This window comes from Armigeres subalbatus, chromosome 3 (assembly GCF_024139115.2).
Source record: "Armigeres subalbatus isolate Guangzhou_Male chromosome 3, GZ_Asu_2, whole genome shotgun sequence".
NCBI classification, from domain to species: Eukaryota; Metazoa; Arthropoda; class Insecta; order Diptera; family Culicidae; genus Armigeres; species Armigeres subalbatus.
Window position 1 is genome coordinate 385,906,548 of NC_085141.1, and position 72,089 is coordinate 385,978,636.

Consider the following 72,089-nt stretch of genomic DNA (forward strand, 5'->3'; position numbering starts at 1 on the left):
AGAGCCGCCTCGCAGCTTAGTGTTCATTAGCACTTCCACAGATTAACTGCAGGTTTCGCCAGGTTACCATTTTTGCATTCGTATATCGAGGCGCACGATGATACCTCTCCTGATAACGCTGCCTCGAGATTCTGCGCGTATGCAGTGGCGATATCAGGTTGCTTCAGTCGCTCTAGGTCGTACCGCGGCGGCCGTCGATACCGAACATTTTGATGACGGATAGTTTTGGGCGCAGTTTAACCATCACCAGATAGTGGTCACAGTCGATGTTAGCGCACGATATGTTCTGACGTCGATAATGTCGGAGAAGTGGCGTCCATCAATCAGAACGTGGTTGGAAAGTTCAATCAATTAGTCAGCGAAATCAATTAGTCGTAGGCCTTTTCGTTTGTCAGCGGTGAGCGCTGAAACTCCTTCTCTTAGCCAACTGAGGGTTCAAATCTGTTATGATGATTTTGACGTCATCGCTTGGGCAGCTGTCGTACTCACGTTCCAGCTGCGCGTATAATGCGTACTCTTTCATCATCATGCTTCCAGAGTGGGCTATGGATGTTGATTATGCTGAAGTTGAAAAACCGTCCTTTCATCCTCAACCTGCAAATTCTCTCATTGTTCGGACACCAGCCGATCACGCGCCTTTGTATATCGCCCACTATGAAATCTATCCCATGGTTGCCGCAGCTCTGATAGATGGTACTCTTAACGTTCGAACCATTGATCCTTCCAACAAACCTCCTACAGCGTTTTGATGCCGAATCAACGGTCCTGAGCAGATCGGTGAGTATGCGTTTGTCCAGATGAAGGAGATTTACAGTTCAACGAACCGATTTCCAATCGCTAGTCCCTTATCGTCGCAGTCTTCGCCGATTGTTTCTGGTCTACTCGCTAGTTGATAATTCGTTACGCGAGTTTTTGGACGGCTTGCAGGGCCTGAACACAAACCCCTTAAATTTCCGGTGGACATGATGCACAAGTTCACTGATAGTTCCTCGGACGATGAACAGCCCACCCTAACCGGAGAACAGACGCTGTGTTAGCCACTCAGACGCTCAGAAGATTTGCACCTCCAGAGAAGCAAACCCCTTCCTTATCAGAATACGACCATAGTTCATACCGGGTTGGTTACCGATCTTCCCTAAGGTTGCTCGTATCCGATCAGCGCCAGAGGAGGTAGGGATAGGAGTTGCTGGTAAGGCTAAGAACCGTGAGATGGGTCTATTTCATTTCTTCAGGTACGCGAAGTACCAATAATGGTACGCTTTACCCAGCATTTGCCGTGCCTGTGCCGCAAAAAAGTTTTTCATTTAAAGGTCATCGAGAAAAAGCCAATCAAACGCAATTAATAAACCCTATTTGTACCTTCTCTTCTTCTTATTAGCATTACATCCCACACTGGGACAGACGCATCGCAGCTATGTTCCTAAGCACTTCCACAGTTATTAACTGCGAGGTTTCGCAGGTTACATTTTGCATTCGATATCATGAGGCTAATGATAATACTTTTATGCTCAGGGAAGTCAATATTCAATCCGAAAATTGCCTAGACGGCACGGAATCAAACCCAGCACCCTCAGATGGTCTTTAGCAATACGTAACTGAACGAAGCGATAAAGCTAGTTTTACGAACTTGTTTTTTTTTACAAAAGTGTGAATGTTTAAAAAAAATGCATTTGAAGATAGCCACTTACTAGAAACTGAAGGCAAATTTTGCTACTTATGTAAAATTAATAAAGTGATACCATTTACAATATGTGTATAAATTAATATTGATAAGCTTAGAGCAAGCAATGTTCCTTTTGGGGTGTAGCAACTAAAATCTAATGAAATTGTAACTATGATTGCTTATTACGAATCATTTGATTTCAATTAACTTAATTGATAAACAGTTATTTAACATCATTTCAGCATGTCCGGCAATCGAAGCAATCGTAAAAACTTGCCTCGAAGTCCGGACATACAAAAAAATGTAATAAAAATTAAAAAGCTATGAATTCCCAAGCCATTTCTCTTATTCATGACAAAGAGCACTATCATACTATGTTAATAAATTACTAATATCCCTTGCAAATGATAGAATATAGAAAATATGAGCTTAGTTTCTCTAATGTTGAGTCTTAAACTACATTCAAGAAAAACGAAATTCACCGTTGATTATGACATGCTTTCAACTTTTACTCCTAATTTTCAAGTTTTCACCACAGATCACGGATTACTTACATTTGTTAAAATGGTTTTAAGTCCAAGAATCGTTCCCTGCATTGCTTACCCAAGAAATACTTGTTGAGATGGTAAATAAAGTTGAATAACAATTGAAGTGTCCGGCTTTCGAAGCGTCCGGCAATTCGAAGCGAAACGGTATGCTCTTCTAGTCGGGATCATCTTGACGGACGAACGTGTGGTGATCGAAAGGTGGAAGCAGCACTACGAGGAACATTTGAATGGCGCTGAGAGTACAGGCAGTGAAAGTCAAGGCAGCAGAGGAGATGACTACGTCAGTTCAGCGGACGATGGAAGCCAACCAGCCCCCACATTGAGGGAAGTTACACCCATCAGAGAATGCATGATTTTATGACAATCTGCATGAATTCCATACACAGATTGCATTAAGCTGAGGCCCATGCACAGATTACATTAAGTCAATATAGCAAGCCATTGCATTAAGTCTCTGGTCACGACAAAAAAATGCTAGGTATGTGTTTGTGTCTACAAAGAATTTATTTTTAAACTTCCGTCGAGGAACGATGCTTTATACATACTTCGCTAACCTTATTTTGCTTACAAATTAATTTAATCGAAAACGAGAATTGAACCTAAGCCCTCCACCAAGCCTAGCGCATTTCGACTGACACGCTATCCATCTGGACTATACACCAGATGAGAGAAGCAGTGATAGAAGACTATCATAATCCTCGTTCTGTATTATAATCACAAGTAGAAGGGTAATAGAGATAGCAAACGGTGATGTTAGTGGAATTGGTATTATGCTTATCTGCGTCCTTGCCCACCATCAAGTTGAACGGAGTCGGAAGATTGTATGAGTCAAAGTTGTACTCCTGTACACGATGCTTTTATTTGTTGCTAGAGGAGCCAACGAGAGACGTTAAGATGTATTGATCGAAACCAAATAAACCGATTTAATGCAACGAGTTGGCGTAACGAATATAACATTCTCTGAGCGGTTTGCATGCGAGATTTGATACAAAACGCTTAATGCAAAGAATGTCACAACTTTTTGTTTTGCGTGTAAGGATGCCATCCAACAGCTAAAGACCAATAAAGCAGCTGGTAAGGATGGTATCGGAGCTGAGCTCATCAAGCTGGGCCCGGAAAAGCTGGTCACTAGCCTGCACAATCTGATTGTCAGAATCTGAGAAACTGAACTGGTACCGGAGGAGTGGAAGTAAAGGGTCATATGCCTCATGTACAAAAAAAGCGACAAGCTGGAGTGCGAGCACTTTCGAGTGATCACCATCCTTAATGCCGCCTACAAAGTGATATCCCTGATCATCTTCCGTCGTCTGTCACCAATAGTGAATGAGTTCGTCAGAAGTTATCAAGTCGGCTTCGTTAACGGCCCCTTCGAAAACGGAACAGATCTTAACTGTACGGCAAATCCTTCAAAAATGCCGTGGATACTAAATTCTAAAGCACCATCTGTTCATCGATTTCAAGGCGGCATACGACAGTATAGACCGCGTAGAGCTATGGAAAATTATGGACGAGAACAGCTTCCCTGGGAAGATTAGGAGACTGATTAAAGGAACGATGGATGGTGTGCAAAACTGTGTGAAGGTTTCTGTCGAACACTCTAGTTCGTTCAAATCGTGCTGGGGACTACGACTTTCTAGCCTGTTGTTCAACATTGCGCCAGAAAATGAAATGCGGAGAGCCGGTGTAACAGCCGAGGTACGATTTTCTACAGGTCCAGTCAATTTTGGCCAAACATCTGAAAAGTTGACAGTAATTATCACCCGCTTGAAACGTGAAGCAACAAAAGTTGGACTGGTGGTGAATGCATCATGCTAGACCTTCGAGGTGGTCGATTAATTTGTCTACCTGGATCCTTGCTAAGGGCAGATAATTATGTTAGTCGTGAAATACGAAGGCGCATGGTCTGTGAAAGTCGGGTCTACTACGTGCTCCAGAAGAAACTGCGATCAAAAATGATTTACCACCGTACCAAATGTATCATGTAAAAAACGCTAATAAGACCGTTAGTTCTCTTCTCTACGGACATAAAATTGGACCATGCTCGAGGAGGACTTGCAAGTATTTGAGAGACGGGTGCTTAGGACCATCTTTGGCGGTGTGCAAGAAGACGGTGTGTGGCGGCAAAGGATGAACCACGAGCTCGCCCAGCTCTATGAAGAAACCAGTATCCCGAAGGTATCTAAAGACGGAAGGGTACGATGGGCAGGGCATGTTGCAAAAATGCCGGACAGCAACCCTGCAAAAATGTCGCTTCCGATCCAGCAGGTACAAGACGGCGTGGAGCGCAGCGAGCTAGACCTGTACGCCGCCGCGCCACGCCACGGCCGCCGACATTTAGACAGGACAACAAAATTTAACCTTTTGCGGGTCCTCAGAACCAATTGATGTGTCTTCAGTTGATTTTGGCTCGCTGAATCCGAATCTGTTCTCAGAACACGTCCAAATTTTAAGATATAGCTAGATGAATACCGCAAATTTGAAGAAATTGCCATTTTTCGAAGGACTGTTATGTAGTATATAAACATATTTTAAGGTCAATCAATACCCGAAATGGTATAAACACATTTGATCTAATTATTTTTTATCAGATATTTTGCACGTTACAGTTTTTTCTATTCGGTTTTCTCGAATTTAAGTTAAATGAATTTAATTGAAAAATGTTCCATGCAAGTCCGTTTAAAAAATTTGCATGCAAACGCCACCTCCGCCAGTTGGAAGCCACCAAAAACACAACAACATGCGGGCAGAGGTACATACTGGGATATGAGTAGCAGTAGCAGTAGCAGAGTACTGGGATATGAAAATGTGGAATGAAATATGTATAAAGATACTAGTCAGTTTGAAAATATATGTTTCATTCGACTTTCAATAAAATATCCATTATTTATCATTTTATGCTCAACACTTCTCCTCCTCTTAAAATGTTATTCTGCTCGATATTCGGTTGTTTTGTATTGACGTAGGATTACGTCCTTCGGGAAGATAGGTGGGTCATTTTGTAGATTCAAATCTGAGACCGTCACGAAAAGTAGTCAGGAAGTATGGGAAATCTTCGATCAATCTACTTCCAATGACCACACATAATCTATTATCATGTTGCAATTGTGCTGTGCTTTGTTCCGTTGTGGAGAAAGTGGATCCTTAGCAACATATTAAACGGAAGGCTTTCAGATACTTGATTAAAGTTTGTTTGTTTGTTTTTAATCAATGCTTAGATTGCACAGCTGATTGTTTGTCCTCATCCTACACAAAAAAGTATTGTTTAACATTGAGGTCGAATAATCTGCACAATTAATTGAATAGTCTGCAGCATTAGGTTGGCAGTAATGCGTACGGCTCGCCGAAACCTGGAAAAAAATCCATTTTCCTCACAAAAGAAGCTTTCTAAATATAGATGCTTTCCCTGGTAGAATATAGTGCGAACATCCTGATCTTGAAAGTTCCTTTCTTTTAATCAGCAAGGAAATAGAACAAATTAAAATCCTCTACCAGATCCTTCAAGCCACATTGACTCGGAAAATAATTTGTAACTTAAACATTTTGTAACTTTATCGTAAATCTTCCTATTCATGTCTTTGTTTTGTAATTTGTTAAATTAGAGAAACATCAGAATACAGAATTGGCGGATCAACCTACCATATGCTCGGGTAACTGATGTTTTGCTGTTTTAAAGATATGCAACTGCAATAACGGTAATAACGGTGCTTCCATCTTTTTGAACGAACTTAATGCCGTACAGCAGGAAGCCTGTAACATGTTGAACAACATACAGGTGGAGTAGAGTCCAATTTTTTTTCTGGCGCCTAACTTTGCGTCTTAGCACATTACAAAGCTTGATAGAACTAGTGAACTTTTTCCCGTTTCACTGTCATAAGCTGACCACAGATAAAAAAATGCTTTAGGACTTTTGCAACGTTCATGCAGCATTAAAAAAACCCACGCGCAAGTAGTTCACGTTTTCCGGTTTCTGTTGCGTAGCCGTGCATCGCTTCAGCTTGTATGCAATCATACACAAGGAAGATCGAATACAACTTAACGATTCGTTGATTGATTTTGCTGATTGATAGTTTTTCCGCCCAAATTTCTATCATAGGAATATTGTAATAATCATAAATAGCATGAATAATCAAAATATATAGAACTGCGTACAGTTCTCGTACTTGATGTATTCGAATGAACATAATAAAGGACCTTCAATTGGCAGTAAATACATCATATCACTTGAGCAATTATTGACAATTGATCGTGCCAGAGGAAATACAACATCATATTTACATTCGATAGAACTTACTTGTATGAAAACATTTTATTTATTTGCTTGGACAAACTATTATATTGAATTATGGTTACTTTCCTCTCAAAACCGTTAACAGAAAATAATCAGGCTTGTATACAAGTTTCTGAAGGTGGCTTACATAAAACACATTTTTAAATAACTTGCACTTACTAAAATTGTAGATTGATCACTCTTATTATGTTTGGCTTGCTCAAAATTCACCACATTTCGAAAGATTAAATGTGTGTGGTTTTGGGTGCCATTTCGTTCGCGTGTTGAACGTGATTGTATCGAAAGCGACTGTGTTCCCGGACAGAAGCCATGAACAGTATATCAGAACATGATATGGACTTGATTGATATAAGAGATAAAAAAACTGGCAAAAAAATCAAAAAATTGCACTGAAATATCATTTAAATATCATGTTATGCTACGAATATGAACAAACTAAAGGCACATGATATTGATCACTTCTTACAAATATTATAACTTGATCTCCTCATGATATTTCAGTGCAAAATATTGATATTGTCGCCTGATTTTTTATCTCTTATATCAATCATGTCCACATCTCATCTTGATATCTATTTAACATTTGATGTTATTGAGCTATTTTCGTCTACTCGGGTTTAAATTGCAAATTGCAATTAATAGAGTAAGATCAGCGGCATATATAACAAAGGGTCGTTTTTCTAGGTGCGTATTGCGCTATTTACAGTGGTAGTTTGATCATTCGGTCTGTTTTAATATAAATGTTCTGTTAGAAAATAGCAGTACGAATCATGATCCTATGATTCGAAATCCATCCACAGTAGACAGATTTCGATTCAGGAGGTGTTGTTTTTGTTCGTAATTTTATTGGTTTTTCAATACCTTTAATGCAATACAGTGCAGCGCACAAAAAATAAAGGTCTTATGCAGTTAGATCAACGACAAATGTTCTATTTACATTCGATTTGTATTTTCTAGAGACTTTTTCATATGCTGAAGTGCTTAGGGGTACGGGTTTCGATGCACCACGGTATCATTGTGTTAGCCTCGTGATATGCGAATGAAGAAATTGTAACTTGGCTTCTGGAGCTGGGGCACGATGGGGCACGTGACCCCCAATTGATTTTTTTTTTTCAATTTTCGATTTATTTTGATAAAGAATTCCCAAAGAAATTTCTTGGTTTTCTTGAAATAATTTCCGAAGGAAGTCCTGGAGGAAGCTCTGAAGGAATACATGAAGAAAAATCATAAAGTCTTGAGGAATTTCCGGATTTATCTTCGTAGTAATTTCTGTAGGGTTTTCCGAAGGAATCCTGGAGATAACTCCGAAGCAATTTCTGTAGGGTTTTCCGAAAGAATCCCTGAAGAAAATTCCGAAGGAATTCTTGGAGGAATGTCCAAAGAAATTCTTTAAGAAATATAAGAATGTCGCTAAGGAGTTGCTTTGGAAATTGCTCAAGGAATTGGAACGAAGATATCTGAAAATTCGTTCCAGAATTTTGGAAGGAAATTTCGGAGGAAATTCCGAAGGAATTACTAGATAAACTTCCGAAGGAATGGAATGTCTCATGGAATACTTGAAAAAATCCAGTATAATTGTAAACAAAATGTGGAAAATTTTTTTTTCAGAAATTATTAATAGTATGTTTGTATGTATGTAGTTATCCACCATTTTGCCTTGAGTCTTGCTCTCTATACGGCTCCACCCAATAGTACAGTCCAAATCATTTACCATTCTGCTTTCAATGCACTGCTGTATGAAGGGGAAAACACGGAGGTGACGGACCCGTAATTAGAAACACTTCCGTGAAGCCCACGGGATAGAGAGAATCTCCTTTCTACAGTGTAATCCAACATACCAATAAATAGATTCAGTAAGAAGTAAAAGAAGTAATTTTCATAGAAATTCCTGAAAGGAACTTTTTGAGAAATTTTGGAAAGAAATACCAAAATATATTTTCAATGGAATTCTTGGAGGAAGTTTTGAAGGAATTCATTTTGGAAATTTATTTTTAAAATTTATTTTTTGAATTTTCAAAGGAATATCTTGAGAAATTTTCAAATGAATCTTTGGATTTATATCCGCAGTACTTTCCAATGTAGTTATGTGCTGTGATCCTAGTGGAGGATGTAATGTAAACTTTTGTACGCCTTAAGGCATGACGCCTCCGCCGGTGTTAGAATGGCCTTTCGCCGCCTCCATTCATCAATACTTCGGCGCACAGGTCTACAACGTGCGAGGTGTGATTACCAAGTACAGAACAACTTGGCGAGCATTGGCCTTATTCGAGGATGGACAGCCCAAGTAACATTCATACAGCTCTTTGGCATTCGATGTTATTTATTAGGGTTTTATTACGGCAATAGGATTGCTTTCCAGTTTTGATAAAGCATTTACCACGCCTGAATTATGATCCATCTTCAAGCTGTTGCCAAAACCTTTTGTGACAGGTTGTAAATTTCAAATACTATGACGTTTTAAATATGAATTTATTAGGGCAGTCCATGCTTTGATTAAACCCGTCTGGGAAATACCATCAAAACTCTTTGATGTTTGTTCAGTTTGTCATGACTTAAAGTCGTTTTGTTACTATAAAAGTTACTTTCTGCTTTAAATCAGATCAATTGGTATTTGTGCTTGCTACACAAAGAGTCTTATAAAATACAAACTCTGCAGCTCTAAAAAATCAAATCCAAAAAAGTGGGAAAGTGAAAGCAGTAAGAGCTTCATTATTGCGAAAGAAATAGCTCTGAAACATCACCACGCTGCTCGCTTACTCATAATATGCATGCTCACAAATTTTCAGCTTTATAAATCAACTTGATATCGAAATATTCATTTCCGAAATAGCGAGGTGACAAACTTCAAAGAACAAAAGATAGAGGAAAAACACGGTGCGTAGACCCGCTCCAGTCGCTATAAAAGTTTCACTTTTCCACTCTTCTAACAGTGCACTATTGTCCAGGATACAGATTTACGCGGAAAGATGGATTTTACGCCAAAACTATATTTTTTAGAAAAAACTGTTGTTCTACAAAATTGTTCGAAATAGTAAGGCCATCATTATGGTTCTACCAAAAAATAGGGTGGCCCATCATATAAAAAAAATTAGAAAATATTTTTTTTATTTCTCAGAATGATGACATCTTATGTTCTACAAAGTTGTAGCGCAGCTAATTCCAATCAATTTTGCTGAAAAACTTTTTCTGTAGCTCTTAAGTTGGCTGATTTAGAGCAATTTTACCTAATTGGATTAGGGTGTACCTCAAAAAAACAGTATTTTTGATCTAATTTTTTTGTTTCAGATTTCTCAAAAAAGTCGTCTTCAGGTGACTTTTAGAGCTCAAAAAAATGCAACTTTTGATGGGTAAATATGCACAATATCTTTTTCCGATCAAAAGTTATAATCATTTTTCTGTCAAAATTACATTTTTTTCATAAGTTGATATCTCCGATTAGGGCAGACCAAAAAAATATGTTATGATTTAAGAAATAATTTTTAAAACGGGGTTTACTGCGGGTGCGTAAGTTATATCGTAGTTTCGCATCATATGACACAATAAATTTCATTTGGCACCAAAATTTGAAACATCATAAATCACATCTGCTTTGATTATTTTTATTTTTTTTTTTTTATTTTCCATCAAGAATTGAGTCGGAAATTCCTTCAGGAAGTTCTTCGAAAATCTGTTTCGAAAACCCACCAGGAATTAATTTGGACATTCATCCAGGGATTTCTTCAGAAACTCTTCCGGAAAGGTTTTTGTAATTTTTTTTCAGATATGAACTCTTAAAGGAATTTTAGTAGAAATGCAAGAAGTTCTAAAAAAAATTCCAGAGGAAAATTTTCTAAGTGAAACCAAAAATATCTTCCTTGAGTTTCCAAAGAAATTCTTTGAGGAATTACTGGAAAGAAATTTTTGAAGGAATTTAAAAAAAATTAAATCAAATTCCGAAGGATTTCTCCCGAATGTATTCCTAAAACAGTGTCCATTGGTATTCCTTTAAAAAAAGATTAAAGGATTTTCCATGGGTATTTTCTAAAGAATTTTCAAAGGAATTCCTAAACAAAAAGTTTTCGAATGAATTAATTTATTATAAAAAGACTCCGTGGAGGAATTAACGAAGCAATCCCTAAAGTAATTTCCAAATAAATTCCTGAAGGAACTTTTGGAAAATTTTTGGAAAGAATTTTCAATAGAATTCTTTGAGGAAGTTCTTTAGGAATTCATTATGGAAATTCTAATTTAATTCTTAGAATTTCTTTTTCAAATTTTCAGAGAAATATCTTGAGGAATTTCCAACTGAATCTCTGGATTTATATCCGGAATACTTTCCAACGAACTTATGTGCTGTGATCCTAGTGGAGGATAAATCTTTTTTGTAGAGATACAAGCTATAATAGCTATTAGGATGTTCACCCCATCAGTCTCACTGTAGCTAGACATTCCACAAAAATCTTAAAATTCATAAAAGCACGATATGCCTTGTTCTTCACGCCAAACATTTCTTACGGTTTTAAAATGGCCGGTGTTAAAATGGCCTTACGCTGCCTCCGTTCACAAATACTTCGGCGCACAGGTCTACAGCGCGCGAGGTGGGATTACCAAGTGCAGAACAACACGGGGAGTACATATACGCATTCGAACCGTGTATTGTGCCGTCAAATTGTTGATTCAGTGTTATCTGTTCAGATGTAAGCTAAATAAATGAATATCTGGATAAGTAAAATTTGTATCTCACCTTTAGGTTTTTATTTATTTTCAGACTAAGGCCAGAATGACCTGTGCAGTGCATGAAAATCTTCTTCATTCAGCTCGGTCCATGGCTGCACGTCTTCAACAGCGCAGTTTGCGGAGAGTCCGCATACCGTCTTTCACCTGATCGAGCCACCTTGCTCACTGCGCACCTCGACTTCTTGTCCCCGTCGGATCGTTGACGAGAATCATTTTCACCGGATTACCGCATCATCGACATTGTGGCTACGTTCCCGGCCTACCGTAGTCGTCCGATTTTCACAGTGTGAACGATGGATGGTTCTCTCAACAGCTGATGCAACTTGTGGTTCATTCTGCTCCTTCAACCATAGATGGTACACAGCACTTTCCTTTCGAAAACTCCAAGTGGTCCACCACAAGCAACGTCCAGGCCTCGTGTCCGTAGAGATCTACCGGTCTAATGAGCGTTTTGTAAATAGTCAGTTTGGTATGCCAGCGAACTCTATTCGATAGGATCGTCTTGCGGAGTTCAAAGTATGTACGATTTGGTGCCACGATGCGTTTTTGGATTTCTCTGCTAGTTTCGAAGAAACACGGATTCGGCAACCACCTTGATTTCGTCACCACCGATACAAACTCGATACAAACCACTAGGATGCCAAACATTGTCCTCTCTTGAGCCTCTTTCTATCATGTACTTCGTCTTTGACGTGTTGATGACTAGTCCAATTCACTTTGCTTCAGTCAGATGTAGGTTCCTTCCATCTTCTCAAAATTACGTACCGTGATATCAATGTCGTCGGCGAAACCAAATAACTGAATGGACTTCGTGAAAATCGTACCACTCGTGTCAATCCCTGCCCTTCGTATCATTCCCTCCAAAGCGATATTGAATAAAGGCCTGAAAGACCATCACCTTCCGTAGTCGTCTGCGTGTTTCGAAGGGACTCGAGAAACACCATTAGGCGGAGTTGTAGAAAAACCTTCGCACTAGAAGTCCACCATACAACATATTTTGAAATTCAGTTTCTGGAATGTGTTATTGACAAACTACTAAATGATCGAACGCAAATTACTGAGTGATCGTTAACATCCTTGGTTGGAAGTAGAACAAAATATATTCCATCAATCCAAGTTAGTTTCTAGTGCTTTATTATTTTTTCGAAAAATATGTGTTTTTTGGTTTTGTGCGATTATTGAGTAATTTTTCAATATACAGGAACATCGCTGAATATATTTTTGTACCATAAGGTAGCCCAATTGAGACAAGCGAGATGAAGGTGTAAGGAAAAATGGTTTGCTGCAATCTTTGTCTGTTAAAATAGGATCTATATGCATTACGGAACAAAGCTTGATTATGGGTTTTGAACATTTTATTTTTTAAAATTTTTGTTCTTATTATAAAAGTCTTTCTTTCATGGAACATATCCTTAAAACGATTTAAGCTGAGAAAGATCCATGGGATCCATATATTCCGAAACAGAAATACGATACCAAATAAATTAATCAGACACTCCCTGCATACCTTGACTGCTGCGCAATAAGAAATGGAAGCAAAAAATATCCTATTGTGACAAACCTACTTATCACGACCGATAAAACTCATTCATCACCGAAAGGGGTGGTTCATTTTCGCCATAAACTACCGCACTATTTTTCCCAGCTTTTTTGCAACATAAGTCCCATTCCTACCTTATTCAAACAACAACTCATTCTGATGCAAATGCATTCCCATTCAAAGCACCTTACAATACAAAATATTTCCTACGTTCGACGTTCTTCCTTTTTTAGATTCTCAAGATTCATAACTTGGAACTGCTGCACCAGCGCTAAATGAAGAGTCTTTCACCGGTCCCCTTTCCTTTCATTCCAATCATCGAAAATAAGAAAGAAGTTCCCAACAATGAAAATGTATATTCGAGATTTTTCTTTCTAGCGTCCTATTCTAATAGATTTTTTTCCCTTTGATAAAACCATTATTTTCCGTCCTGCAACCCGCGAGAAAAGAAATGCTTTCTTCCACCGTATTTGCCCATTTGCAATAATACAATAAAATTTGAGCGCACTCGCATTCATCCCTCCCGATCGGCTTTCACGGCGAAACGGGAGCTGACTTGCGCACGGTGGGTTATTCTCAGACATATGGGCGGACAAAAATCGTCTTACCATTTTCTTTGCCTTACAAGAATATCGTAAGCAAATATCTGCCTTTATGTTATGCATTAATTGAGGGTCAAATTACTTGATCAAATTTTATCCCAAAATAAATAGAAATTACCAGGATGGACAAAAATTTTGATCTGAGGAATGATAAAATTTTTTCCTAATTTTGCTCTCACGCCATCACATTGTGCCGCGCGCGTATTGTTCGGGAATGTAAATTACAACGCGTTCCTGTAAATTCCCCTGCAGCCCGAAACAAGTTTAATGAAATTGAAAACGCTTAATGCGTTCACTGGACGGAACACAATGGCCTTTTTGCTTTCTTTTCCCAGGCGATGGGAGGATATCTCCCGGCATGGTATCAAATGGCTCTTTATCCCCTTGTCGGTTTTTTTTTTTCATGCTCATCGGGATATCTCAGTAGAATGAACTGAAGGCGCGGGGTGACCACTCGTTGCTGGTCGCGACATCGCGAGATATATCGCGAGCGGGTTGATTTGAATACCCCTTTTTTCTTGGGATCCGCTACTCAATAAATTGCATCCTGTTGTGCTTGAATCCTTTCTTGTGGCCATTGCCCTCGGGATTGCGGACCTTTGTTGCTTTTCGAACGGGTTCTCGACATCCATACCCACGTGATGCAGTTCACATTGTTCGAGCTTGGGTAAACTGGCGGCTATCGGTGTGCTCGGTTATGTAAGGTGAGGCAGATTGCCAAATCTTGCGCTCTAGGTGAATTGTGTAATACCACAGCAATTCATCAGGATAGCGTGAAAAAATGTGGGCATTGTGAGGAATTTTCGTTCACATTTCGTTGCAGGAAAGACAGGGCAGCACAGTGATGTGCGTAGTAAATTGACAACAGTAGTGTCATTCCTTTCAGCGTGATGCACGTTTCCTCACAATTTTCTATTTATTGTTCTTGGTAGCAGATATCAACAGAAAGAAGGCTCTATGTAGGTAATACACAAATATAAATTGTATGATCATATAGCCAATAAAGTCTGTAGATAACTTGCAGACATCCGCTGACAACTAGCTGAGAAAATATATCGGATGGCAATTGATTGACTGGGTTGACATGATACTCCATAGTGGAGATAGATGCAGTTCCAGAGCTGAATGACTTCAAATTGTCTGCTGTATGGTGCAACGCAGCAAAAGTTTCTTGCAGGTGAAACAATTCTAACCGAACTCCGGAAGGAATTCTATCCGAATTCCGGAAGGAATTCTAACCGAATTCCGGAAGGAATTCTATCCGAATTCCGGAAGGAATTCTATCCGAATTCCGGAAGGAATTCTATCCGAATTCCGGAAGGAATTCTATCCGAATTCCGGAAGGAATTCTATCCGAATTCCGGAAGGAAGTCTATCCGAATTCCGGAAGGAATTCTATCCGAATTCCGGAAGGAATTCTATCCGAATTCCGGAAAGAATTCTATCCGAATTCCGGAAGGAATTCTATCCGAATTCCGGAAGGAATTCTATCCGAATTCCGAAAGGAATTCTATCCGAATTCCGGAAGGAATGCTATCCGAATTCCGGAAGGAATTCTATCCGAATTCCGGAAGGAATTCTATCCGGATTCCGGAAGGAATTCTATCCGAATTCCGGAAGGAATTCTATCCGAATTCCGGAAGGAATTCTATCCGGATTCCGGAAAGAATTCTATCCGAATTCCGGAAAGAATTCTATCCAAATTCCGGAAGGAATTCTATCCGAATTCCGGAAGGAATTCTATCCGAATTCCGGAAGGAATTCTATCCGAATTCCGGAAGGAATTCTATCCGAATTCCGGAAGGAATTCTATCCGAATTCCGGAAGGAATTCTATCCGAATTCCGGAAGGAATTCTATCCGAATTCCGGAAGGAATTCTATCCGAATTCCGCAAGGAATTCTATCCGAATTCCGGAAGGAATTCTATCCGAATTCCGGAAGGTATTCTATCCGAATTCCGAAAGGAATTCTATCCGAATTCCGGAAGGTATTCTATCCGAATTCCGAAAGGAATTCTATCCGAATTCCGGAAGGAATTCTATCCGAAATCCGGAAGGAATTCTATCCGAATTCCGGAAGGAATTCTATCCAAATTTCGGAAGGAATTCTATCCGAATTCCGGAAGGAATTCTATCCGAATTCCGGAAGGAATTCTATCCGAATTCCGGAAGGAATTCTATCCGAATTCCGGAAGGAATTCTATCCGAATTCCGGAAGGAATTCTATCCGAATTCCGGAAGGAATTCTATCCGAATTCCGGAAGGAATTCTATCCGAATTCCGGAAGGAAGTCTATCCGAATTCCGGAAGGAAGTCTATCCGAATTCCGGAAGGAATTCTATCTGAATTCCGGAAGGAATTCTATCCGAATTCCGGAAAGAATTCTATCCGAATTCCGAAAGGAATTCTATCCGAATTCAGGAAGGAATTCTATCCGGTAGAATTCTATTCGAATTCCGGGAGGAATTCTAGTCGAATTCTAAACAAATTCCGGAAGGAATTCTAACCGAACTCCTGAAGAAATTCTAACCGAATTCCGGAAGGAATTCTTACCGAATTCCGGAAGAATTCTAACCGAATTCCGGAAGGAATCCTAACCGAATTCCGGAAGGAATTCTAACCGAATTCCGGAAGGAATTCTAACCGAATTCCGGAAGGAATTCTAACCGAATTCCGGAAGGAATTCTAACCGAATTCCGGAAGGAATTCTAACCGAATTCCGGAAGGAATTCTAACCGAATTCCGGAAGGAATTCTAACCGAATTCCGGAAGGAATTCTAACCGAATTCCGGAAGGAATTCTAACCGAATTCCGGAAGGAATTCTAACCGAATTCCGGAAAGAATTCTAACCGAATTCCTGAAGGAATTCTAACCGATTTCCGAAAGAAATTCTAACTGAATTCCGGAAGGATTTCTTATCGAGAATTCCGGAAGGAATTCTAATCGAACTCCTGAAGAAATTCTAACCGAATTCCGGAAGGAATTCTTACCGAATTCCGGAAGGAATTCTTACCGAATTCCGGAAGAATTCTAACCGAATTCCGGAAGGAATTCTAACCGAATTCCGGAAGGAATTCTAACCGAATTCCGGAAGGAATTCTAACCGAATTCCGGAAGGAATTCTAACCGAATTCCGGAAGGAATTCTAACCGAATTCCGGAAGGAATTCTAACCGAATTCCGGAAGGAATTCTATCCGAATTCCGGAAGGAATTCTATCCGAATTCCGGAAGGAATTCTAACCGAATTCCGGAAGAAATTCTAACCGAATTCCGGAAGGAATTCTAACCGAATTCCGGAAGGAATTCTAACCGAATTCCGGAAGGAATTCAAACTGAATTCCGGAAGGATTTCTTATCGAGAATTCCGGAAGGAATTCTAACCGAATTCCGGAAGGAATTCTATCCGAATTCCGGAAGGAATTCTATCCGAATTCCGGAAGGAATTCTATCCGAATTCCGGAAGGAATTCTATCCGAATTCCGGAAGGAATTCTAACCGAATTCCGGAAGGAATTCTATCCGAATTCCGGAAGGAATTCTATCCGAATTCCGGAAGGAATTCTATCCGAATTCCGGAAGGAATTCTATCCGAATTCCGGAAGGAATTCTATCCGAATTCCGGAAGGAATTCTAACCGAATTCCGGAAGGAATTCTAACCGAATTCCGGAAGGAATTCTAAACAAATTCCGGAAGGAATTCTAACCGAACTCCTGAAGAAATTCTAACCGAATTCCGGAAGGAATTCTAACCGAATTCCGGAAGGAATTCTAACCGAATTCCGGAAGGAATTCTAACCGAATTCCGGAAGGAATTTTAACCGAATTCCGGAAGGAATTCTAACCGAATTCCGGAAGGAATTCTAACCGAATTCCGGAAGGAATTCTAAACAAATTCCGGAAAGAATTCTAACCGAACTCCTGAAGAAATTCTAACCGAATTCCGGAAGGAATTCTAACCGAATTCCGGAAGGAATTCTAACCGAATTCCGGAAGGAATTTTAACCGAATTCCGGAAGAAATTCTAACCGAATTCCGGAAGGAATTCTAACCGAATTCCGGAAGGAATTCTAACCGAACTCCGAAAGAAATTCCAACTGAATTCCGGAAGGATTTCTTATCGAGAATTCCGGAAGGAATTCTAACCGAATTCCGGAAGGAATTCTATCCGAATTCCGGAAGGAATTCTATCCGAATTCCGGAAGGAATTCTATCCGAATTCCGGAAGGAATTCTATCCGAATTCCGGAAGGAATTCTATCCGAATTCCGGAAGGAATTCTATCCGAATTCCGGAAGGAATTCTATCCGAATTCCGGAAGGAATTCTATCCGAATTCCGGAAGGAATTCTAACCGAATTCCGGAAGGAATTCTAACCGAATTCCGGAAGGAATTCTAACCGAATTCCGGAAGGAATTCTAACCGAATTCCGGAAGGAATTCTAACCGAACTCCTGAAGAAATTCTAACCGAATTCCGGAAGGAATTCTAACCGAATTCCGGAAGGAATTCTAACCGAATTCCGGAAGGAATTCTATCCGAATTCCGGAAGGAATTCTAACCGAATTCCGGAAGGAATTCTAACCGAATTCCGGAAGGAATTCTAACCGAATTCCGGAAGGAATTCTAACCGAATTCCGGAAGGAATTCTAACCGAATTCCGGAAGGAATTCTAACCGAATTCCGGAAGGAATTCTAACCGAATTCCGGAAGGAATTCTAACCGAATTCCGGAAGGAATTCTAACCGAATTCCGGAAGGAATTCTAACCGAGTTCCGGAAGGAATTCTAACCGAATTCCGGAAGGAATTCTAACCGAATTCCGGAAGGAATTCTAACCGAATTCCGGAAGGAATTCTAACCGAATTCCGGAAGGAATTCTAACCGAGTTCCGGAAGGAATTCTAACCGAATTCCGGAAGGAATTCTATCCGAATTCCGGAAGGAATTCTAACCGAATTCCGGAAGGAATTGAAACCGAATTCCGGAGGGAATTCTAACCGAATTTCGGAAAGAATTCTAACCGAATTCCGGAAGGAATTCTAACCGAATTCCGGAAGGAATTCTGACCGAATTCCAGAAGGAATTCTAACTGGATTCCGGAAGGAATTCTAACCGAATTCCGGAAGGAACTCTATTCGAATTCCGGAAGAAATTCTATCCGAGTTCCGGAAGGAATCAATCTGAATTCCAAAGGGAATTCCATCTTAATTCCGGAAGGAATTCTATCAGAACTCCGGAAGGGATCCTCACCGAATTCCGGAAAGAATTCAATCCGAATTTAGTAAGAAATTCCATCCGAATTTTGGAGGGAATGCTGTCCGTATTCCCTAAGGAATGTTGTCCTTATCCCGGGAGAAATTTGATTCAAATTACGGAAGGAATTTTCTCCGAATTCCGGAAGCAGTTTGCTCTGAGTTTTGAAAGAAGTTGACTTCGAATTCCCAAATAAATTCGCTGCAAATATCGGAAGGATTCCGCTTCGTATTCCCGCCCCGTATTCGCCTACTTTCGAAATGAATTTTCTCCGAATTATGATTAAATTTATCTGCGAATTATGGAGGAAGTTGCCTCCTAACTTCGGGAGAAAATGCGGAAGGATTTTTCTTGTTATTCTGAAAGAAATGTAGTCCGAATTCTTTAAGTATTTTTTTCCGCATTCTGGAATGCTATCCGTGTTCCAAAAGGAATGTCGTATAAATTTTAGAAGTGATTCTCTTTAAATTCCGTGAGGAATTTCTTCCTAAAATCCTGAAAGAACTCTGTTCATATTCGGGAATACATTTTATTCCTATTCTGTATGGAATTCTATCCGATTTCCCAAAGAAATTCTCTCTTAATTTTGGAAGAAAATATGTCCTCCGGGAGGAACTTCATCCAAATTTCGGAAGGAATTCTCTTCTTTTTCTGAAAGGAATTCTCGTCTAATTTCGGAAGGAGCTCGCTTCAAATTGGTATGAGCCTCAGAAAGTTCGGTTCACAAATCTTTCAGCTAGTGAGGCATTCCGTCACACATCCACACATTGTTAGAGTTCTAATAATTTCACTGTTGGAAAAGAAGGATTGTCATTTGCGAGTGTAACCTATCCAAGATGAACAGATTGAATAGCTGTATACTTTCCATGGTAGCTGGGAAGGTTCATCGTTGAAGATTATTCTGCAACAAGTTGTTAAAGGCGGCTGAGTTTGATTCACTTTTTTTTTTCGAGAATGGTGGCAATGCATAGAAATCAATGCAAAAATACGATCTATTCCCCTAAAGTGCTTTTTTTTTACCCTTCTTATGTGATTTTTTCAATACATTTTACGATGCACGAGAAAGGCATAATCTCCGCTAGGTCGATTAATCTGGGTTTTTATTTGAAAATTACTTCGTCGAGCTTGGTGTTGTGCATTAAGGTTGCTAGTGAATGTGCATCTGCGCCGCCGGAGCAACTTGATTAGATCATTTTCTCACCACCCCAATAATCAGATCTACGTTAGTTCGATCTCTTCGCTATCCATAATGTTCACATGGAGCTTAGCAACAGCTTACAGTTACATTGAGACGCAAAGCGCCGACCTGCTTCATTCTCCGGAGCCAGGCCTATCGAGCTGAGGTCAGAAATGATTCCGACTTAAAGTACATCTTTATGATATAATGTCGGATCGGTCAGATCGTCGTTTCTAAAGAACAAACGTTTCAGTCGAATATTTTTAAAGTATGTATCAACGGGATCGTACTTGTTCAGGAAGTCCATGAACATCGAAGAATCGAATTTGATCAGCTCCTTCTAAGCCTCCCCTAGCCCTTCCTTTTTTATGCGAATGGGCAAAACATTGCTGAATGAAAAGGTAAGATTGCTGGTTGGAATGATCGAAACTGTAGAATCTTTTATTGTGGGAAATGCTTCTCAATATTTGGAGTGAGCTGGCATAAGACCCTTCAAGCAGAATTTGCATGTTTCTTATAAATAATTATAAGAATATCAGACCCTGACCGTAAGGTAAGTAAAGTATCTAAAGTTTTAGTCTGTTATCTATCAGAAATTGATTCAATAAACCCAGTAGTAATGGATGCCTTTCTATTTCAACAACAGGGAAGCTATTTCCTGCACAAACATACGAGCCTTGTACAGAATTAATGAAGTTGCACGCCCCTTGAATACATCACTGTAAATTCTGTGAAAAGGTATTCCTGTAACCTGAGACTTAACGAAGGCAAATGTTTTCCCCCTGCGGCCACGGTAAATGGTGTCGATTAGATAAGGGAAAAGATTCACGTAGAGAAGGCTGCAGAACGCCGTACGGTACCGAATGCAGACCAACAAGTTTGGTCACTTTCTTTGACCGGTTTGATTGCATAAGATTTTGATGTGATCAAATGCACCAGTATCCATGAATAATGGTAAACAGGCTTTGTTCGTTCTGAATGTGGTGAAACTTTCCTGGCAGCAAGATTGAAACGAATGCAAATGATACCGAAGGATAAAAGGCGATTCCTAACAACGTTTGGGGAATAAATTGTTCAACATTGAATCACTTGCTTTCAGTCCATGCGTATCAAAGAAGAAAAGTTTTCTCCAACCAGCAGCAGCCGGGCAGGATCAACTTTGATAATAGACCTGCTTCGGATGAAATGTGTCCTCTGTGAATGAAGCGTATCGGCACGAAAAAGAAACCGGCTCTGCATCCAATCTCGCAACCTATTTTCTCATGGAAAAACTTCTTTTTATAGACAATAGCGAAAAGTTTCCCGTTTTATTTTGACAAAGTCAACACTACCAGGAAGGCAAAAAACAACGCATTGAAATTGATCTCTTCACTTTTGCTGATGGGGTGCGCGAGCTGCTGCAAACAACTTTATCGAACTGATGCTCTTGCCACCCAATCCGCCCGGAGCCGGTCCAGCGGCACATTTGATTAGGGCCGTATCAAAATCCATTTCAATAGACGAAAAATAGGGTTTTCAAATGTCTATTATTAATGGTAAGTTTAAATTGTCGTTTGAACATTATTGTACATGATTTTTGCAAAAACTTGATGATTTCATAAAAATAAATATTTGTCAATTTGATTCAATTATGTCATAAAAAAATCATCACTTCCAAAATCCGCCTCTGCATTCGATAGTGCTCCGTCTTCCAAGAATAGTTTCCTCATTTCATCAACTACACCGTGTTCTCTTGATTGCCCAAAGGGAATGAGGCACTTTGCCGAATTCCCAAAGTAAACCAAACTTCTTTTGCAGATCGTCAACGTGGCGTGGTGGCGCGGTGACGACGCAGTGGGACGACCAGAATGCGGAAGTGCCGCACATCCGTCGAACAACGTCCCGGACCGAGTCGATTATGGGGAGTGCGATAAATTGGAACAATGGATCTACGAGTACGGCAGGAAATCGCGTATGCATCCTCGCTGGCGAGTAAAGTACGTTTGATAGAATGATGCTGCTTTGGGGCAGGAGGGGACCAACTTTCCAAAGTTAAGCCACTTGAGATTTTTTCCCATTGTTGAGATGCGAGAGGGATACAGAAAAGATTAAATAAAAAAAGAAAGAGCCATCAAGGGGATATCGTTCCGAGTGAGCTCGCACATCCAAGTCAGTCAACTGGTCTACCGTAGTTAGAGTGTCTTGTAGTCCGCAGGCGAATTGAGTTCCATAAAGTATGCTCCGAATCCTATTTCAATGGTTGTTACTTTGTTTGGCTCAGATAAATGTGCTTGTTCAAAGGCAAGCAGCAATGTGTTCAGCAAGATTGTATTTAGTTCTTCATTTTCTCGTATACTAGATAAAGCGCAATCTAAGAACACGTTGAAATCAAGTCTACTTCCCTGTTGTAATATTTTATTTATAACATATAGAGTTTCCATTTCCCGGCTATTTTTGTTGTCCCGGGATTCGGGATGAATTTGTTCGTATATCCCGGGAAATCCCGGGATCCCGGGATTTTTCAATGTTTCCTTAGAAAACTTATTTTTTTATTATAAAAGAATTTAATTCAATGTTCAGAGGTAAAGTTCATATTTTAGAAAGGCCAGATAATACAGATGTCAAATTGGAACTCAATTCAATTCTATTTTTAATCGATTCTTTCGAAAAATAAAACGATTTCAAGAAACAAATAAGATTCACGTTTTTCTCGGAAGGTAGAGTTCCCCTCTTGGAATATATGATCGTAGAGTCCGAGAAGAAGGGTTCACTGGCGGTTGAAGTCGGCTTAACTGTTTGCATTGTTTTGAATATGCATTGGGTTTAGACAGTTGCTGGGATTGCATTTAATACCCTAGTGACGAAAGATGGAAGATGCGCAGTAGAATCGTACTAGGCCCATAACCCATTGGAGATATGAGACCCCTCTTACAAAGAAAACACAATACTAGAGTATCCTCCAACTACTAATTGATACTTTTGCCAAGATCTGCAGCTCTTCCTAATCTTGAACAGATCGCTTCCCAATCTTAATGTTAATCTTTAATTTATCGTTATCGCCGTTTGTTGCGATAAAGATGAATCAACTCAATTATTATCGGAGTTCGATGATTTAACGTAAATTAACTCGATAATTTAACGATAATGGGGTTAATAGATTACGCGATTAAAGTTGGTATACAATTTTGACAGAAGCCGAGAATTGGACAAATTGATTGCAAACTGTGAACCAGAGTTGATTTTGATCGAAGCGATACACCAAAATATTAGGCAGAGCATCGGGGTTGGACCACTTGTACTTGCGCATGTGCTGGAAAGATTGTTGTACGAACGTCGATTGGAAGGACATGAATTGGATCAAGAATTGTTTTGGAGGCAAGAAGCTCAGGAAGACTGACTCAGTGTTGGGCGGCGCGAGGGGATTAGCAAGGCGAATATCAGCTAGTGTACACAACCTCGCTGTAGACGGAAAATGGGTAGAAAGCAGGCGCCAAATAGATGTAGCTGATCTTGTACTGTAGATACTTGTCATTTAATTAATAGAGAGCTGTAGCTGCTGGAAAAAGTATCAGACGTAGCCCTCCATTGAGTGGTATAGGGGAATCTATTATTTTTTTTGAGGGTGTCTCCGATATTTTCATGTCTGTTCCTCTTTTACTAATTTAATAATAAGATGATATCGATTGTGCATAACAAAAAACTTTGGCTCCGTATACATATACATGCCTGAGCCTACCAATTAAACGAACTTGAAAAAAATCATGTCTGATGGGAGGTATAAAAATATGATATGAGTTTATCACCTAAGTTGAGTTACGCGTTCAAAATAAATAACTTTTGTAAGAAGAAAAATTACACTGTTTGCGAACCGGAAATAAAACAGTATTTTTTGTCCCGGGTATCCCGGGATTTTCGGGATTTCAAAAATAATATCCCGGGAATCGGGAAATCCCGAATTTTCCTAAATCCCGGGATTTTTTGTCCCGGGATGTCCCGGGATGGAAACTCTAATAACATACAACAGCTATCAATGACCTTAAAATTGTCAATTGAAAATGCATTAAACAATTATAAACGTTTTCCACAAAATATTTTTATTTTTCAACAGAAACTTTTCCAAAAAATCAATAGAGAGCAATAAAAGAATACAGAAATTTACATAAAATAGTAAACAGCAACCGAAGACCGACAATCATCGGAGGCGACTTCAATGCTTTGTCAGGGAAATGGGAATGGAGACTGACTAGCGCCAGGGGCTACAGTTTGCTGGTTCTCCCTCCCAAAAACATCGTGGACTAGACCGAGAATGGAACTTGCCATCTCCGGATTGGCTATCCTACGCCATTGAATGCAAGGCTAACTGGAGTCACATGTGACTTACTATGAGCAAAATGCGCCATATGGGAAACTTCTTTGCAACACAAAAAGTGCAAGAGTTGAGCTGATTTACAAAATCTTATGGCTACAACAGGGCTGGTAGCGATAAATGCCGTTCAAAATAGTGACTTAGTGACTAACGATGACGAAAAAAGTGACCAAATAGTGACTTTCAGAAGCAGAAAAAGTGACCAAATAGTGACTTTTGTATGAGCTGAGGTGCATTCGTATTGTCAGTGTGTAACTGATAGTAGATTGGAAACTAGGGATATCATGTTTTTTTCAAATGCTCATTAGAATGCTACCAGAAATCAAGAGAAGACAAAAATTACAAAAGCATGAGGATTACTACTGCTGGCCGTGTGCATCTTCACCGTAACTAGGGAGAGGATGAATCTTAGCAGGGGGCAACCGACTTGGCGACACCATCATAAATACAACGAAGTTGAATATTGAGGAAGGTATAAGTTGGGACATCCAGAGGCTAGCAATATGACCATGGTAAACCTTATTCCGTAACACACCACGTAACGGGTAAAGCACGTTCTACAGCATTGTGGTAATGAAGTTTAACATGAGCTCGAAGTTTTTCGTGAAACTGCAGTTTGTGTATGAAAAAGGCAGAATGAAATATAATAAATTTTGCGCTGTCTTTTACTACCGTTCAAAAAATATTGTCTCGTCAAAATATATTCCCAATATATAAATTATTCATCTGCAAGACAGTGTGAAAGAGTGTTAGAACGAAGCCCAATCCAAAGGAATCACAAAGCTTATGAATCTTTATTAGGTCAAATTGTAAAAGAAAACTTAAAGAATTCAAAATTATAATGACATTTTAATATAGGATTTTTAATAATTGAAAATAACATTTTTAAGCGTAACAAATTCAAATGAATACATAATCCATTTGCCATTTGTTTTTTCGAGACATTAACCAGAACTCATATATAACATGAATTTTACCACACCTAAGTTTCCTAAGTTTCAAGTTTCGTAAAATGCGATCCAAAATCTTGAATTTGATGCAGAAATTGCTTTGGAAAACTCCGATTTTTTTTTCAGAAATTTCAGCGGAAGTTATTTTTTTGTGGAAAGCCTTGTGTAAATTTCTTGAATTTTTTTTTCAGAAATTGTGCGGAAAATGTGAAAAAAAAAATCAGGAATTGTGCAGAAAATTCCTGTGAAATCTTGCTCCAGAAGGAGGAGGAAATTCCAACAGAAATCCGATGGCGAAGGTCAGTACTAAAACTTTCGGAAATTCTTTGATACAATAAATTCAAGACAGAATATTTTGTAGACATTCCTGCTATCTTTCAGGAATTTCCGCGGGAACTGCACGTCAATTATTGTAAAAACTTCTCCGCGAATCCTTGAAAAAAATCTTCTTCAAATACAAGCGGATTTTTTCATGAATTCCGGTAGAAATCTTTTTGGGAATTGCTGATATTGTTTGGTGAATTCCTAAGTAAAACCTTGCGAGATTATTTACCAAACTCAAAGCGAAGTTTTTATGGAAATTTACACAAAGATGTTGCGGTCATGGCTACAGAAATTACTCCATTTTTTACTCCTTACTCCAGATACAGGCAACCTACCCAACTTAGGAAGTAGTGCGCTGGATTCGCCTAATAATGCGCTAAACAACACATCAATTAGTTTGACAGATAAAACTTCGGAAGAAAGTTCGGTTCGGAAGTCCCGACTTCCCGAATCTAACGTAGTGCTACGCCGATAATATCATGCTGTGCGGTTCGTCGTAGAGGGGTTAATCAATCAAAAACTAAGAAATATCTCGGAATTATGTCAAAATTTACGTGAGAAAAAATGGATATTAAGAAACGATGAAAAATGACAACAAGTGAAGTTCTTTCCCTTATAATGCTTGTTAAACGAGTGCTCAAGAGTACCGTGTACCCCCGGTAATATGACCGCTTTTAATCTGAACACTATTTAATTTGAACCCCGTTAGTTTGAACATCGTTCAAATTAAAAATGGTTCAAACGTCATTCAACACGTGGAATCGAGAAAAGAAAATTGAAACATCGTGAAATGGAACGCAGAGAGTAGCCAGAAACCAGTTTTACTGCTCAAATTAAAAATAAACCCCGTTAATTTGAATGAGGTACCGTTCAAATTATCGGGGGTCCACGGTATAATACATTCAATAATGGCTTGGAAATATCCAAAAAATGGGTAAGCATAGACATCAAATGTGGAGTCCCTTCTCAACGGCATTTGGCTATCGAAAACAATAGCCTACGCTCCGTATTTATTAAATTTCCACCCAAAACTAAATCCGCCCGAGGCCTCAAAACCGTTATGTAAATCCGCATCAAATCCGCGAAAACAGCAAAAACAGGGAAAATCGCGAAATCCACGTAGTCGTAACAATCCTGCGCTTTATAAACGGAGTTGCCTAAACGTAAGCCCAAGCTTTGCTGTGGTCTGCATACAGGCCTCTCGATCCCGAAGTCCATGGTTCGAATCTACTCTGCCTTTCATAAGACGGCCTTGGAGCAATTTCTCAAACTTTAAATTTTTTGCTAACTGATTTACATTTGATTTGGTTGATGATAATGGTAGGTACAAATGATTTTTAATTTTAAACTATTTTTTTTTGCAAACGCTGGTGCAAAAATAGTGACTTTAGTGACCATTTTTCGAAAAATAGTGACTTTAGTGACTTTTGGATGCAAATAGTGACTTTTTAGTGACTAGGCTCAAAATAGTGACCAAGTCACTAAAAAGTTACTTGCTACCAGCCCTGCTACAATGAAAATATAAACACAAAAATGATGCGGATTAGCCGAAGGAATCGCTAACGAGGGTTTGCGATGCGACGATACTAAGGAAACTGAAGCCAAGGAACAGCCGGGGGTTAAAGTATTGGTGGTGCCAACCTCGTGCTACCTTTCACAGAGCCATAAGACACTTCCAGAGGGCAAGGTCTGAAATGGTCAGGGAGAAGCATAAGATAATTGTCCATGAAGATAGTGTGGTATTCTAATAAGAGATTACAGTCAGCAAGTCTAAATGCTTCAAGGAGCTGTGTCAAGAAGCTGACGATGGTCCTTGGGGCATCAGTCGATAATGACTGTCAACTGCCAAGTGAGTGCCATTTGACATTCAAGAGGTAGGAAATATTTACATATTTCAATCAATGTAGGGTTTGAGTTAACCAACAATTTTGTTTCAGAAAAGTCAAAAGAGCATCTTTTGTTAAATTGTTCCCAACATTCACTTAATTTTTCCCCTGATTTTAAATAAACATTTTCAATGTATAGCTGAAGAATATGAAACACACGAGAACAAGAACATTAGAATGTCAATCCTGCTATACACATTTATAATTTACTTTGCGTAAATTTTTGCAATGCGTGTTTCCAGAAACGAGTTATTTAGAATTTTGATTATCTCTAATACCAGATTTATCTCTAATACCAGTAGCCAGAGCCGTAGTGTGGCTTCCTTGCGCCCTTGGCGAAACCTTCACTGGGCGCCCCTTATTTTATTGCATATGTTAAGAATAAAAACCGCAATAAAAGCAGGGAGATTTAAAACCAATTATTTTCATCGTATACCTAATTATTTGTTTCTGAATTTCTTAAGCTTCTGTAACCTTCATATGTTCCATTATAGAGGTAGGAAGTAAAGATTACTAAAAATCATAAAACTCCTAGAAATCCATAGAAATTTTCCTGTATTTTTGAATTCAATGTACCTAATATCTATTTGATCCAGTAGTGCACTGATTCTCGAATATTTCAAATTTACTTGTTGTGTATCTAGCTAGGCCAATAAAATGTGCTGGTCGATGATTGGAGCGCTATCTGACCTGGACGAACAAAAAAAAACCTACTTTGGAGTGGATTGGGTGACCTTCAGAATTGTCATATTGATAAGAAAAAATCAACTCTGGAGTGATTTGGAAAAACCAAAGTCTGGAGTGGGTTGATTAATCGCCAGAATAGTCTTCAGTCTGTCGGTAGTTTAGTGGGATTGTTGAAATTGCTTGGACCAATGAAATTCAACTTTCAAGAAAGTCAGTCGCCATCATTATTGGAATTTCTTGATGCAGATTATTGTATTCCGTATGCTGTAAGACGAGTGACATCCCTTCAAATACACAGGATTCTGTTTTTACGCGATTTTTTTTCGCTTGTAATTTTGATCGTGTGACTTTAATTTTCCACCAAAGTCCTCGCAAAATGTTTCAAAAAATCCTAAATAATTCAGAGAAAAATCACATGATAATTAATATGCGTTAAACATTCAGGATGAGTGTAAAATTGAGAAAATGTAAATCCTGTAAAAACAGAATCTAGTGTACTCATTTTCATAAGAAAATATTTTGAGCTTTTAGTGAAATGTCTTTACTTGCCATAAGACAACTTCGTACAATTCCTTTTAATTCCACCACTTGATCAAGTGGTATAAATCAGTTAAATTGTACGAATTCGCCTTATGGCAAGTACTTTATCCTCGTTTAAAGCTTTATTAAGTGGTTGTTCTGTGTTCTTATTCAAATAGTTGTTCTGTGTAGAATAAGTTTTTTTTTCTCGGGTTAACATAAAATCCCTTACACTACTTCCATGTATTCGTTTTTTACAGTCTACTTTGTTTTGCCTTTAGCGTATTGGCGATTTCTCCCCAGAAGCCAGTTGCGCCACTGTTCCAGTTTCATTTCCTCTTCTCTCTTTCTTCTTTACTTCCAAATCCGTCAAATAAATTATGTAAAACATTGTTTCCCAGCCTGTGTAAATCTAATGGAAGGGGGTCGCGACCCCCCAACTTTGGGAAACTATGATGTAAAAGATAATGACTCGGAGACGAGCCAGCCTTGGGCTGAAAGTCTCTTTAATAAAGACAAAAAAAAAAAAAAAAAAGATAATGAAGGCGATGGCGCAAATCTCGTAAATTGAGGGAAACATACCCCCTGAGCCGACGTTCCGATACCTGTTTCGAGCCGATACCTGTTTCAATTTGTCAACGGAAAAGGGCTCTCCGGATACTAGTCAAACAGTTGATTACTGAATTGTTGATTACCGAATCGTCTAATTCACTTTGTACCAGTGAATTTGAGAATAATTTGTGATCATTTTCCATAGTGACATTTTTGAATTCGGCGCCACCCTATGGCGTGGCGCCCTTGGCGGGGGCCAACCTGGCCAACCACACGCCACGGCGCTGCCAGTAGCGAAGAGTTTATTGAATCTACCTCCTTTTGTATATGCTCCCTATAAAAACCTGAGAAATGATAAATTTAGTCTGTTTATATACTGGTTGGTCGAACTTCAGCTTTGCGTAATCTATTCGCATAATGTTTTGCTTTCTGAATATGCTTGCCCTCTCTTCAAGATATCTGTTTTATTATTGTTTTCATATGTTAATTATTCTTACGAAATAGAATTACGCATTAATAAATGGTAATTAGTCAAAGCCAAGTTCAGCCAATCTTTTTGTCAAGACGCTGAAATAGCTTGCATAATAAACCGCTTCCCTACATAGCGCAATTTAATGACGTCGCTCTCAGCATGATGGTCGCAATCAATATTATATATAAACACTTAACTTGATGAATACTCAGACTTGTTAGATTTGTTGGCTTGTTAGATTTGGTTAGCTTTTAACAGAGTTGAACAAAGCAAACACTGCAGTGCACTGGCGGGCTTATGATGGACTCCGACAAACTTCTCTACTACGGAACTTAGCGGATAATTCCGAAGGACGGCCAACTAACCAACCAATGTCCTAAGAGCGAATTAGCCAATTAATGTCTATTTCCATGATAATTAGATATAATAGATGTTGTGTAGCAGGATATTTAATGTTTTGTGCTTTTTGTTCTTGAATTCTTCAGCTGAAAAGCAAAGATGAATATTAGCAGGGTATAATTGTAGCGAATAACATATAAACAAATCTACAGAATAGTAGTTTGTGCAACTAGTTGCAAAAAGAATATTTTTTCAGCACGAGTTGTACGTTCATCCAACACGCTATTTTTTGCAATGACGAAACAATGAGCTTTATTATGATAAATCTGTACCATAATTGTAAAGTCTGATTTACTCCACATGATAAATCTTGCCAATAAATAATGTTGCTGCAGAGAACAATCAGATTCTATGTTATCGTGCCACATCGCATAGCTCTACAAGCCTTGAAGCGATAGATGAACTCGCCTTTGGAAAATTCGGATCTTATGTCCATCAAACTATTTCATTTATTCCGCGACGCAGCTTGCCTTAATGCTGTCCAATGAGCAGCTTGAAGTAGCTCGGAGTTTCTCCCGTCCTGCTCGTTCTTTTTTTGTCAACAAATGGACATGAGCGGGATGGGAATAACTTCGAGCTACTTCAAGCTGCTCATTGGACAGCACTACCATCTGAACACTATCCCAAGCTAATTTAGTAAAATGTAGTCATGTAACTACTGTTCCGATGTTGGTTTTTCATTATTGCACCCAAATGTGTGCTATAATGGATATTATGCAACCCATTTGAGTTGCATAATGTTCATTAAAGCACCCATTTTGTAGGTGTGGAAAAGTAGGCCGTTTTACCACTCAAAGACGAACTGTAAACCAGGTATTATGATCAGGAATTGCAAATTTTTTTGACTTTCGATAAACGAAATTGTTGCTTTATGCGGCAGAGCTCATGAGTGCCAATATTTTTGAAGAATTCAAGGCCAACTTTGATTAAAATATTCGAATATTTTCTACATTTTGAATGTGAAAAAGGCACTTACTAAGCGCAAAACACTGGATAGGTACGACAATCGGTTAAGCGAGGTAGTAACGATACGATTGACGTCAAAAACGCGTTTAACAGTGCAATCTAGTAGGCCGTAGGGCTGCACAGAATGCGGATCCTCGATCATTTGCCTAGGATCCTTTAGAACTAATTCTATAGCCGGATTCTGCTTTATACGAAACGAATTCATATCCGACACAACGCTCTGGAAAAGGTGTGTTTAACGGGGTGCTAATTGTTGCCCACAAAGATCATCGGATACGCGGATGATATAGACCTAACGATAATCGGTGAGTTGCTGGAAGAGGTAGAAATGGCAGTGGAAGAGACGACCGACGCAGTTGAAACCAGAATGACTAGAATAAAGCTGATACAGCTGTTCACCAGAGCACGAAATTGCTGGTGATCAGCAACTGCAAAACTGCAAAGTGATCGAGAAAAGAATGTAGAATGAAGAAGTAAGAAGTAAGAAGTAAGAAGTAAGAAGTAAGAAGTAAGAAGTAAGAAGTAAGAAGTAAGAAGTAAGAAGTAAGAAGTAAGAAGTAAGAAGTAAGAAGTAAGAAGTAAGAAGTAAGAAGTAAGAAGTAAGAAGTAAGAAGTAGAAGTAAGAAGTAAGAAGAAAAAGTAAGAAGTAAGAAGTAAGAAGTAAGAAGAAGAAGTGAAGTAAGAAGTAAAGTAAGAAGTAAGTAAGAAGAAGTAAGAAGAAGTAAGAAGTAAGAAGTAAGAAGTAAAGTAAGAAGTAAGAAGTAAAGTAAGAAGTAAGTAAGAAGAAGAAGAAGAAGAAGTAAGAAGTAAGAAGTAAGAAGTAAGAAGTAAGAAGTAAGAAGTAAGAAGTAAGAAGTAAGAAGTAAGAAGTAAGAAGTAAGAAGGAAGAAAGAAGTATGAAAACTAAGGAAGAAGAATGCATGAGGTAAATGGATAAAAGAAGAATGGAGAAAAGAAGAAGAAAAAAAATAAGTAGGAAAAAGTAAGAAGAGAGAAGGAACTTCTTCTTCTTCTTCTTATTGGCATTACATCCAAACACTGGGATAGAGCCGCCCCGCAGCTTAGTGTTCATTAAGCACTTCCACAGTTATTAACTGCGAGGTTTCTAAGCCAAGTTACCATTTTTGCATTCGTATATCATGAGGCTAACACGATGATACTTTTATGCCCAAGGAAGTCGAGACAATTTCCAATCCGAAAATTGCCTAGACCGGCACCGGGAATCGAACCCAGCCACCCTCAGCATGGTCTTGCTTTGTAGCCGCGCTTCTTACCGCACGGCTAAGGAGGGCGCTGAATTTCCTCATGAATTTCCTAAAAACCAAATTTAGGGAGGGGTTTCTAGATAAGGAGAAATTACAATTACATGAGAAAGATTTTCGAACCATTTTCAGAGGAATTTGTGGATTACTTTCCGGAGGAATTTAGAAGTTCCCAGGGGAGTTTCTAGAAGGATTTCAAGGAGAATGCTTGACCCCAAAACTTTTCGATTTGTTTTACCCCAACCTGCCCACTCTGGCTACGCCCTTGTATCATTCCCATCATTGCTTTGTAAAATCATGAAGTTTGAGGTGCCGCACGACCTATTTTGAATCAATTTAGAAATTGGCCATTCCGTAGGTCCTCCGGATTGTGACCGGAATGGATCCAAGTGGGCCAGGAACCCTGAAAATATCATTCTCATCATTTCTTTCTGAAATCATGAAGTTTGAGGTGTCGCACGACCTATTTTGAATCAATTTAGAAAATGGCCATTCCGTTGGTCCCCGGATTGTGACCGATGTGGCCGGATTGAATCCAAGTAGGTCAGGAACCCTATGAATATCATTCCCATCATTGCTTGAAAATCATGAAGTTTGAGGTGTCGCACGACCTATTTTGCATCAATTTAGAAAATGGCCATTCCGTAGGTCCTCCGGATTGTGGCCGGAATGGATCCGAGTGGGCCAGAACCCTAAAAATATCATTCTCATCATTGCTTTGTAAAATCATGAAGTTTGTGGTGTCGCACGACCTATTTTGAATCAATTTAGAAAATGGCCATTCCGTTGGTCCTCGGATTGTGACCGATGTGGCCGGATTGAATCCGAGTAGGTCAGGAACCCTAAGAGTATCATTCCCATCATTGCTTGAAAATCATGAAGTTTGAGGTGTCGCACGACCTATTTTGAATCAATTTAGAAAATGGCTATTCCGTTGGTCTCCGGATTGTGACCGATGTGGCCGGATTGAATCCGAGTGGGCCAGGAACCCCAAAAATATCATTTTTATCATTGCTTTGTGAAATCATGAAGTTTGAGGTGTCGCACGACCTGTTTTGACTTTAAATTGTAAATGGCCACTTATTCCGGGGACAACTGACCCCAACGGAATCGGGAATAATTCTGGAACCGTACTGTGGATAACCTCGGAACTATATAAATCAAAAATTTGGATCCATCCGGATGGAATGCAACTTGTTGCGAAAGAATCGGTCAAGAAATGCGATTTTTACAGCAGTTTAGATTTGTGAAAGCCCTTAAAAACAGACGTTGGGGACGGAAAGGTTAAACGGCATCCGGCCAAAAGATGCAAAAAATCGCCAAGCACGAGTGAGGCAAAATAAAGGTCTGGGGATTCCAATAACGACCTCGGTTCCAATCGTCAAATTGTCGATTCATGTTCAATAACATACTTAAAGATGATACTGTGCCTTGAGCTGATTGCTAAATATTTATTAAGTTTGATATTTCTGCAATTGAACGAATAAAAACATACCGGGAAAATCAATTAAACAAGACCAAAATAAAAACTCCACCCTAAAAAAATAAAAAAAATCCATAATAAATCAGGATACTGTCAATTAAGATATCAGGATATGAGCAATAAATAAATATAAAATTGCCACAAACAATGTAAAATTTCCATAAACAATCACAAAAAGTCCACAAAACAAATAGTAGTTTGTGCAACTAGTTGCAAAAAGATGATTTTTACAGCATGAGGCTTGCAGAGTTGGATAAATACTACGAGTGCTGAAATAATCAAGTTTTGAAACAAGTTGCACACGCTATTTTTTGCAATGACAAAAAATGGGCTTAAATGTGATAAATCTGTACCAAAACTGTACAATCGAATTTACTCCACATGATCATTCATGCCAATAAATTATGTTGTGGCAGAGAACAATCAGTTCCATCCTATCGTGCCAAATTGCATAGCTCGACAAGATATGAAGCGATAGATGGATGTTATGTCCAACAAACTATTTTATTTATTAGGCGAGACGCAGAGAATACACTATTTGAACAGTGAACACTGACCAAAGCTAATTCATGTGTAGTCATGTAACTCATGTTCCAATGTTAGTTTTTCATCATAGCACCCAAATGAGTGCTATAAAGAATATTATGCAACCCATTTGAATTGCATAATAGTCATTAAAGCACCCATTTCGTTGGTATGGAAAAGTAGGCCGTTTTATCATTTAAAGACAAACTGTAAATCAGGTATTATAATCAGGAATTGCAATTATAAAAGAAAATTTTCCATAAATAAATCAAAATGTTCCACGGAAAAATGATAATATTGGTTTATTTATGGAAATGTTGTATTTTTTTCCGTGAAACATTTTGATTTCTTTATGGGAAAATTTTCTTTTAAAATTGTATTTTTTGCTTTTAAATGTGCTAATTTGTTCTCTGCAATTCCTGATCTTAATACCTGGTTCACAGTTCGTCTTTGAATGACAAAACGGCCTTCTTTTCCGATGAACAATCACAAAATTCTCCACATAATAAATATTTTGTCCACAAAAAATGAATGAAAACAAAAAATGAAAAAAAATCCAAAAAATTATCAATGAAGAGCAATAAAAAATAAAAGAAAAATCCCATTAAAAAATACAAAAAACAAGAAATGATAAAAATTTCCATGAACTTCAAACGCTTTTGAAGAGGGGATCATCTATGGAAGAATCTTCAGTTTTATTTCTTTTTTATAGCTCTTTATAGATATTCGTACTTTTTATTCCTCTTTATCGATTTTTTTGTGGAAAGTTTTTGTGTAGACAAAAATATATTTATTTTGCGGAAATTTTTTAATTGTTTTTTTTGTTGTTGCTAATATTCATTTATTTATTTTGTATTTTTCAAGGGAACATTTTGTTTTTTGATTGATTGATTTTTCATGGAAAATTCTTCTTTTATAATTGCAAATTATTTTTTTAAAAGTGCAAATTTATTTTGGTTTTGTGGAAAATTCCTAATTGTTCATGGAAATTTTGTATTATTTGTGTAAATTTTATATTTACTTATTGCTCATACCCTAATTTCTTAATTGGCAATTTGCTATTTTTATGGAAAATTTAGGTGGAGTTTTTATTTTAGTCGACGGTTACGGCCATTGAACTCCATTTATTTGAAAGCTCAATCTTTTTTTTCTTTTGAATAAAAACATTTTATCCAGGTATTCTTCCTGTTTCGTCGGGTAAGTTTGACAGTGGTATATGTCCCGCCGAAGCCCGGGATGATACTGCACCAAAAATAAGTGGTCCAACCTCATTCCAGCCCGATACTTCCGCATCCTGCAACCTTCGATTGTCCGACATCAGTTTACGCATTTATTATCAAAATGTCCGAGGCCTGCGAACTAAAATCGATGACTTTTTCTTGTCAACTACCGACTCGAACTATGACGCTATAGTTCTTACGGAGACGTGGTTGGATGACAGAATCTATTCGGCACAACTGTTCAACCGCCAATACGAGATTTTTCGGAATGACCGCAACCGCCTAAACAGTTATAAACTACGTGGAGGTGGTGTACTGATCGCAGTAAATAGGCGTTTGAACTGTTGCCTCGACCCTGCCCCGTCAATCCTTCTCTCGAACAGATTTGGGTAAAGATAAAAACACAACAAAGGTCGGTAAGCGTCGGCGTGCTCTATCTCCCCCCGGATCGTAAATCTGATTTGAATTGCATCGAAAATCATAATAACTCGATTGGGACTGTTTTCTCCAAACTAAGCTTGAATGATTTCGCACAATCCAACAAGCCACCATCACTCGACGCACTTCGTTCAAGCATCTCAGATTCCTGCTCTACTCTACTGGATGGTTTCAGCCTACGTGGTCTTGTCCAAGTAAATCACGTACTTAACAGAAATAGTCGACTACTAGACTTCATCCTTGTGAATGAACCCGCTCTTTCCGAATGCTCGGTACAGGAAGCTGTTGAACCTTTGCTAAATATCGATGCCGATCATCCTGCGCTAGAAACCTGCATCAACATGCCAAGCCCAATGCAATTCGAAACATTTGATGAAGTGAACAGTTTGGACTTTCGTCAAGCGAACATAGTTGCATTGAAACGAAAGTTTGATCAAATGGACTGGGAGCCTATTCGTATGGCAACCAACGTGGACGAAGCTGTTGAATATTTCACCAGTGTGGTTAACATGGCAATCGTTGAGAACGTTCCTTTGCGTCGACCGCCTCCAAAACCTGCGTGGGCAAATGCTCGACTTCGCAAATTAAAACGATTCAGATCAGCGGCACTCAGAAAATATATCCAAAATCGCAATCCGTTCTCCAAGCAACTATTTACTCGAGCCAGCAACGAGTATCGTCTGTACAATCGATATCTATACCGATGCTACACCAAACGCATTCAGAACAATCTTCGCTTGAATCCAAATCAGTTCTGGTCGTTCGTCAGAACAACAAAGAATGAAGATGGCTTACCTACTGAAATTTTCCTTGGCGAACGTCAAGCCCGTAAGCAGAAAATAAAAGTTATCTCCTAGCCGACCATTTTTCGCACACCTTCAGCATCTCAAGTAGATTTAGCGATTCTGAATACGCCCAGAGATTTGATCAGCCTCAACATTATCTCCGTCACCCCGGAACTGGTCGATTCGGCTATAAAGAAGCTAAAGTTCTCCAATTCACCTGGACCCGATGGATTTCCTTCCTCCCTGCTGAAAAAATGTTCATCACAACTGATCCATCCTTTGACAACAATATTCAACCTGTCCCTGGAACAGGGTGTATTCCCAAAGGGGTGGAAATCATCGTACATGTTTCCAATTTCGTGGAATAACTTCACTTTGTGCTTGTTCCAAAGTACTTGAAGTCATTGTCAACGACTCATTATTCGCAGCCAGCAAACACTACATATCATCTGACCAACACGGCTTTTATCCAAGGAGATCGACATCCACAAACCTCATTCCATTAACGTCTACTTGTCTTCGAAGTATGGATTCCGGAGCACAGGTCGATGTAATAAACACGGATCTCAAGGCTGCATTTGATTGTGTCGATCAACAAATTCTGCTGGCTAAGCTGAATAAGCTCGGAGTGTCTGAATTACTAATTCGTTGGTTCAAATCCTACCTCACCAACCGCGCGCTCTGCGTTAAAATCGGCACAGTTAAGTCGTTTGAATTCACGAACCCATCAGGTGTACCCCAAGGCAGTAACCTAAGACCCTTACTCTTTTCCATATTCATGAATGATGTCGGATTCACTATTCCACCAGGATTCCGTTATTTTTATGCTGACGACGTCAAAATCTTCATGATTATACGCTGTATCCAAGATTGCCTACTACTCCAGAATCTGGTAAAAAAGTTCGAGGAATGGTGTTCTACAAATTTCCTAACACTGAGTGTACACAAGTGTAATGTTATTACCTTCCACCCCAAAAAGACCCCAACACTCTACCAATACGTGATGCACGATACAAATCTGCAGCGTACCAGCAGTGTACGTGACCTGGGTATAATTCTGGATTCCAGTTTGTCCTTCAAGCAGCATTATGTAGATATCGTCGCAAGAGCCAACAGACAACTTGGTTTTATTTTTAAAATTACTGACGAGTTTCATGATACTCTTTGCCTTAAGGCTCTATATTGCTCACTTGTTCGGTCAATATTAGAATTCGGCTTGGTAATCTGGTGTCCATACCATTCTTCCTGGATTACAAGATTAGAGGCCGTTCAAAGAAGATTTGTTCGGTACGCCTTACGCAATCTTCCATGGAATGATCCAACAAACCTCCCCCCTTATGAAGAACGCTGCCAGTTGCTTGGTCTAGAGACCCTCGAACAAAGGCGATCTATCAATCAGGCGGTGTTCGTTGCAAAAATTTTAACCGACGAGACCGACTGCCCTGAAATCCTGAATCAACTGAACTTCTATGCCCCGGAGCGGACACTCCGGTCCAGGAACATACTCCAGCTAGAAGGTCGATCATACAATTATGGCATGCACGACCCCATACGGTTTATCTCAGCACGCTTCAACGAGTTCCACGCACTGTTCGATTTCAACGGCATCTCGTCCACCATGTTCCGGAATAGAATTAGAAGAGAGTTATTAGTCCAACTTCGTAACAACCATCGTCAGTAATAAGTTTTTGTTGTTAGTAGAGAAATAATTGTTCCAGAATGCTATGTTTAATTTAGAATGTGTTGTTTTTATATTTGTACACTGCATGTTAAATTCTTTCAAGAAAAGATATGAGGTTTTTACGCCAATTTGAGCATGGCCAACAATGTCAACTCAAACTGGCTTTTTCCTTCATCAATTCATTAAGGTTTCAAGCCAGATGGAATAAATAAAAACCAATAAACAAATAAAAAAATGTATTATTTTTGAAACTTCATTTATGTTATATTTATTATTTTATGTTTATTCATTATTATATTTATGTTCATAATAAAAAGTGGGTTTTCTTATTCCTTCAGCAACACTATTGGTTGACAACATGTTTTCGAATAGGATAATCAATAAAAGAATCAAAATTGTATACATAACAGAAACAATTCATTGAAACTTCAATGGAGAAAACAAAAAATCGTTCAGAAGTTACAGAAATAATTTATATTTCGATTCGTTTCGTTTCGAACCATCAAGGATACTTGAAATTTCGTTTCGCCAGGAAAAAATGTTTTATCGCTTACCCTGACTGACATACCAAAACAATGACCATATCAGAGGAATATTTGCAAGTGATTTTGAAAAAAAATAAAATAATATCCACTTCCCTATATTTAATTAGAGGAATAAAGCGGTTCTGGGCACTGCCCAACAAATTCCCATACAAATCTTTATTTTAGTTTTTCATGATTTCCACAATTCTACTATTCGTTATTTTAATATTCGAAAATATGTTGTTCAATTGGTCGAATTATCGATGCATGTACAATAACATACTTTCTCTGTGCCTTTAATGTGTCTTTAATTGGATGCTAAATATTCATTAAGTTGGATATTTCTGCTACCTTTCATCCCTGCAGTCTTTGTAATCAAACGATAATTTTGATTTTATCCCATCGTTTTCATCACTTTCTGGTCTTCTTTATGGGAAAGTCAGAGTAATCGTTTTTCAATATTCGAATATTTCGGGATAATTCTTTGTCGATTTATGAAAAATCCTCAATTGTTCCTCAATCGATGAAGAATCTTTAACTGTTATTGAATTTAACATAAAAAGTTTTGTTTTCTAACCAGTTAAAAAATAATGTAAATGCAAAGAATAAAATAAACCAATAATTGCGCATCTTTCTCATGCTCGCTAATCCTTTGAAGTAAAGATAACAAAAACAACTCAAACCAGTTTCGATCCATCCCATTCAGTTCTGCGCTGTCAACATGAATCCGTCATATCTGCCAGTCATTTTCACGCTCCGTCGACCTAAATATCTACGTAAACCCATCATAAGCCTGGACCGACTCCTTTATTTAATACATACCCCTAGCCCCAGTATTATTCGCGCTTTTCTTCCACCACGATATCCTGCAGCTGCGATAAGGGCTGCAAACAAGTCTTTTTTTCTAGCTGAATTGAAAAAAAAGCTGGAATCTCGTAAAATCAAAACAAAGATTACGTAACTACACAAGGCCATCTTCCACGTAATCATTGTTGTCGTGGTCTTCTTCTGCTTACCCGAAGAAATTCATCGCGAAAGGACGAAAACAAGCTGCGAGAATTCGCGGCGCGACCCCACGAAAATAAACTGGAACCGGTTCCGTTGCCGTTCGGCAGCAGCCAGCGTACCTACTCCACGTATCGTCGTCGTTCGCTTTTATTCGCTAGCGGGCAGGGTTTGATTAAAGGGGATTAACAATCCTCGCGTACGCGGGGCGCCCTTTTCCGCGTGAGCGAGAAAACGACGATGAATAGCGTGAGCAAAACAAAGGTTTCGAAAATCTTATGAATCAACCATCGCCGCTTGGTAGGGCACAGTGATTCTCGTACGCATTCAAAGGTGTAAAAAACGTAAAACAGTTTTAGTAAAGCAATATTTTATTTGGCCTTCTTTCTATTGAATTATTTTGATAACATTATTCTAAACTGAGGGAAAACATCGATCATATCACTTGTCATAAGATGAGTTTGTACAATCCCATTGAATTCCACCACTTAATTGTATCTTGACAGATACGTATTTCGACCTCAACAGTAAGGCCGTCTTCAGTGTCTCGTACTTGACTCGACTTGATCGATCATATGTGAAACCATTTTGACCACTTTTTATTCTATTTGATTTTATTGTGCCACGATGACGGCCGCGACGGGGCAAAACGCGGAACACCGAAGAACGTAGTTGAGTGATTAAAAGTGAGCTTCGTTCATTCGTTTTTTTTCGATTTCTTTATGTACAAAAGTGGGTTGGCATCAGGGGTTCCGAAAATTGGAATCCTCTTCTTTCGATTTACGCTTTTATTATCCAGAAAATTAACATTACAATAATTTTGCGCAATATTTCATCTTCGCGCTCGGGCAAAAGGGCAGATATCCATCGCGATGAAAATTGCCATCGTGTGAGTGAGTGTAGTTCACCATAGAGAACCGAAACCCTATGAGAGGACGAGCAGATGATCCACGGAACCGGTACCTTCTTGGTAGTTCGGTGGACAAGAGAAAGGAAATCCTTCGGGCTACGGTGCGCGCCGGGAAAGTCGTCGCAAAAAAGGACGAAAAGAGTACGCGAAGCAAGCAGGATCCGCGTGAATCCTTTCGCTGCGCTCCGTTGATTTAGCTGCTCTGGCGCTAATGGGCGGTCGTTGGTTGGTCAGATGGATTTGTAGCCTGGTTACTTTTCAATGTAGATTTTTTTTCATCTTCAGGGTGGTTGGTGGTTGCTTCGCTGCTTTGTAGTTCTGTTGGATCGGAGTACTGGAAAGGGTCGAGAAATTAATTATTTCAATTTCTCATGAGGATTTCTCATTTCGTTTATTTGTTATCCTTCTCAATTTCTATGTAGAATGGAACTGAAGCAGTTTCTTGTTGAGTCCTTTGTAACAGAAAGATACTTCGTTATACGAGGTAGAAGCTCGAAATTAAATTTACCAAAGTTGAGTCTAAATCGACAAAGTTTTCGGGTCGTGAATTGCTGCTTGATGGAAAGCAATTGATGTAGTTCTTATTTCATGAGCAACTTCGCACGAAAGCTGTACGAGTAAATAAACATAAATCATTATGTGAGAATGTGAACGGAACTGATACTTTATTTATGATAATTTATGGGGTCAAACGCAGAGGGGTGTTGTAAATGATAAAAATTTGGTTTTGAGAAAAATGGGAGCAAATGTTTCTTAGCTTTATACAAATTGTATGGAAGTTTAAAAAAATACTAATTTTCTGTGAATTTTCACATTTTTTATAAACATCGCTCAGCCTATATCAACTAAAGTTTGAGAACCAAAGTATTTTTGGCTGTAGTCAACTCAATTTTGACCAAAATGTCACTTACATCCCTCTGCTTCTAACCCACTCAATTGTGATCGATAAAACTATACATAAATAAATCAATACCACTAAGATCCTGATTTCTAGAGTAATAGTCAATTTTTTTTCGCAAGAACTCCCTTAGGTGCCTGCCAGAGTAAACGCGACGAGCGATGCGACGCGACGCGACTCACGTAAAAGAATAACAATCATTATCAACAGGCTGTCAAATTGCACTGTCGCGTCGCGTCGCATCGCACGTCGCGTTTATTCTGGCTTGCCCCTTAGGTAAAAAAATAACTTTCACTCATTGATTCCAATACTGCACAAATGGATATCAATGGGAATAACCGAATCTGTCCCTTATTAATAATATTTCTGATCTTGAGTTTTTCCCCATTTCGCTTCTACTTTTTTGCCTTTATATAAATGTTTTTTCAAATTGACATTAAGCTCAAAACTAGCGGCATTTCACTGTTTTTACAACTATTTGCAAAAAAAAAGCGAATTAGGTGGAAGAAAGTTATTCGATTATTTATAAATATTTACCAAAACCATATTTTAATCTACGAATTGATTTACTAATTTTATTAACTACTTGTTGAATACTGATTCACATTTAGTAGTAGTCATAGTTAAATAATGTATAATATCAATGTAAGAAAAACCCGACATCGGATTCCAGCAACCGTAAACAATGAAGCAAGGGCATTGTTTGTGCATCCATATGTTATCATCATCGAGAGATCTGTATTTGCCATTGAATTATCTGGAAAAAGTCTCACTCTTCCATGTGTCAGTCATCGTCGCCGGTTTGCTATTTCGCAAACTCCGCTGACTGATAAGAAAAACAAAGCACAAATAATGAATGTAGACCTTCAGGCGATGCTCCGGTGTATCGACCTCGTTCTACCCACGGCAGACGCGCCAACTGGACAAACGTTGACTTAATTGAATTCCTTTCGTCTGCAAATTGTGAACAGTTGTGGGTTTTTCCTGGATTTGCATTTTTATCGACGGTATCGAACGATGTTGGCGTGAGTCATTTCCATAGCAAGATTATCCCGATGATAATACTTTCCTGGCTAATGAGATATTAGGATAGATTCCGCCCATTGGACATTAAAACTGATGAGTTTGAAATATTTACCACGGCTTAAAATCAAGCAATAACAAAAACCATTTTCAAAAAAGTGTTTAGCTGAAAGGGGTTTAATAAATATGAAAATGAATAAAACAAAGCATTTTTACAAAATGACGGGATATCCACAAAACATTTTTTTTAATTGCCGCTTTTTTATATTTTTTAAAGTCATGCTTTTAGTATCAGTCAGAATTAAAATAAAATTGCGAATGATTGGTCAACTTATTCTTCGCTGTTGCCTCATTTCATTTCCTTTATATTATCCAAATGTCAATCCACGTGACATCTCCTTCAGGCAGGATGACCAACCATCAATCAATCTTCTAAAAAAATCCTATAATTACTTCCATTTATTCTATTTTCGCAATCTTGCAAAACAGCTGACTATGCATGAAGGGTAAACTTTGGGGTTTTCGTTAGAAAAAGTTCTGCGATTCATCAAAAGATGTCTTTTGAAATAAAGATAAATGATCTAGTCATCACCCTTCCCAATTAATTGCATCGGAAGATGCCTATTTACAAAAGGCAATGCTAAAGTGGAGAGAAATTCGTATTATTTTTACTTCACAGCAGCTGTGAGTCAACATGATGATGAGTATATTTTAACTGCGCTACTTAGGTTACATCAGTGGCGTAGCCAGAAAATTGGTCTGGGGGGGGTTTTCCGAAGATTTTTTTTTTCGAAAAAAAAAAATTTCTTCTAAAAAATTTGTCTCTGGGGGGGGTTTTATGCCCAAAACCACCCCCCTGGCTACGCCACTGGGTTACATGGTTTGGACGATGGTTTTTATACAAGCATAAGTTGAACAGTTGATTTTGGCAGTTAATAGTCCTTTCAACAAATAAATTTGGGCATACAAATAAAGCGGGCCTTGTTCAACCCTTTTTAAATTGCTCATTCACTTTGGCTGCGTGACCATAAAGTCCTGCACGTTACTAAACCAACCTAATCGGCACTCACCATCACGAACTGCTGAATCTTGCATCAATTCCCATTCACATTGTCTAAGCAAGTGGCGACCACGCAGGGCAGCCTGTCCATCAGTTTCCATTCATTACGTTTCGAAACCCTTCCGTGGGCCTTGTGGTTTCGGGAGATGGAGCCGCTAATTGTATGCAAAGGTGAAGCATGCGTGTAGGCCATCCCACCTTCGTAACTATGTATAAGTTGAATTTTAGGTTTCTTTTTCCTAGCTTTAGCTTCAAGGTATCATACAATCAAAAATATAAAACATCTTTTCTTATACAAAAACCCAGAATAATCCACCTAGCGGTGATGGTGCCTTTTTCGTGCATTATAAAAAAATAAATAAATTCGGACATAACTTTTGATCCGGCCAATTTTCAATGGAAAGCAATGAGATAAGATGCCGGTCAATTGCAACTTGTTGCGAGCCACCCAATCACGCGTTGGCGCATCTTGCCCAGTACTTTGAAGCCAGTTCCCAGCTTGTTGGTGGTGCCACCGCTTTGGTAGAAGGTAGACGATTGACGTCCGCTTTACCACACTATCAAATTTCCTGCAGCGCCGCGACGCACTAAGAGGTAACTAGACCAACAGCCTGGCAAAAATTATATTTCCGTGTTCACTAACAGGTTTTGCATCTGCAGAAAACAGTGGCAATTAGCTTTGGATCATTTTTGCAGCTGCAGATTCACCAACCAGTGATAAATTACCTCTTCTGATATGTTCAAAACTTGAACAGTATTATTATAACTGATGCAGAAGAGACGTTCCATGACAGTTCTTTTGTTGACTCTGTTTCGTTTTTCATTCGCGTGGGAAACGTAAAATATAAAAATCTCGCGTAATATTTGAAAACAATCCATTACAGCAAGGTGAACATTTAGCAGTTCAGAACAAATAATTTTTAGATCTTATGTCACATGCTTATGATATTTTTTGCAGCGAAAGCGTCCCTCTCATAAAAGTAAGTGCTACATCAACACATCCTACTCCTCCCAAGTTACGCTGAAGATGGGCGTGACCAGGAGTAGTAATCTTCATGCTTTTGTTATTTTTTCCCTTGATAGAAATCAAGGGCCACACCCACCTTGATTTCTGAAAGCAATCTGAATAAGTATTTCAAAAGAAAAACATGACTATCATTAATTTCGAATCTACGAAGTACACCGTAATTATGGTATGCTATGCTATGCTATAATGCTGAAGTATACTTCATCTTGTCTTATCAGCGTGGTTTTATGGTATTGAGCTAACTCAAAAACAGAAAAAGGAATGCATTGATTTATTTTTTTATTTAGTGAGATACTCATTTATATAGATGGATAGAGATAGAGAATTGTTAATAGCATACATTTGCTTGCAAGAAGAATCCTCTGCACCTTTCTAAAATGCACAAAGATATGTAGGTACTTCAGATTGTATTGCAGAAATATGATCGCAAATTATTTACGGCAGCAGTTGTTAAGTATGAAAAAATCATTTTTCCTTTCTTATACTAAAAGTTGGACCAAAAGGCTATCATTTCCTTCCAAATTCAACCTTTCTGTTAGAGCTACGACCGTCCTTGTAAATGTGTTTGTGCATATGAGTCATACAAAAACTGTTGCCATATTTTCATCCTCAACCGACTTCGAGATACAACTTTTATGGACAGTCACGTCCTTACAATCAATTTAGGATTAGGAGAGGAAAAAATTAGTTTGGCACTCATTATTATAAAAGACCAAGGAATGCTTTGCATTTCCGTGAGCGCCATGGGAAAGAAATAATTAAAAACTATTTTGTTTCCCACCTTCAGTTTTTTTTAGCAAAAAAAAAATAATATTTTAAGAGGGCAACAATAAAATTCGGATAATTTTGAGGATTTTCAAATCATTCTTTAACAAATCCGAAGAGTTTATTTTTTATTTTTTTCATTTTAATATTTATTTGTTATTACCTTGACCTTTCGGAGACCAGTAGGACAAAATGTTAATTAAATATTTGTAACGGCCTTATTTTGAAAACTCGGAGACGAAAACGATGTTTCAAATCAATCCAACGCAACGTGCTTCGTTTAATAAGCATCTACCACACGATCGATTCTGCACTAAATAATTTTGTCTTTTTTTATATATGTCTTTCAGTCCGAGGCTGGCTCGTCTCCGAAATAATTTCCCGAGCAGCACCAGTCAGACAAAAATGGTTGCAGCAACTTGATTGTGACTAAATCTGGGTTGGTTGTATGAGTTGCAGTAATCTGTGTGAAACATGTGTGCTGCCAGGGTTTGTACTTTTCGATGCAGACATTATTTTTTTCACTTCGTGTTCTCCAGCATCTCAACGATCGATCACACACTGAATAAAAAAATTTGTGCTCTGCGAGATAGAATTTTTTTAGGAACTAGCAACAAGACGATTGATTCCACACTTAATAAGCGAAATCAGATTTCACCATGCTCAAATTCCGAGAAATCCGCGGAGTTTCGTTTCGAGCTACATGAAACGAAATTTATCGAAATACTGCATATGTTCAGTTTTTGACTATAACTTGTTTTTTTTTGTTTTAAGAAATTCAAAGGTCTAAGATATATTCAGATGTCCAAAATACAACTTTTACCATATAGAGAGCAAATGTTTTTTTATTCTGTAGATTTGAGCCGATCATAATTTGAAAAATTTCCTGTTGTGGTTTCTTTACTTGAGACCAAGTAGAATGCTTATTCGAATTGCAACTATTTAGCTGCTTATTAGGGGATTCCTTACCTCCTATTATATCTTTGCCCCTACTTCGGTATATAATATCAACTACAGTGAACTCTCCCTTACTCGATATTGAAAGGAACCATCGAGTTAGGGAGGTATTGAGATAGGGAACACATTTATATTTGGCCGAATACTGTTAGGCCGAGTAGTGGCCGAGAAGTGAATAGTGAGCAGCGCGAACTGCGAAGTGAGAAATGAGATGTTCGAAGGAAGTACAGACTAGTGAGAAGTGAGTACTGAAAAACGGAAGTGAGTATTGTGTAGTGAGATGTGTGCAGTAACATGTGGAAAAGTGAGAAATGAGAAGTGAAATGGTGAAAAGTGGTGAAAAGTGAGAAGTGATAGTGGCGAGATTCTATCACTAACGCCTGAATGACATAGACCCGAATTCCATTCGATTGAAAGACAAACACCCGAATGTAACACATACTCGAGTTATATTCTCCCGAAAAGATCAATCGCTCGAAATAACCGTTTGCCTGAATGAAAAATACACTCGAATGAACTATTCGCTCGAATTGGTTTGGCTGTATAACCTGTAAAGCTGTATACCAGATTTTTTCCCACTGAAGTATGATCGCTTTTTTTCTCCATATTTTGCAGTTGCACGGATTAAGGAACAAAAGTATATGGATCCTTCTCTAAAATCACGAAAAAACCAAAAGTGAAATAATAATTTATTTATATTAGCATAATAATTTATAAGAAAGGAATTATATTCTCATAGCGTAATCGGAGAAAATACATGCTTTAAGAGAACTTGAGTCAAAAGGTCGATAGGATAAAAAGCCGAAAGTGCAAAAGGTCGAAGGAACAATAAAAATCACAAAAAATACTGAGACACAAGGTTGATGGTACGAAAAAAATGATATATTATATAATTGATTACCTTGATGAAAGATTTGAATCAACTAGATAACTCTAAAGAACAGCCTATGTTTGCAAGAAGACTAAATTTTGAATGCAATTAAAATTCTGAAAATGCAAATAATGATAAAAATATGCAACTCGCAAAGAACAAATTTTAGAATTAATTATCAACAGGTGAAACACAAACCAACATATCAGTATTAGGGTGGCTCAAATTAGTATGGGAATAACTTTTTTCAATTTTTTTGATGGGCCGTCTTCTTATTCGGTTCTATTTGATGCCCTGATGCTCTGGACAAAATTTCAGCCAAATCGGTCAACGTTTGGGCGGTGCTAAACTCGTTGGAAGTTTACATGCAAAAATGTATGCAGAAACATCCAAAAACAGTGAATTGCAGTTGGACGGCACAACTTACGATGATAATCTATGATACTCATTCAGACCTTGAAGAATTTAATATAGAATCACCTGTCATAAGACGAGTTTATACAATCCCATTGAATTCCACCACTTAATTGTATCTTGACAGATACGTATTTCGACCTCAACAGTAAGGCCGTCTTCAGTGTCTCGTACTTGACTCGAAGTCGAGTCAAGTACGAGACACTGAAGACGGCCTTACTGTTGAGGTCGAAATACGTATCTGTCAAGATACAATTAAGTGGTGGAATTCAATGGGATTGTATAAACTCGTCTTATGACAGGTGAAACATTCCACTAAAAAGCTCAAAATAATTTTCTTATTAATATAGAATGTTATGCAGAAAACCGCGAGAAGATTAGAGTTTGCCCGGCTAAGTTATTAGCATTTCTCTGAAGTGGGGTTTGAACAAATTTCGTTTCTTTTACCTTTGAAAAGAAATAAATTCACCCCTACAACACTCCAGTAAAATGCTAATATCTTTGCCTAATAAACTCTAATCTTCTCGCGGTTTTCAGCATAACATTCTGTATTTAATTCTACGAGAACTGAATGAGTATCATGGTCCTTGATCGTGAGTTGTGCCGTCCAACTGCAAATCACTGTTTTTGGATGTTTCTGCATACATTTTTCGATATAAACTTACAACGAGTTTGGCCCAGCCCAAATGTTGACCGATTTGGCTGAAATTTTGTCCAGATCATCAGCGCATCAAATAGAACCCGGCCCATAAAAAAAAATGAAAAAGTGTTTTTTGAGCCACTCTAATCAGTATGCAGAACACGAAATAACTACCCATAGTTAGAAGAATGAAAATCTAGAATAAAACCTCCAACTTAGCATTGGAACTTTTGCCCCAATTATCTTTTTTGTAACTTCTACCTATTAACCTTCAACGTTTAGAATGAGTATCCAAAGTAAAAGTCACTATTAGGCCAGGGCCCTTTTATCAAGGTAGATCCCAATAATTCCGATTGGCATGAGAGCATAATTCTGCCTTTTTATGGCTTAGTCTGTTCTTTAGTGAAGTCTTTTACGCCCAACGACGTATATGTACTATAAATTCTCTTTCTAAAACACGAACTAGTCCAGAAATGAGAAGAGTAAATGACTAATTCTGCAATATGACTCTATGCTAAGCGGAAAATAGTACGATAAATAGAATTAAAATGGAAGTAATTATTCACGCTTTGCATGGTGTCAATCGATGAACCACTCAAGTTGACTAAACGATTGGTTCGGGCATTTGATACATCCCGGGCAAACCATTCGGACACATGATCCATTCGGCAAAATGGTCTTTTCTGGTGTTTGGTCTTTTCGGGGATCTGGTCTTTTCGGGCGAATTGAATTCGGATTAATGTCATTTGGGCGTTTGTGATAGAACCAGTTGCGTAGTGAAAAGTAGGATGTTACTAGTGACATGAAAAGAAGCAAGAAGTGAGAAATGAGAGACGATAATTGGAAAGTGAGAAGCGGTATGTTGAATAGTGAGAATTGAGTAAAGAGATATAAGACAGGAAGAAAAAGAAAGATGAAAAAAGAAAGGAGAAAGCAGAATCTCGTTTTTACTTCTCGTTTCCCGGCCCACACTTCTTCCTACTTCCTCCTCACAGCTCACTGCTCAATCCTCATTTCTCACTTTTTACTAGGGGAACTGTACCGGTTTTGGCCATGTTCCTAATTTGGCCAGTTTCTCGCATATCTCCGAAAATGAAGCAATTTTCGAGAGTTTTATTAGCTGTAACAGAATATATATAACTTACGATTATTCGCTGCGGAAAATAATCGATAGTTTTTGGAAAATATGCATTTTTCAGGGTTGGCCAAATTAGGCACTAAGATGGCCAAAACCGGTACACTTCCCCTATTTACTTCTTAATTTTCTCTTCGCACATTTCGGTTCTCATCCCCCTCTGCCCACTTAAAACTTCTCATTTCTCACTTCACACATATCACTTTTCACTTCTCATTTTCACATTTCGCTTCTCCCTTCTCATCTTATTCTTCTTATTCTGACTTCATATTTCTCACTTATCATTTCTAACTTTTAACTTTCCACTTTTCACTACTACTTCGCTCTTCGAAATTCTCACTTCTCATTTCTTATTTCCCAATACTAACTTTCCACTACCAACTTCTCACTTCTTACTTTGCACTTCTCACTTCTCACTTTTCACACATCGAATTTAACACTTCTCACTTTTAAGAGTGGCGTTTCCCCAGTAAGCGGATCGGCCGGTCGTCGAAATTTGGTTTTGCTTTGTGCGAAAGGCAAAACGATCGGCCGGTCGACTAATTTTGTTCTGCTTTGGCGGGTGAGTAAATAAATCAAAAAGTGAAAGTTTGTTTCTTGTCCAGTCGTGTTTCTCTAGTAAGCGGATCGTCCGGTCGTCGAAATTTAGTTTTGCTTTGTGTGGACTGAAAAACGATCGGCTGGTCGCCGTAATTTTGTTCTGTTCTGCTTTGAATAAATCAGAAAGTGAAAGTTTCAGACAGCGAGAGTGTTATTTCCCATCCCATAGATCGGATCACTTACCGAAGTGAATCCAGATAAATTATCCTTTGTAACTAAAACGATATCCTATCCCAAATCAATCGTGGAGATGCAGAGGTATACTCGGTCTCTAGTAGCAACGAGAGTCGGACTAACAATCCTTCCCTTCCTATATGACCGAAGGACGTGGCCGGCGCCGTTATTGACTTTAGATATTTGAGCTCCCGAAACGTGTACATTGAGAATGGGTAGCTAGTCCCAAGCCCCATTTATTGTGTTCTCTGTACATTTTCGCAAGTTCTAGTCAATCACGGAGTAGTAACTCATGCTCGAAGTTATCACTTCTCACTTTTAAATTTTCCCTTCTCATTTCTCTTTATTTATTCCTCACTTCTCGTTTGTTACTCACTTATTATTTCATATATCTCACTTCTGACTTCTCATTTCTCACTTATCACTTTCCTCTTCTACCTTCTAACTTTCACTGCTTACTTTGAGCTTCTCACTTTTAATTTCGCACTACTCACGTTGCACTTCGAATTTTTCACTTCTAACTTCAAATGAGTACAAATTCTACAAACAACCCTCAAGGTGACGACAGCCTCTCTCAGTCGTGTGAGAGCGAAGTGGAGAATACTCTGAGTCAGCTTGGCCTTACCGAAGACCAGCTACTCAGTAGTTCGCAGGAGAAGATGGAAATATCCTGCCCCTCAACGCCTATCTCCCGGAGCAGCACATGTTTCGACAAAGCTGATCCAGATCTACAACCCCCCTCATCGACCGACTCCAACCTGTTGGACATGGAAGATAACGAAGATGATGGTATAAGGATCATCATCAACCCCCAAAAATCTTTAGCAAGTAGCAAAGGATCCGAAGATAACAAGGGTTCTACGGAAGCCAAGGGAGCTCCGAGAAAGAAAATCCCCACACTCACACGCTCGCAGAGGAAGCAGCTTAGAACTCTCCGGGAGAAGGGAAAAGACCGGAATGAGGCCTTGTCCATAATCCTGAATAAGGAGAGCGAGCCCACTTCCTCAAAACGCTCGAGAAACGACCTAGACAAATCCACCACAGAGGACCCCAAACAAAAAAGGGTGAAGCACCATCTGGATCCGAGAGAGCGCGCCCAACAGTCCTCAAACCGCGCGCCTCAGAAAAACGTGTCTGGACAACAAAACCCACCCATGAGGAAAACAGCTGGTATCAGCTACAGTGATATGGCCAAAAGCGTGAAGGTCGGGATAATACCCAAAGACTTTCCCACCGTCCAACTCACTACAGCCCAGCTAGACCTTCTACAAGAAGCACTCCTGCTCAGAGTAGTTCAACAGCGAAACGAGCCAATAAAACCCAAATTCAACAACCTCATCTACAAGTCCGGTTACATGGTTCTAATCTGTAAGGATCAAGAAACTGCTGAGTGGTTAAAAAGAATATCCCCATCCATGAAACCCTGGGAAGGTGCAGAGCTGATGGCAATGGACGAAGTGGCGATTCCACGTCCAGAGATGATCCGAGCATTCTTCCCACAAAGCTCCAGCTATGATGACGACCGAATAAAGGCTCTCATAGAAAGCCAAAATGACATCACAACAACTAATTGGCGTATTGTGAAACGATCCATTCTGAAAGATATTCATGTTGAATGGATCTTCACAGTAGAGGGTGCGTCGATGGAAAAGTTGAAGAAGTCCAAATACACCCTCAACTACCGATTTGGTGAAATCCAACTAAGGAAGATTACAGATCAACCGACTGCCGCTACCGCCAATCCGACTGGAAGGCCGACCCAAGAGCAATCTGAGGAGGCCTCCTGTTCAAGCGAGGTTCGGCTAACTGGAAGGCCGACCCAAGAGAAATCTGAGGAAGCCTCCGGTTCGGGCGAGGTTAGTAAATCTCACCCCAAAAGCACCATAAAGGCTAGTCTGTCCGCCTCTAAAGGAAAAGCTCGAAGCTTACATGCGACCCCCTGCTCTAGTGGTACCAAACCAAAGGTATCTAAACAGGGCAAAGGGGTGCAAAAAGCGACAGTTTGACCACAGAGGCGAAACTGGCGGGCCAGGTTGCTACAGGGAAGAAAGAAAACCTAAACTGTAATATCAAACGACATCCTGATGATCCGCAACATCCAAAGCCGGACAGTCGTCGTCCGGAAAAAGCAGGAACCCCGGAAATGGCGACTAAAGTTCTGCAAGTGAACCTCCACCATGCTGAGAGCGCCACGGGTGTGCTCTGTCGGAGGTTCACCAAAGAGAATTTAACCGTGGCCCTCATTCAAGAGCCATGGGTCAATAAATCCAGAATACAAGGTATTCCACAACACTCATGTAAGTTGGTATATGATGCCAGCCAGCTTTCTCCTAGAGCGGCTATTTTATTACATAACAACTGTAAATACTTTCCAATTTCAGAATTCATAAAAGGGGACATCGTAGCGGTCAGGATGGAGGTACCTTCCGCCAGAGGGAGTAGAGAGATCTTGGTGGTCTCGGCATACTTCCCAGGTGACGTGGACGAAATCCCTCCTCCAGAAATAGCTGCGCTCGTAGCCTACAGCCACCGACACAACATCCCCTTCGTCATAGGGTGCGACGCAAATGCACATCACACCGTATGGGGAAGTACCAATATAAACACCAGAGGTGAGTACCTGTTACAGTCTCTCTCTTCCAAGAACATTGACATTTGTAATGTTGGTGACAAGCCCACGTTTGAAAACTCCATTCGTCAGGAAGTTTTGGACTTGACTCTATGTAGTCGGTCTATCTCTGATAAAATAAAAACTGGCATGTTTCTGAAGAAATATCAATGTCAGACCATAAACACATCATCTTCGAATGGGAAGGGGTCTAACGATGGAAAAACGTTTAAAGATCCTAAGAAAACTGATTGGGAATCCTACTCAGCTATCCTACGATCCGAAGAGTACATCATAGAAAGTCACATCAAGTCCATAACACAATTGGAAGATGCGTCCAAATCCATTAAAAACAAAATCCTTAACGCCTACCAAGAGAGCTGTCCAACTAAATCAACTAGTTCGAGTAGAGACGTTCCATGGTGGAATAAAACTCTTGAGAAGCTTAGGAAAACTGCGCGTAGGGAGTTCAATCGTGCTAAGCGAACCGGCGATTGGAGCCTATACAGAAAGGCCCTGACGAACTACAACAAAGAAATAAGGTCAGCCAAACGGAAATCGTGGATTCTAATGTGTGAAAGCATAGAGAATACACCCGTAGTGGCCAGACTCCAAAAACTCTTTCAAAAGACCACTCCAATGGTGTGGGTAGCCTCCGAAAGACGGATGGGTCGCTCACTGTAGAGCCTAGCGATACACTGAGCGAATTGTTAAAGATCCACTTCCTGATTCAATCCCTGAGTCGAGCATCGGCGACCAAGGCACTGGAATTGCTGTCTCAGATCCACAAGAGATCCAATCATGGGTTTCTGGGTCTAAAAAAGACGCAATAAAGGTTGCAAAGGAAGCTTTCACTCGGGCCAGGGTTGAGAGGGCTGTGAGATCTTTCGAGCCATTTAAGTCTCCTGGCATGGATGGAATATTTCCAGCGCTGATCCAAAAAGAGGAGAAAACACTGGTTCCACCCTTGGTTGAGATTTTTAAGGCGAGTCTGATTTTGGGGCACATACCTAACGATTGGCGTCAAATCCGGGCTGTCTTCATTCCGAAGGCAGGCAAGAGAGATAAAACCAACCCCAAAGCATTCAGGCCGATAAGTTTATCCTCTGTAATGCTCAAAATTATGGAAAAGGTACTATGCGAGTACATAAATCACAAATTTATGAAAGCAATGCCTTTGTCAAAAACCAATTCGCTTATCAAAGTGGAAAATCTACGATCTCGGCACTACATACGGTAGTTCAAAATCGAAAAACACTTAATGCAAAAGAAATTGCTCTTGTAGCATTTCTTGATATTGAGGGCGCATTCGATAACGCTTCTTATTCGTCTATAGGGTCAGCAATGTTGAGGAGAAAATTCGACCCATGCATTGTTACCTGGGTACATGCTATGCTAGCTAATCGGAAAATCTCTGAGCTTAGCGGTTCATACATCACTGTTAAAGCAACAAGGGGGTGTCCGCAAGGCGGAGTGCTTTCTCCTTTGTTGTGGTCACTGGTGGTGGATGAGCTTCTAGACAGCTTAGAGAGAAGAGGCTTCGAAGTGGTTGGATATGCTGATGACGTTGTCATTATTGTACGAGGCAAATTCGAAAGTGTTATCGTGGAAAGAATGCAATCTGCCCTAAATCACACTTTTTCCTGGTGTCAAAAGTATCAACTAGGCATAAATCCTACAAAAACTTCCATTATCCCTTTCACCAAACGGAAAACCCCTTTTCTTGAATCAAACACAATTAGTTTATTCAAGTGAAGTAAAATATCTAGGTGTCATACTCGACGCAAAGCTTAATTGGAACTCTCATCTCCAATCAGTTGTGCAGAAAGGTCTCAATACACTTTGGGTTTGTTCAAAAACCCTTGGTAAAAGATGGGGCCTAAAACCAAGTATGATCATGTGGATATATAAAACCATTGTCCGTCCCAGGACAACTTACGCTTCCCTTGTCTGGTGGCCTAAAACTAATGAGGCTGCTGCAAGGGCTAAGCTCAACAAAATCCAACGCACCGCTTGCATTGCCATCACTGGTGCAGTTCGTAGTACACCCACTTTGGCCCTAGACGCAATGCTTCACCTGCCCCGGTTAGATCAATTCATAAAGCTGGAAGCGGAAAAAAGTGCTCTAAGGTTAAAGAGAACAAAAACACTGCTGTCGGGAGACCTTACGGGTCACCTCAGCATATTAAATGAATTTGCCAATTATGACTTACCTTACGATGTGTTCATTCCTTCCCGCCAGGAGTGGGAAGGAGGTGGACCCAGCGTTCCAACAGGCTCTATAAATTTCTTCACAGATGGTTCGAAAATGAAAAATCTGACAGGATCCGGAATCTATGGCCCTACAACAAAAATTTCTGTGCACTTAGGACAGTGGCCCACAGTATTTCAGGCGGAAATATATGCAATATTAGAATGCGTGTTATTATGCCTGAGGAGAAAGTATAGATTTGCAAAAATATGTATTTTCTCTGACAGCCAAGCGGCACTTAAGTCGCTTAATAACTACACTTGTAACTCAAAGCTAGTGTGGGAATGCATTCTGGCTTTGAAAAACTTATCCATACGCAATCGAGTCTACCTATATTGGATCCCAGGACATACGGGTCTAGAGGGAAACGAGATTGCTGATGAGCTAGCCAGGAATGGATCTAATGAAAGGTTCATTGGCCCTGAGCCCTTCTGCGGGATCTCAGACTGCTCTGTAAAAATGGAACTGAACAAATATATGGTCAGTCAAATCACATCAAACTGGAATGCACTTCCCCATACGAGCCAATCCAAAAGGCTCGTAACGATTAACCCCAAGAAAACCCAACAACTATTAGGTCTCAACAAAAGGGATCTCAACATCTACACCGGTCTAATAACTGGACACTGCCCTGCAGATACCATCTACAAAAGATCGGAGCAATCCAAACCTCAAATTGCCGCTTCTGTGACGAGGAGAGAGAAACATCAGAACACATCCTCTGCTATTGCAGTGCACTCACCCAACGTAGGTTCAAAGTTCTCAGCAAGCCCTTTTAGGGCCTGCTGACATATGGATCTTATCCCCAAGGACGTGGTTGGCTTCATAAAGCTAGTCTCGCCAGAATGGGGAGTCACATACTGTAACTCAGGATCTCTATTCATCAATAATAGATGGTCTTGAGTTCAGTCGATACCAAGGTATCTCAGTGACAAACATGTTACTGAGATAACTTGCGTATTTCACAGTAAAAGGGTATATCACAATAGTCCTAAAATCTGGACGCAGTGATCTTCACCCGACAAACGAGGAGAGAACATCTCATTTCTCACTTCCTCTACTCAGTTCTCACTTCTCAATTTTCAAATCTCACTTTTCCCTTCTCACTTCCTATATCTCACTTCTGGCTTCTAATTTCTCCGTTATCACTTTTCACTTCTAACTTTTCACTTTTCTTTTTTGACTATTCACTTTGCATTTCAAGTTTCTCACTTCTCCCTTCCCTCTTCTCATTTCTTATTTCAAGCTTCTCTCTTCGCACTTCCCATTTCTTACTACCCACTTCTCACTTCTTACTTCGCACTTCTCAATTCTCATTTCTCACTTCTCACATTTCACTTCACAATTCGAATTTTTCACTTCAATCTATTCATTTCTCCCAAATTTTTCATTTCTCACTTACAGCCTCTTATATCTCACTTCTGTCTTCTCATTTCTCACTTATCACTTCTAACTTTTCACTTATTACTTCTCACTACTCACTTCGCAGTTCGAATTTTTCACTATTCATTTCTCACTTCCCACTACTCACTTCTTACTTCGTGCTTCTCATTTCTCACCAAAATCGAATTCAATTACATTGATATTTTGATTTTTCATGAGATTGGTTAGTGGAAAGGAGACGAGAGAAAATAGAGCTTGAGTAATGCTACGTACAGATTTGAGTGTGTTAAAGCAGTAGGGGATGCAAACTAACATTATTGTATGAGCGTTAGATTACAAAACTAAAATATTTTTTTTAACCTTCCGGGTCTCGTAGTACATCATCGTCATCATCATCAAAAAGTACATCATCGAAAAAGCACGCTTGGCATTCACAAGAGTGGCGTAACGCCCAACAGCACTTGAGCCTCCCAAATGAACTAAAGAGTAACAAGAATCTGGACATTGTTACTATAACATTCAATCCCGTTTATGTTACATGTGCCTAGAGAATCTGCAAAATTTATCTGCTGAAATTGTCAGTCTGTGTTCAGTTGACAATGGCGGAAAGTATGAAAACAGATTATTTTGATGTTACTCGCAAATTCTTTAACCTTCTTTAACCTGCAATAGCAAGATGAAAGCCTACATTTTCATGTGTGTTCAATCTCGTAGTGGAATACAAGGGACTACTCCGCTACGAGTTTAAATACTCATAAAAATATATTAATGAAGTTTGTCAAAAAGTGTCAAACACTCCATGTTGTTTATGTTTATGAAAAAATAACTTAATATTAAGTTGCACCGCTCATTTCATCTTATAGAGGTCTAATGGTCTGGCATGAATAATATTTTCCCCTGTCATAAGACGAGTTTATACAATCCCATTGAATTCCACCACTTAATTGTATCTTGACAGATACGTATTTCGACCTCAAAGTAAGGCCGTCTTCAGTGTCTCATACTTGGCTCGACTTTACACTGAAGAGAGACAAGACGCTTAATGTGTAGTATATGCGATAAAAAGTATTGTACCAAGATTTCTAACCGTTCTGACTCGAATACATCAAAAAGTTGACAAAGGTGATATTGGAAATACATTAGTCGAACTAAGATCAGGAAACACGGTGAACAATTGTGTATATTTCTTCTATGATAAGCAAAAACTTTTTTTTTATGGAGACTTACAGCCCTAGGCTGATTTTAAAGCAAAATCATCATACCAATCATCATGACATGTATCAAATAAACTGATTCGGAATATATGTATAAAAGTTTTATAGGTAACCATTTTCTTAATATATTTTTTTTTTGTTGAAGAAAGATCCTCCATCATCCGTCTTGGATACGGTGAGAGAATTCCATTATATATATTTACCAAATTATATTGAAACTATATGATTATATACCATAAACCAGAAAAAAAAACAAAACCATCAGGGCACCCGATTGAAGCGATTTGGATAGGAAGAGTGGAATTGCCAACTTCCTATTGTTAACATCTCGTGGATAAAGGGCGGGCACTTCTCCCCATCTATTGGGTCAATCTGGGAAACGAGGGCTAGATTACAATATTGTATGTACGAACTTTCTTCTGGAAGGAGATTCTCTATGCCTCCCGTGGATTCGCATAAGTGTCTCTGCTTAAGGCACCACCCCACCCATTTTTGCCCCTTCATACAGGAGTCTGATGAAATACAAACAGTAGTATAATCATGATCAAATCGTTTGTCAGATATGGCCAGTGCTATCGGCGGGTGCCTTGCTACAATAGATGGTATCATCATCATCATCAACAATTTTCTTAATATTTTTTTTCAATTGTTTCTATCTTGATATAATAACAATGAGTTCGATGCGCAAAGCCCATTAAAATTTTAGTAAATTGATATCTGCCAGAAACGCATATCTGATAATAAACGATATCTGCCGAAACGAAATGTTATGTTCATTGATTAGTTTTCGTTCGCATGTTTCAAGTCCCACCACGACAATTATTTGCATCGGTGCTAAACAGTATAAAAAAGCTGGCGTGCAATGTGGTGTGGACTTTGAGTTTGATGAATAAGTTCTTGTTTGTATTGAGAAACTCTAACTCAAAATTGTGGCTCGAGAAACAAACTAAAATATGGAGTGTTTCTATTCGATGCTCTATTTTCTACTTTATAACATATCAAAAAACGTGTTTGATAAAAGTGTAACAAATGCCGTAAAATAAGTTGAATTTAAAAGTCAAATAACCTGCGAAATATCACAGAGCATTCGTAGTTCTAACAATCGTTCGCAGAATAAAATATATGCTCAAGTCAAACATGTACGTGTTAGCTATGAATTCGTCACATTGAAGAATGTCGCAAAACCTCACAGCCCAGAGAAATATTTGCTCCCGGTTTCCATTATACGAAGCGTATTCATGAAGCAGAGATCTCGGCGCCGTTAATTTATTCCATAACCTTTGCCAACTGCCATCAACGCCGTTCGACGGAACATTAATTCAATTACATATTCGCCGCAAATTAATCCGCCCTAATTGGCGCTGGTGGCATCCCGCTGATAAGCCTGTCAAGATAAACCGCAGCGAATCTGCCGTGCCTGGGGAATAGATAAATTTGAGAGCATAAGTATCCAATCGGTTTTAGTGCCACGAACAGCCTTAAGGTCACAGCTCGCATGCATATGTATCGCGGGCAACTCGCTTATCTAGAGTGCAGGGGGGCTGGCAAAAGGTCCGTCCGACCCATCACTGCCTCCCTGCCGGCGACGACGCGATGATCAACATTGTCTGCAAATGGTTTGTTACGCATAGTTTTCATTTTTTGATGACCCTCTTTTGCTCTTGCGACTGCACGCAACCAAAGTCCGTTTTCTTTGTTAGAGAAACGGCTTCTTAATCGAGCATTTCCCCTCATTAATCTTGTTGTAAAACAATGGCTAATGAATGTCACGCCGTTGCTGCTTCCTAGCATTTCGTTCCTCCCGGAGACCATCGACTCGCGTTCGGTACAGTAAGTTTTGCTTTCCTTTTTTCAACGGAGACGGTCTTCAGCCCAGGCTGATTTGGCTGCGATGAATTCATCAACTCACTCAGCTGTCTGTGACACCCTAATAACGTTGTAAGTTAAAAGAGCAGCTTGTTTTCAGTTTAGGAGCAATCAAAAAAACTGGAAACGACTTGTCAATCGCTGACATTATAATAACTCTCCGTGGCAGATTTGAGTTTGTATCACTCGTTTGGTATGATACTTACTTGGGCAATGGCTCATCATTCATCATACGTAAAAAGGTACCGTATTTTTCTTCAGCTTTATGAGTTTAATTTATATCAGACATCTGTATATAATGAATATGCGAATATAACATTTCGGTAATTAATTGAGTTATGTCGCATTCGCATGGATTCGAATTGACGTTATTTGATTAATAATTGATTTTTATTACGATTTATAAAGAACATTTCTTTTAAAAATTCTATTAATTAATTCGCACTAAAATTTAGAACATATACATTGAAAATTGTTGAATAACTATGACAGGCATAATACACTGATAGGAAACCCAAGACATTCCTATTTCCACCAAATATTTCGATGCGTATAACAGATTGAAGTTTTATAATCTAATCCGTAAAGGCATGGCGTTTCATCGCAAGCTAGTTCTTCACAATTTTGTGTGTTGAAAATGATTAAAAAATATGTTCGAATATTGTTTGCAAAGCACGCCGGGATTAAAGCTGTTTGGTTGATTTCCCTTGTAAAGTGAATATGCACAAATAGTAGATCTTGTTGATATCAAACGTCCTCTGCCTTACCCATGTTAATTTGAAACTCAAGATTATCAATTTCATTGTCACCCCATACACACACCATTCTTACGCACGTGGAATATTTTACAAGGAATAGATTTTGCTGTCGCAGAAAAAAAAGCGAAACACGCCTTGCAAAAAGACCCCATCTGCTGCCGAGCACTTTTCTGATTGCGTCCAAATAGAGCTACCGGGGATAATCATCGGCGGTGGCAGCAGCAGCATCAACATCAACATCATCAGCCACTATAGAGGAACGCCCCGGTAAGCGTCGAAAGCCCATAAAAGTCGAATGTAAATTTCCGAACGCGGAAAACAGAACTTTTCCCGATGTTCGATAAATCACGGCGAATTTCCGGGCGAAGCGAGCAGCCGGAAAATTTGACTTTTATTGCGGTGGAAGACAATTAAAGAGATTACCTACACTCCCCGCGCAGAGGATATTCGGGAGATAACGTTCCGGGTCTTGTTTGAACCTGGCTTCCGATTGTAGCCGTAGCTCTGCCGGAGAAGGATGGCCAAGGATCACAGAGATAGAGAGAGCGACTGGGCTAAGACGGGTGATAAAATTTTTCGCGAATTTAATGGATTTGGGATGTTTGTGAAATTTTTACGACTGTTTGGAACTGTTTTTAACGATCGACTATTAAAAGATTCAGGGGGATGTAAAATTGCTTTTCCAATAATGGTGCGACAGTCAGAGTGCTCTGCCCGCGTGCAGAGTTATGGCGTTTTTAGGCAGAAAATAATCCCAGCTGAGCGAAGGGTGATCCGATTCAGCGGAGCGTCAATCTTGCACATTAGGTGTGATGGAGGCAGATGTGATCGAATCAGTTTAAATTCCAAACTGTGACAGATAGGATTACGTGTTGCTTGCGGATGCGCTTCCAAACTGGAAGCGATATGTTGGCACTCGGCAATCAATGTTGATTGATGAAGTGACTGAGATCCGATAGCAGGGTGTAACCGAGGCAATAATGATACTTCGGGAAAGAGATTTGGCGTAAATTAGATTTTATCGCTTATGCTTGAATTTGAGCTTCGTAATTTTGAAAGGGTTGTTAGCGATTTTATGGTTACCATAAAAAGAAGAAATGTTTTGAAGTTTTAACAATAAAGTAAATATTTTGTATTGTTTTAATCCACAAATGTACAGCTGATTTAAACATTTGATCATCTTTGTCAATATTATTAGAAAGCTTCCATGTTCGTATAGCAATGTTCCGTCCGTACTCTCTTGTTGATTATTCTTCGCGTGAGTTTTTATCAAAATGCTGGCTTGCAGGGCTTGGCACCAATCTCCCTACTTTTTCGGAGGACTATTCCCCCTTATTTTGCGGTGGACTATGGTACACAGGTTTGTACAGAGGTCCTCAATAGCACTCGGACGATGAGCAGCCGCCCTTAACATGGGGAACAGACGCTGGGTAATATTTGCACCTCCGGAGAGGAGCAAGCCCCCTCTTCCCTGTCAGCGTACTATCAAATCTCCAACCGAGGTTGGTTATCCGATTTTCCCTGAAGTTGCTCGTACCCTGACCATCACCACAGGGAGGTAGGTATAGGATTTGCTGGGTAAAAAGCTAAGGACCCTTATCATATGATAAGAAGAGGGCCAAGGGAAAATTACATTTAGTCACCCAGTAAGAGTTTGTGTCGGTTGAGACGCATCGTGGCAGGAAACCGCAAGGCGCTTGGATCGAGTAAAGTATTAAAACGCTCCTTAGACCTTTACGGACACTAGACCAGGAGGAAAATGCTCGTGAAGAACCAACGCGTACTTCGAAATTGCATCAACTTTTGAGAGAAACATCCATTATTCACTCAGCGAAAATCGGATAGTTATGCGATGGGCCGGGCACGTAGCAAGAAGTCGGACAATAATCCGGTGAAAATTATTCTCGAAGGCGATCTGACGAGCGCATGGAGGCCATCTATGCACCAAGAAAGGTGGATCGATCAGTTCAAGATGATTTGCGGACCCTCTGTAGATTGAGTATTTGGCGACGAGCAGCTATGGACCGGCCGGATTGGAGAAGTATCATTATGTTCGGCACACGCCTCTCCGGCTTTGGATTGAATAAATAAATAAGTGATAATTTTTCGCTTACTGTTTTCTAAACAAACTCAGCATTTACACGTTTGTGAATCATCATCTCTTCTTCTTTTTCTTCATTGGCATTACATCCCCCACTGGGATATTGCCACCTCGCAGCTTAGTATTCATTTTGCACTTCCACAGCTTTTAACTGCAAGCTTTCTAAGCCAAGTTATCATATTTGCATTTGTACATCATGAGGCTACCACGATGGTACGCCCAGGGAAGTTGATAAAATTTCCAACCCAAAAATTTCCTAGACCGTACCGGGAATCGAACCCAGCCACCCTCAGCATAGTCTTGCTTTGTAGCCTTGCATCTTACCACACGGCTAAGGAGGTGAATCATATATTCATAAATATCCAAAGTTTAAAGCCAGTATCGCTTTGCTGTCGGGTAACTCATTTTTTTTATTGTACTGCTCATGACAGCGTGATTGTAAAAGATACATTTCTGTTAATTTAGTGTCAAGTCTGTTAATCAATCCAAAAGGCTTATATGTATCGTATAAGTAAACCAGGCAACACAACCTTTCTTATCTGTGGTAAGCTGACAGCAATTGAATTTGTTGTGACGATTTTCAGACCCATATTGTGACAGATCTCCTCATATTTTGTTGGATCAATACTAAAAAAAGATATTCATATCCAAGCCCCACACTCGATTTTCTTTCCACTAGTTGAACTGGTTTTGGACCCAGCTTTAATACATAATCCCATCAGGTTTGGTAAGAGTGAAAAATACAAATAAAGAAGCCTCGTACGTGCCACGGGTAATTAATTATTGATATGTTGATTTTATGTTAATTTTATTTAGATTCATTACTCTGGCGATCACGTCCACATATCATTGCCTGTCCGCAGCGCAGATGTATGGCACCGGTACGGTGCGCACGGTGGCCGGAGACTGGTGTGATTCGGAAAAATTCAATTTAGTAAAATGAATGTGGAAGATGGAAGCAATTCGTGGGAAATGATATTCGACAACCTACAAGTCCAGTATGCCAACCAGAATAGTCAATTGGCGGATAAACAAGAATAATCAATCGAGAACGATCAATCGACGGACAAAAAATTGTTTGCTCGTAACACATAGCTAAGGAGCTTCATCGAAATTCCTTCTGAAGTTTGTTGGAATATTCATCCAAGTGTTGTATCAGAAATTCTTTCAGGATTCTTTTTTGAAAAATCTTCCACACTTTTTTTGCCAGTAAAAAAAAAGTTTGCTAAGAATTCTTTCGGAATTTCTCTCAGGAATACCATCGGAACTTCCTCATGAAATTTCTTAGAAAGTTACTTTGGGAAAACATTAGAAAACTCCTAAGGGCGTTGTTCTGAAAATTTCTTTGGGAATTTATTCGGAAATTGTTTTGGAAATTCCTCTACGAATTTCTATGGAGATTACTTTTAGTGTTTCTTCGGAAAAAGAATCGAAAGATCCACCATAAATTCTTCTTGGGATTTCTTGAGAATTAGTTTCTGGAAATTCCATCGAAAATTCCTTTGGGAAATTATTTGAAAACGAATTTAGGAATTCAATCGGAAATTAGTTAATCCCTAAGAAATTCCTTAAATAATTCGACCGGTAATTCCCTTATAAGAATCCTTCGGGAATATTACAGGAATTCCTGAAGGGAATTGCGCCATGAATTTGTAAGGAAAATCCTCTTGTTATTCCTTTGGACAGTTCTTGTGAGGTTTTTCAGCAACTCCTCCTCCACCTTTAGTTATTTTTTGGAAATGTATTTATGGAAATCTAAGCTATAGATGCCATGGAACAGGACACTTCTTCTTGTTATTGGCATTACATCCCCCACTTGGACAGAGCCGCCTCGCTGCTTAATGTTCATTCAGCACTTCCACAGTTATCAACTGCGAAATTTCTAAGCCAAGCTTCCATTTCTGCATTTGTATATCATGAGACTAACATGATAATGCTTTTATGCCCAGGGAAGTCGAGACAATTTCCTATTCGAAAAATTGTCTAGACCGGTACCAGAAATCGAACCCAGTCACCCTCAGCATGGTCTTGCTTCGTAGCCGCGCATTTTCTCGAACGGCTAAGGAGGGCCCTGGAACTGGACACTCTTGAGGTTGAATTCCGAATTCATAATGTTGTCAAAGCCTGGCAGCTAAATGCTTATAACGATTTTATATTGTTCGATACTTGACAGTTGTGACCAGACGACGCGATTTTTTTTTGGAACAGTCACGAATTCAGCCTACTTATCTTGTCCTCGGAAAACTTTCCGCATTCTTTGATGAATTTCTAAAGTCTAAAAATCTATGAAAATGAGATGTCTAGAGAATCTGTTACAGATCTGAATGATGAGAAAGAAAAAAAGAAAGAATTTTTTATGAAGGTTTGAATATTTTTGAGAATTTTTGTAATTTGTAAAAAAAGAAAGAATTTTAATGAAGGATGGAATATTTTTGAGAATTTTTGTAAGTATTAAAAAAAAGTAGGCATTCTGAAGATTCAACAAAAGTAGAGATGTGTCTGAAAATTTGCAAAATGAGGAAAAGGCCTGAAACATTTAGGCCCAAAGATTAAAAAAAAATCACTTACATATGACATAGGACAACGGATGTTACGTTTATCATTCAAGAGTCAATACATTAGCAACGGGTAAATTAAATAAGCATATTTAGTATTAGTGCGTTAAACTAAACACGGCTGCATGGGTCGCTCGCTTGCCAATAAACAACGAGACAAGAATTTTCCTGCAATATGTACGATCGTTTCCGCTGAGCGGCTATCTACATCAAAACTGTACATCGGGAGGAGCTCAGACAGAACCGTGGTGATCGTCATCGCATGTAGACGTGTTGATGTCTGCCGTGCTCGTAATATCGTGGATCCAGTGGAGCACATTTCGGCAGGAAGAAGTGATCTGTTAAAATACAGAATACGGCCTTGCAAGGACGAACTGATGCAAGTCGGGTTGCATGCTAATAATAACTGCATCAGGGCGTTTAGACTGAATCGCACAACGCAGACGTTGCCAATGCAGCGAGCGAATGTCAAAGGTATCGCGTTCTAACATCGGCTAAATACCACTATCTGGCAGGGTAGAGGAGAATCTATTAATTGCCGTAGCGCATAGCTACACACAAGACCGAATAGCACCACTGGTTCGACGCGAGGAGCGACTGTGACAATAACCAAAGGCCTTCTAATGATAATAGAAGGCCTTGTTGTTTCACCCAATTTCGTCTCATAGCAACAGACGCTGACCGCAGCCGACCGAGAACGTGAAACCTCCTGCGGCCGCTATACGAGTCACGCGAGAAAGATTTCCACGTTCCGTGGCAATAGCAGGAGTGAGGCACAAGTCCATCTTTCCGTACCCGCAAGCGACACATAGATCCAGCCGAGAGTGGTGAGCGGTGCACAACGACGCCTGACGCGCAACAGGTCCCGTGTGTGCGTAAGTCGAGGGGCAAGCGCAGCGACACCATCAGAGCCATACAATGGGCCCATTGTGAGTACGCTTGAAAGTGCTAGATTTAAGAACTGTTAAAAGAATAGACTAGCGATATGGAAGGCTAGGGCACTCTAGGCAAAATGCTAAATAAATACCTGTTGTTTACATGATGTATTTGAATGAAGTTTATTATCTTTTGGGAATATCTGGTGTTGTTAGTTCATGCTAGCCGGATAAGCCGAACACTGGCGCCCAAACAAAAAACCCAACCTTATTTTGTTGCAGATTTGGTTCTGGGTTTAATTCGAGTTTGTTTAGATTATTTTGGAAAAGTAACACATCCTTTTTTTTGGCCCAAGACCGTCTGGATCATGGATCCTACGTGTTTATGTGATGATGAGTTAGTTATGAGCTTGCTTTAAGGCATGTCGCTAATCTGGGTTCGATCTCCCGAAGAGTTCGTGCAGTCAAATTACGTGCTTTGATGCAAGAAGACAACGTTAAGGGAAATGTTCACGCCGACTCATCTCATGTTATGAAACCGGAGAACAATATTGAGCAATGTCTCACACGCGTGCGCGAAATAACAGCTTCACTTGACATGGCATTTAAAGAGGGCAGAATGGATACAGTTCGGGAAGCGCGGTCGCGGCTTATACATTACCGTGACAGGCTAGCGATCATAGACGCACCCCCGACAATGGGTGACACATACACCACGCTGTCCTTACTCGTACAGTTTTCCTTGGAGGACATCGACGATGCGCTTGGTAGGCCTAAAAAATAAAAAAAAACTCGGTCAACAGTAGTGTAGAAAAAGTGAAAAGTGCTAGTGCATAAGCCAGTGTACCTACCTTGGAACCTAACGATACTGGAAATGCAGTAGAGATTTCTGTAGTGAACGTGGCATCGAAAGGAGCGATACCGAAAAGCAATAATCAAGCATCTCAACGGACGAACGATGAGAACGATAGAGGAAACGGAACTACGCAGAATGTTAACGGAGTGCAAGGGACATCGGAAGCTCATCATTCTATTCTGGGAAATTCGCTAGCCAACTCTACGCGACTTTCATTTCTACCAGCGCCATCCAAGGTGACCTCAACCACCCATACGGGCTTAGGGTGGAAACCAAACAGTCATTATGCTCCCTTGCGCACCCCGCAGGTTCCACAAAATTTGACGATAAACAGTCAACTGCCTCCTCCATACGAATCGCCAAGAATGGTTAGGTGTGGACTCCGGAACACAGGACGATCATGTTCGCCGGTTAGAACTTTTGCTGAATCAATTACTAGAAAGAGATCAAGAAAATGCAACACGACCGCACAGTGATGCCACTCCATACAAAACATGGAAAAAAGTCTTTTCAATCACTTTTTGTCAACCGATTTTCTCGCAACAGGTTGCATTCGATGCGGAATATTGTCCCATTGTTTCCTATTGAAAATTGGCCGGATTGGACTATGGGCTCAAAAGTTGTGGCCAAAATACATTTTTTTCATACAGAAAACGGGTAAAACCCCATCACTCATTTTTTTGGCACTTATCCTCAACCGACTCGCTCGCAACAAACTGCATTCAAAGCAGAATCCTGTTCCATTGTTTGTTATTGAAAATTTGGTCAGATCGGACAATGGGATCAGAAGTTATGGTCAAAATACTAATTTCATTGTTACAATACAAAATCAATTTTTTTTGCACTTATTGCCATCCGATTTGCTTGCAACAAGTTGCGTTCGGCGAGAAATTGTATAATGCATATACACAAATATGAAAAATAAGACCTATCAACATATTTGTGTTATTTTTACCTTTTCTTACATATTTCTTAATTCTTTTGAACGAACGAGAAAGGCACAGATTAAGGCACGGAAATTTCTACGGGAATTCTTCCAGGAGTTCCTAAGAAAGTTCCTCCAGGAATTCCTTCAGAAGTTCCTCCAGAAATTCCTTCGGAAGTTCCTCCAGAAATTCCTTCGGAAGTTCCTCCAGGAATTCCTTCGGAAGTTCCTCCAGGAATTCCTTCGAAAGTTCCTCCAGGAATTCCTGCGGATGTCCCTCCAGGAATTCCTTCGGAAGTTCCTCCAGGAATTCCTTCGGAAGTTCCTCCAGGAATTCCTTCGGAAGTTCCTCCAGGAATTCCTTCGGAAGTTCCTCCAGGAATTCCTTCGGAAGTTCCTCCAGGAATTCCTTCGGAAGTTCCTCCAGGAATTCCTTCGAAGTTCCTCCAGGAATTCCTTCGGAAGTTCCTCCAGGAATTCCTTCGGAAGTTCCTCCAGGAATTCCTTCGGAAGTTCCTCCAGGAATTCCTTCGGAAGTTCCTCCAGGAATTCCTTCGGAAGTTCCTCCAGGAATTCCTTCGAAGTTCCTCCAGGAATTCCTTCGGAAGTTCCTCCAGGAATTCCTTCGAAGTTCCTCCAGGAATTCCTTCGGAAGTTCCTCCAGGAATTCCTTCGAAGTTCCTCCAGGAATTCCTTCGAAGTTTCTCCAGGAATTCCTTCGGAAGTTCCTCCAGGAATTCCTTCGGAAGTTCCTCCAGGAATTCCTTCGGAAGTTCCTCCAGGAATTCCTTCGGAAGTTCCTCCAGGAATTCCTTCGGAAGTTCCTCCAGGAATTCCTTCGGAAGTTCCTCCAGGAATTCCTTTGGAAGTTCCTCCAGAAATTCCTTCGGAAGTTCCTCCAGAAATTCCTTCGAAAGTTCCTCCAGGAATTTCTTCGGAAGTTCCTCCGGGAATTCCTTCGGGGTATCTTCCGGAGGAATTTCGGAGCAACTTCCGGAGGAATTTCCGAAGGAATTCCTGGAGGAACTTCCGAAGGAATTCCTGGAGGAACTTCCGAAGGAATTCCTGGAGGAACTTCCGGAGGGATTCCTGGAGGAACTTCCGGGTGAATTTCTGGAGGAACTTCCGGAGGAATTCCTGGAGGAACTTCCGGAGGAATTCCTGGAGGATCTTCCGGAGGAATTCCTGGAGGATTTTCCGGAGGAATTCCTGGAGGAACTTCCATAGGAATTCCTGGAGGAACTTCCATAGGAATTCCTGGAGGAACTTCCGTAAGAATTCCTGGAGGAACTTCCGTAGGAATTCCTGGAGTAACTTCCGAAGGAATTCCTGTAGGAACTTCCGGAGGAGTTCCTGGATGAACTTCCGGAGGAGTTCCTGGAGGAACTTCCAGAGGAATTCGTGGAGGAACTTCCGGAGGAATTCCTGATGAGTTCCTGTAGAAATATTAGGAAGAATTTATGGAGGAATATCCGGAGGAGTTCCTGTAGTTCTGGAAGAATCCCAGAGAAAGATTTGGAGGAATATCCGGAAAAATTCCTAGAGGAATATCCGGAGGAATTCTTGGAGGAATATTCGGAAGAATTCCTCCGAAAACACTTCCAGGAATTCTCCAGGTTCCTTCTGGAGTTCTTCTGGAGATGCATCCTGAATTTCCTCTGGAAGTTCCTTCTGGAATTCCTCAGGAAGTTCCTTCTGGAATTCCTCCGGAAGTTCCTTCTGGAATTTCCCCGGAAGCTCCTTCTGGAATTCCGCCGGAAGTTCTTTCCACAATTTATCCGGAAGTTAATTTTAAAATTCTTGCGGAAGTTTATTTCGGAATTCCTCCGAAAGTTTCTTCTGGTATTCCTCCGGAAGTTCCTTCTGAAATTCCTCCGGTAGTTCCTTCTGAAATTCCTCCGGAAGTTCCTTTATGGAAAGCTTTGGAAGTTATTTCTGGAATATCTTTGGGAGTTCCTTTTGGAATTCATCTGGAAGTTCCTCTTGGAACTCCGAAAGTTCTTTCTAGAATTCCTACGGAAGTTTTTTTTTTGGAATTCCTGCGGAAGTTGCTTCGGAAAATTTGAAGTTCTTCCAGGAATCCTTCTGGAAATTCCTCTAGGAATTCCTGGTAGATCAATTGATACGAACTCCTACACAGTTTGAAATTTTTTGAACTTCTGTTTTAGGGGTGAGGTGAGGTTTTAGGTGCGAATCATATACGCAAGCTCGACGGACGTGTATGGATATGACTGGTCAATGTCAGATTTTGACTTGTTAAACCAACTGCTCCAAACTTCACAATAGTTTGGACAACCTAGAACATCTGGTTTAGGTATAACTGAAACGAAATTTATAAGCGTGGTGTCTACGGACATGTATTAACATGAATGTATGATATCATGTTTGTATCGAGCGCAGTTGACCTTGTAGACCGATTGATTACAGAACATTTTGGGTAGCTCATAACATCTGGTTTGGATATAACAGAGTTGCAAATCACACATATAGGCTCTACGAACTTGTATAGACATCACTGGTTGATGTCAAAGTTATATTGAGCGCAGTTCACTTGATAGACTCCAGAGCAGTATGGAGTACTTCGAACATCTGATATTGGTATAACTGAGTTCCAAATCCTATGCATGGGCTCTACTGACTTGTATGGGCATCTTGTTGCTGTCAGATTTGTACCGAGCGCAGTTAACCTGGTAGACCATTTTGATAAGAAAATTATTTTGAGCTTTTTAGTGGAATGTTTTCACCTGTCATAAGACGAGTTTAAACAATCCCATTGAATTCCACCACTTAATTGTATCCTTGTCAGGATACAATTAAGTGGTGGAATTCAATGGGATTGTTTAAACTCGTCTTATGACAGCTGGTAGACCAATTGATCCAAATTCCAAAACAGTTTGGAGATCCTAGAACATCTGATTTGGGCAAAACTGAGTAGAATATCGTTCCCCTGGTCTCTATTGACCTACATGGACATGACGGATTTCCATTTGCACGGGTTTCCGTAGTTTTCATCGTCAACATTTGCATATCATTTTTCATTACTATGGAGGTCATTTTGGAGTCGCTAGGGATGTACAGAAGAAACATTTTGTTGACACATAGTATACTCAATGCTAGAATAGTGTTATAAAACATTTTTGAACCTGTAAGTTCCGACTGAAGAATGTCATGTAAATCGAAATTTACCATATTTTGAATAAAAAAACATCCTTACTCACCCCCCTATAGGGACAAATTGAGCATCCCTAGAAACATATCTTACCAGTATGAAGAAACTAGATGAGATAGGTAAGACATCCGTAAAAGAATTGTGAAAATCGGTCGAAAGACGCTTGAGATACAGCTGTTTGGAAATTTAGTTCCCACGATTTTCTGATCACTGTATTCGGCGTGTTAATGCTTATGTTTACCTCAAGAATGCTTTGAAGAAAAATACTGTTTGCGCAGATTTGCGCAAAACAATCATCATATCCTCGAAAATCTGAATAAATAAGCTTTGAAATAAGCCCGATTCGGCATGCGTGCGATTGTGTGCTCATAGCTAAAAATCAGGTTGGACAACATTATGTCTTCACCATACATGTTACAAGCAATTTAAAAAAACATCTTTGATTTACCATTGGATCGACATGATGCACCCCGTGCAATTTTTATCCAATCTTCGTGAAATTTTGAGGAAAGACATTTCAAACATTATGAAAAATTATAAAAATACTTTCGATGATGTACGCTCAACTCAATTTTCTTCACTTTTTTCCGCCTTGGCATCACTGTGGACCGGTGGTAGAAGCAGCACAGCAAGTAGAGAATGTGCGACCTGTATTTGAAGAACGGCGGTTTCAAAAGGCGATTCACAATTGGCCATTTCGATATAAAGGAGAACGGGATGGAGCATCACTGAACACCTTCTTAAAGGGGGTAGAAATATTCGAATTGTCAGAAGAGGTACCAGAAGGGACGCTACTGAAAAACATCAAGCATTTAACTAAATTAATGATTTCGTGTGTGTTACTTCTACGTGAAGTTAAACGATTTACAATGATATGGAAATGCTAATATCATCTTCCAAACTTGGACGTACATGTTCATGATAGCATTAGAGGCGAAAGTATAGAATTGATAGTTCCGTTAGGATACGGCAGGCATGAAGAATGTTTTTATAGAAGTCGATTTGAAAGCGAGCGGAGGGCAATATTTGTGATGGCATATATCGCACGACCTTCCTACTGCCAAGCTCCCGTATGAAGGGGGAGGGAAGAATATCAGTGTGGAAGCTGATATATCTCCACTGGCAAAAGGAAGGTGGTTTGACTTGCTCATATGCCATCGCGTGCGGAAGGATTTGCTATCGACGAGTACTGTCTCCAAATTTCTAATATGACATCAGCATTTAGTCGAATAGGATTTTTATTGCAC

General features: G+C 39.5%; 1 protein-coding gene and 1 long non-coding RNA gene across 2 annotated transcripts; one reads left to right on the plus strand and one right to left on the minus strand.

Annotated features, from left to right (window-relative positions):
• Window positions 1–3,765: 3,765 nt before the first annotated feature.
• LOC134222958 (uncharacterized) lies at window positions 3,766–36,996 on the plus strand. Its single transcript, XM_062702099.1, has 5 exons — window positions 3,766–3,906; window positions 21,582–21,735; window positions 35,331–35,698; window positions 35,758–36,640; window positions 36,695–36,996. Exons 1-5 carry the CDS (start codon window positions 3,766–3,768, stop codon window positions 36,994–36,996), a joined length of 1,848 nt encoding a protein of 615 aa, XP_062558083.1.
• A 2,124-nt stretch (window positions 36,997–39,120) lies between these two features.
• On the minus strand, window positions 39,121–39,924 carry LOC134223833 (uncharacterized). Its single transcript, XR_009982740.1, has 3 exons — window positions 39,819–39,924; window positions 39,625–39,710; window positions 39,121–39,574 (listed from the first exon to the last, which is right to left on the minus strand). It is a non-coding gene; the product is annotated as an uncharacterized LOC134223833 (long non-coding RNA).
• Window positions 39,925–72,089: the final 32,165 nt, after the last annotated feature.

Bases quoted from the DNA above. Each gene is read 5' to 3' on its own strand.
- LOC134222958 (XM_062702099.1), top strand. From the start codon at position 3,766: ATGGATGGTGTGCAAAACTGTGTGAAGGTTTCTGTCGAACACTCTAGT. The intron at 21,736-35,330 runs GTATGCATCCTC...CATTTTATCCAG, and splicing joins CGAGTACGGCAGGAAATCGC to GTATTCTTCCTGTTTCGTCG. The intron at 36,641-36,694 runs GTAAGCAGAAAA...GCACACCTTCAG, and splicing joins CCTTGGCGAACGTCAAGCCC to CATCTCAAGTAGATTTAGCG.